At 34.9% G+C, this 60,948-nt stretch overlaps 1 protein-coding gene across 2 annotated transcripts; it reads right to left on the bottom strand.

The window, feature by feature from the left end:
- Positions 1-2,342: 2,342 nt before the first annotated feature.
- On the bottom strand, positions 2,343-34,526 carry LOC145681905 (E3 ubiquitin-protein ligase SIAH1B-like). Of its 2 annotated transcripts, none has more exons than XM_081753508.1 (3): positions 34,393-34,526; positions 16,240-16,292; positions 2,343-5,292 (listed from the first exon to the last, which is right to left on the bottom strand). In XM_081753508.1, the coding sequence occupies exons 2-3, from the start codon at positions 16,255-16,257 to the stop codon at positions 4,339-4,341; spliced, it is 972 nt and encodes a 323-aa protein (XP_081609634.1). In that variant the 5' UTR covers positions 16,258-16,292; positions 34,393-34,526; the 3' UTR covers positions 2,343-4,338. The 2 variants fall into 2 exon arrangements, with proteins under 2 accessions (XP_081609634.1, XP_081609635.1); XM_081753509.1 differs by having other exon boundaries at positions 34,432-34,477.
- Positions 34,527-60,948: the final 26,422 nt, after the last annotated feature.

The raw sequence follows: 60,948 nt of genomic DNA, 5'->3' as shown, positions 1-60,948 counted from the left end.
CAAGAAGTGCATTGATGTTATTTCGCAAATTAATGCAGTATCTTTCCGAGTGTCTGACACAGTACATTTTTAAATCGTCTACATATAACAGCTTTTGTGACTTTATTACTTCAGGTAGATCATTAGTATATAACAGAAACAGCAAAGGTTTTAAGTGCGAGCCCTGTGGAACACCTGAGAGAACTGAAAATTCAGTGATTAGGACATGTTTGTACCGAATACGATGTCTGCGTTCACGGAGATATGACGATAAAGAAGATAAACATTTACGTAGAGTATGAGAAAAATTAAATGTTACAAGTTTGGTAAGAAGAATATCGTGATTAATAACATCAAACGCCTTACTGAAGTTTGTATAAATTGTGTTAACTTGACTTTCATTGTCAATTTCTCTTGCTAATAAGTGAATGAACTGGGCAAGATTAGTTATTGTTGAATTACTGGGTAGAAAACCATGCTGACTTTGCGAAATAATAGGAGAGACATGGAAACATATTTTTCTCTGAATAATAAATATTTTAGCAGGTGCAGAAATTATAGCTATTGGTCTATAACTTTTTACATCAGTATCAATTCTACTGCTTTAGGAATTGGACATATAGCAACTTTCTGTTCGGAAGTGAGAACTAGCTGGTGACATTAAATATGACCTGCAATGGGTGTTTAAAGTAAATGGCAGCAACCCTTATTTATATATGGTAGGATTTTGTCATGTCCTAGGAAGGTTCGAGACCTAAGCCGCTTGATAGCATGTACAACTTCTTAAACTTAAACAGTAGAGAATGTAAACTGATTAAGCAGATAGATCAGAGTTACCGTGATGTGATAAAGGCTCAAAATCATACTGAAATCTATTATATGAAAGTGTTGCATAAATGCATTAGCAACATCTATTTCGGTATTTAATTAACTTTCTTCATAATTCAGTTTTGCTGTAGGAATTAAGTTCCTTGTTTTTAGCGTAGGTCCAAAATAATGGATTTGCAAGAAGATTGGATTCGCAATAGTTTACGTATTTTTCATGAGCGCTTGAAATTTCCCGTTTAGATATTGCCCGTAATTCTTTAAATTTATTTGAATAATACGTAATATCCTCGATTCCTTGTCTCCATTTTCTTCGGAATTACTCTTTATTCTTTGTCAATTTGATTATGCCAGGCGTGATCCAAACAGTATATTTCTTATTAATTTTCTTATCTGGTACACACTTATCAAAATTATCATTCATTATTTTAAAGAAAATATCAACAGGCTCATCAACTGTAGGACTATTACCTACTGTTTTCCAGTTAGCAGATGCCACTTTCCTATATAACTGCTCAAAATTAGCTTTGTAAAAGTTATAATCAATTTAGTATGTAGATTTTGGTACGGGTTCTTTTTGTATAGCGAAAATCAATAACCAATGCAGAGTGATGAGCATCTTCAGGTACCGTACTAAAAGTTGTGATTCACGTGTCACTTCAATAACGATTATATCTGAAAGATCTAACGTTATTCTGAGTTCATTTTTAATATTATTTAGAGTTTTTAAATTATATAAATTCATAAAATTAAACAATTCCCTACAAGTGCTTGTAGCATTAAGAAAATCAAAATCAATTCCTGTTATTTCCGGTTGATTCCAATCATCTATTAGGAGAATATTACTTTCCGGTTGCAAGTAGCTACATAAGTGATCAATATAATTTTGATACATACTGCTATTAGATCCAAGGGAAAAATCTAATACTTCCCCAAAAAGGTGTAACCAGAAGAACTGATATTCCACATAGGGTTCAAATAGAATTCAAAGTCCTGAATTTCTTCTTTCAGATGTACACTTTGTGAAAAGCCTCACTTCCTTTAAACAAATCCGACAAAAATAAGAAGTGGATATTGAGGCCAAAGCTACTCCAGAGAAGAATAAGATATGCCAAGTTGGTTGTTACGTTAATTACAGTGAGACGTTTAAAATCTTTTTAATCCTGCACTTTCAGATTTTGTATTTTATCATTTTTATTCGAAATGTTTTCCTCTTTTACTATTGTTGTTTCTACTTCCAAAACTGAATAGTATTTTTCGCTCTCTGAAATGTGAAATAGTAGTGTAGAAGAGAAAGAATCCTTGTAAACACAAATAAAAATAATTACTATTGAGAAATTCATTTTCAAAAGAACCCTTTAGTACTCCCTGTCGACAAATATCGACTTCTAATATCTCGTACAGGATGCAGTGAAATGTCTGGAAAATTAGTTCATGCATTCACTTATGCCCTGAATAAATAGATGTTTGAAGGAAATCAAAATATTCAACAAAAAATTAATTTGCACAGAAATGGGTTAAAGACAAAAATCCCGTAATATTTATTTATAATTCAAACTTAACTCCTAAGAAACATACAATAACTTTACACGTTCTCATCAACATTACAACTATTATTATTGCTGTTGCGTGAACTGCCTCAACTAAAATTATGGTTTGGTAAAGAAAACTTAAAATATTGCTTTCAAAATGTGTTCCTTCTTGAGAAGGAAACTTTGGCAAATGATTGTCTTGGGATAACTCAGAATACACAAAACTCTCACTGTGACATATATTTGTAATTAGATGCACAATAGAATAAATTAAGTTAACAAATGTCAATTAAAAATAGAAACTGACAATAGAAAATAAGCAATATACATAAATTAAGTGTCGTTTATAATAGTCAAAATAGTCATAGTTGTTACCAGTCATTGACATGGTTACTATTTGACAAAACTTTGTCGGACTCATATTCAAAAATAAATAAATAAAGTTAGTCTAGGTTACAAAACAATATATTTGAAATGAAGTAAATTGAACATAGGATATAAATTTATTGAAAAAAAACACTAAGTGAACGTGGTAACATACTAGAAAACAAAAGTTACATATTGCAACCTGCATCTAACAATGTAGAATATTGATAAATAAAATGCATTTAGTTTTAACTATAATCATAAAGTGAATTAAACATATTTCAGTTCAACTGTAGTGGCTGAAAGCTGCCGCAGCTACTTCTGTACCAAGCGGATCCCTACGCTTTAAGACCACCTGTATATAAACTCTGTAATTACACTTGTAAATTATAGTATATATGTGCGAGTTATATGTTCTTTTAGGCACTCTTCACTTTTTCAGTGCTATTTTTGTGTTTGTGCAACTAGATTAACAATTCATGACAAATCAAACATTAACATTATGAGTTAGGTACTACCCAAAACTTAAGATAATTTCCTCTTACAAATTCGAAACCTTATCTTAAACCCTTAACGTTTACAGCCATATTGGCCTTTCATGCAGCGATTATAGGTAAAATATTTTCGCATTGTTGTAGAAAGCTTTGCTTGATGTTCACTAGTTGCAGGGTGTTCAAGAACTGTTACTATTCCGCTTGGATCTTTTCGATGGAATTAAAACGCCTTTATTTCAACTTTCGTTTTAGAGAAGAGCTAGAAATCACAATGGGATAGGTCGGAGGGGTGGGGTGGGTGAGGAACGGTGGTCAAGGCACCTTTGGGTAGTGATGTATTGCTAGAATCTTCGATAATTATATGTTCAATCGTTTCCTAAAATACAGCGTATACTCATCCGTTACATTCATGGCTTGAAGTAAATATACGCTAAACTGTAAAATTATTAGGTCGTGATACGCCGTATACCCTCTATTACTTCCAATACCTTCCTGGTTTATGACCCGAACAAGATGATCTCGTCTATCGTCGTTCAAGAGACGAGGAACAAACTTCTCTGCAATACTTCCCATGTTCACTACATAGTTCAAATCTATTTCAAACATCATCAGTTGTATATCTTTTCTGTTTAATGATAAATTCACGCACGCAAATAGGACACATGACTAAGAGACATGACTAACACAACGGAACATGACTAAGAAACGCGTGTCTTCACAACAATCCTACTTAACAGTCTACCAGTTAAAATACATATCAAGAGTCGGTGAATCGAAGGAGTTTACTAGTATGGTAAAAATAAAAAAAATAATCTCAAAAATTTTGTGTGGCATCAAATATGGTATGTCACTTATTTCTACGCCAGAAATAGGCAGTTGTTCCAAAACGCATTGCATAATATGTACTACAATAACTTAAACTTTTGTAAAGTCATCGTAACGTACTAGTGGATTCTTCATTAACGCAGAGAGATATCATATTCGCAGCGTACGTTATAATACAGTGTAAGTATCGCATTATATGCTTTCATGTTGCTTTTCAAACCATTACACACTACTAAATACACGTGATGTAGATATACTTGATTATATGCTACACTCTATAATGATCCACTGCAAATACATCGCTGTTTGCATATTTCTTATTTCGAATCGTATCTTGAGCTCCAACCAGGATATGTAGCCTTTGACTGGCGGGCACGTTTTGACAAGAATGATACAGAATATTGGGGGCCAAGACACGGATGCACAGGATATTGACAACTGCGTTTAAGCCCTTGGGGGGATTGGAAACTGTATTGTGGTGTTTGTGTAGTTGTAATAGTTAAATCAAAAGTACACTTGTAATATTCTCCGAAGAACTTTTCAAGCACTGGACATTCTGAATTGGCAATTATTGTATCGGTATCAACGTGAAGAGATATAACTGGCCCTCGATAAGATATTTCCCGTCTGTGAGTACTGCAAACCTTAACTGTAAAGAAAAAATTCTCCGCCTCAGCTTTTGGTTTCGCTGTTTGAACTATAAAACACATATTTCCATCGTAACGCCGTTGAACAGTTAACACAAACGTAGCTGGTGGAGTACCTAATTCAAATATACGTAAATTTGGTGTTAGAGGTCTAGAGAATTGATAATTGAATTCAACTTTATTATTAAATGATCTGATCTCAACGCCTCTGTGAAGTCCTCTGATGTGTCCTATTATTTCATCAGAGAACAGCATAGAATTACAATTTCTTACAGGGCATCCGTATGGTCTGAAATTACATTCCTTTTCATGTTCCGCTTTCTTCGAACTGATCATTGCAGATGGACACCCTTTATCTTTATACTGACATGGAAATGGTATTTTGTTTACAAGAGATTCACCAATATGTGTTCTTATATTTGTGAGTCGTGCTCGGCACACAGGACACGCAGCTATTCTAGGTTTACACTTGCTGCAAGTATGGTGGCCATTCACACATTGCATTATAGGAGGCGATGGTATATCAAGACATATTGGACATTCCAATTCCTTCCGTAATATTTTTAGCAATTCATCCGTAGTATTGGCCTCCTCTTCTCCTTCCTCTGGTTCATCTTCTTCTTCCTTCAAAGAAAATGAAAAGTGTTAGAAATATATTTAAACTGAAAAATATATGCCATTATTAGCGTAAAAATAAGTTTCAAACTGTGATTTGAATATTTTAGTTCGAAGTTTACTTTGGTACTAGCGAAGTTGAGTATCTACAGTAACTTTTTTTTTGTACATCCTTTATATTTTTTGTTCTTCTTTTGAATAAACTGAAAATTTAAATATGTATTTTTTTCTGATTTCTTCCTCTTAAATGTCCCTTGCTATTTTCAAATTGGTTCTATGTTATCTGTAAACTTTACATTGCTTAAATTAAATTTCATTATATCATACTAGCAGCGTTCACCCCGCTTCGCTGCGGTCACCCCGGAACGCAATAAACTTTGTTACTTAGATAATTTTTACTTTTTCGCTTTCAAATTGCAGTAAATGTTAACATTATAGCGCCTGTCATTTATGTTAACCCGCCGAGTGACACGGTCATGCGGGTTGCATATAAATACGTTTATTTTTATACCTATGATGAACTAACAAAGGATTTGTACGTTATGGACACTTGAATGGTCAATTATCTCAAGACACTGGTAATTAAAAATTAAAGTGATATGATAAAAACCATCTAGGGTCCAAATCCTAATAACCCCCCAAAAATGAAAGAAATTGGTTCAGCCGTATTAGCGTGATGAGCTAACAAAGGATTTGTGCGTTCTCTTTTATATAATAGATTAAAGTTATATATACCAAAATTATGTGTTCAAAAGGTGGGTATTTAAATAGGTTTGAAGACAAAATCAGTAAAATCAAATAACTGAAGTTCCAGTTCATTTCAAAGCATACAAATTAATAGTAATAATAATACCATAAATCAATGGGCTAATAAGCGAAGATGGTGCAGGTAGTTGATGAACCATAAAACGCCGTTACATGAATTTAGTTATGTAACGTGTGTAACCCATAGACACGGACACAAGAAAGAAATATGAATAGAAATTAAAGTCGAACTTCAAGTTATTCTAGTCTTTTACACTTTAACCACAAATGAAAAGTAGTCTGATACATTGTTTCTGTTTCACTTTTATTCTATACATTCATTTTTTTCTGAAGATCCTTTTAAGATTAAAGAAAGTAGTAACGAGAGATTGTTTTACGGACGGAAATTTGAAGCTATATTTACATTTAATCCCATTACATTAGCTAATTAGTAAATTAATACTCTATTCAATTTATTACACTTTATTACTAAATTATTTTAATAACTCCTTTGTCTTGTATTATTATTATTATTATTATTATTATTATTATTATTATTATTATTATTATTATTATTATTATTATTATTATTATTATTATTATTTTGGTGTATTTAGAGGTACAAGAAAAATTTGAGCTACTAATAAACGAATAAAGAGTAAACAAATTGTGAAGTTTTCTAATACTACTGTTAGAACGTGAACAGATGCGTATTTCAACGTATTAAAATAAATTAAACATATATATATATATATTTTATGGTTTACTATGGAACCTTTCGACAAGTGTGTAACCAACAGAGAAGAAGCAAATGAAGGCTTGGTACAAAATGATTTCTGTCCTTCCCAATGGGATTCGTCTGGTATATACTTAACAAAGTTGTTTTATATACACATCAAAAAAATGTTTATAATACAACGTGTGAATCATATCATGTAATAGTTTGCAATTATTTGAAATACAGGTGAGTAGAGATGGATCGATTGGAGCGCCATTAACGGATATTTTTGGAACTAGATGGTTCGATTTCTTTCGCCTCTGGATTTACATCTCACTAGGGATGATACCATACAGGGACCAAGAACTTGGGGAAAACCTATATATCGTCTGAAAGCTCTTGCCGTAAGAAGTACGAAACCGTTTTCAAATCACGGGCAAATCCGCAACGTAATCCTACAAAGGGCCAGTGTGTTGGTGTTTGTGCCCCTATGTATAGCATATTCAACAGAAGTAAAAATGTTACACGATGCATCACGCTTAAGCGTCTGAGCCTATCATGTTCCTTTTTGACTCATTGCTAGAACGTGACTCGGAAAAGGGTTTGATAATATCAATTTTGCACCCAGACGTACCCATTTGTTCAGTGTTGCCAACGAATTGTAAATACAATGTGGCGGATGTCTTTTGTACCACTGGACGTATATCCATGAAATGTGGCATAAACATCATTCGTCACTAGAGAAAATATACTGTGGATGTATTCTTCTTCCAAGAACCCCAGCCTTCTTGTGTTGCCAACCAAGTGAAAAAATAAGAAGTTGTAAAATAGGCTCCGTTCAATGAGACGTTTAAATACCAAGCTTGACAGAAACATCACACGACACTATAGCAAAAAGATGTTGAGTGTGACCATCTCTCAACCATTCCCGATTTCCAGTGTTTGCCAACCAAGTGTAAACATCACAATGTTGAAAATGGCATGCGTGTTATTGAAGAAATATATAGCAAATGTGACTGAAGCAGCATTGGACAACGGAAAACATAGTGTGAGTGTCCTCGTCTCCCAAAAACCCCAGTGTAGTAGTGTTGCTAATCACTGCAAACATAAAGGTTTTCGCATGAAGTCTATAGTATTGGAGGACATAATTAGACTGTGACCCATACTAGGTTTGTAGTATGTTACTCTGGACCCACAGGCATGCATGTTGCGAGCGTCTCGAACTATTCTAAGATACATTTTCTTGATAGGTTGCCTGAGGGTGCAGGTATATAAAACTACCATCAAGCTAGTATACTACTATTTGACGAACTTCCATTTTGAAAACATTAGCAATACGGACAGACTGGGATTATCGGGGAGTGGTAACAACAACAGTACATTTTCTGTTGCGTCCAATGATGTTTATGTGAAGTTTTGTCTCTATGCATGTAATGGTCAGGCAATCTTTCGAAAAAATGTATTTTAGAATGGTTGGAGACACTGACAACATATGTGCTTGTGGGTCCACACTAACATACTACAAACCTTGTATGGGTCACAATCTAATTTGTCCGCCAATGCTATAAACTTCATGCGAAAATCTTGAATGTTCACAGTGGTTGGCAACACTACCACAGTGGGATGTTTGGGAGACGAGGACACTCACACTATGTTTTCCGTTGTTCAGTGCTGCTTCAGTCACATCTGTTATAGTATATTTGTCACGCCATTATCAATATTGTTATGTTTACACTTGGTTGGCAACACTGGAAACCTAGAATGGTTGGGAGACGGTCACACTCAACGTCTTTTTGCTATAGTATCGTATGATGTTTCTGTCAAACTTGGTGTATGAGCGTTCCATCGAACGAATTCTGTTTTACAACTTATTTTTTCACTTGGTTGGCAACACAAGAAGGCTGGGGTCCTTGGGAGAAGAATACATCCACAGTATATTTTCTCTAGCGAGGAATAATGTTTATGCCACGTTTCATGAATATACATCCAGTGCTACTAAAAAACATCCATCACATTGTATTTACAACTCGTTGACAACACTGACCAAATGGGTACGTCTGGGTGCAAAATGATATTATCAAACCCTTTCCTAAGTCACGTTCTAGCAATGAGCCAAAAAGGAACATGATGGGCTCAGGCGCTTAAGCGTGATGCATCATGTAACATTCATTTTTACTTGTGTCCAAAATGCTATACATAGGGGCACAAACACCAACAAACTGATCCCTTATAAGATCACGTTGCGGGTTTGCCCGTGATTTGAAAACGGTTTCGTACTTCTCATGGCAAGAGCTTTCAGACGATATATAGGTTTTCCCCAGGTTCTTGGTCCCGGTATGGTATCATCCCTAATCAGGGGCAAATTTTACTTGTCAAAAGCTATAATAATTATTGAAATGCAAAATAGTTCTAAATTACGACTATGTTCGCTAATTGCGTGTTTATTTTGAATTATTAAAGATGTTAAATGTGGATGCCGTACAGCTATATTGGGTGTGTTCATATCTTGTATGTTTATTATTGTAACTCTAAATTCATTTGCTGGTCTGCAATTTTGCCCACAAGATAAAAAAAATATGTTAAATTATTAGTACGTTAATTATGTTCATTAAGCAGTTTGATCATACGGTCTTTTGTTAGTTTGAATTTCTATTACCATACCTTACATTTTTTCTTAAGATATTAAATTTAAATTTTATAGTTCTATTTTTGGAAATTGTTATAAATGTTAAATATTTCACTCAGTTAAAAGTATTTTATATAAAAAATTGTTGCATTAACTTTTTCATTTCACCTAATCATTTATTACATTGTTAGTATAATTGAAGTAATACAACTTTTGGATATCAGATTTATGATTATTTGATGAAACATATGTTTGGTAGAGAAAATGAAAATTCGTGGAGGACGATGTCTTCGACCCAGTGGCATTCTCTTGCGGACACTAAAGGCAATTATAATAATTTAAAAGATTAAAATTAATCATTTACTTTGTATTCTTATTTGTCTAATTGGATGCTAACAGTTGAGTCAATCCATGCAAAGTGATCGAGAAAAAAGAAAAATTGCCGCTCGACCTTTTCAAAAAAGTCTATTTTTTTTCATGAATGTTTATCCTATAACAGGGTACTTCAAAACCACAATTAATTATTTTTCGCAACACCCCATGGCGACGCAACGGCTGCCGCCATTTTGTGTTTCTCTCGATTTTAGGTGTTTACATTGTTTTGAATATCTCAGCATGTTTTAGTTTTAACAAATTGAAAATTGCTGGACGTCTCCAACTCGTGCAGAGCTAAAACTTTGATCTCTTAACACTTTTGTTTACAACCATTTGAAGGGAGTGAAATCAGGGCCTACAATAGCAACATTCTTGGACATTGAAGACATGTTTGGGAAGAGGAAACATCTAACGTAGAAGTCTGAATTTGTGAATGCATGTTGTCCGGGGTCATAAGTTAATATACAAAAATTTACAGACTTGTAGCTGCTCCCAAAGGCCTGAAAAAAATCGTAAAGTTTGGGAATTAAGCCAATTTAGAATATTTCACTGTCCAATATCTCCAATGGGCTTGATATTGGGATAGAAAAGTCTGTAATTTTGGGAATAGTTAGTCCTTTTGTATACCATAACACACAACAAAGTACGTTTAGTGTATTTGAGCAGACGGGGTCAAAGTATTAAGTGATGACGTCATACTCTAGGAGGTGTTTTGTTGGGAGCAACAGGATTGCGCACACTATAGATCCCGAATTGCGCACAAATCTTTGTTGGTCTTTCCGAACACAAATTTTTGCCCAACGTTGCCACAATGGTAGATTTAAAATCTGTGCGCAAAGAAGGTTTTCCTTCAGACTAGGATAGAAACAGAAATTAGAAATAAAATTGATATATTGAGGATTAACTAAATATAATTTGGTCAGTAGATACAAGAAGTCATGATACCTCCAAATTTACAATCCAAATGTTAAAATTTTCTTGTCTCATAATCTGAATCCCTTTGGAGTTCTAGTACCTATTTTTAAGTACTAAAGTAGCGTCTTCATTATTCGATTAAAAAAGAACCAATAAAGCTTTTTACTTTTTTTTTCAAATCTAGAGGCAATGTAGAACACGTTACGTATGGTTTCACGCCTTCCTGCGTCGAGACATAGGAGGTGATGAAATCATAACTTTAAAAAATATTTTTGATAGGCCCATTTTCATTATTTTTGGTGGGCTTACTTTCGCACCTAAAAGATTGAAATTTTGTACAAACATTCAGTCCACCGAGTACTATTTATTAGATTTTTTTCGGATCTCTGTATTAGCACAAGGTGGATCCAGAGGGGCAAAAAGGTAAATAAAAGGGATTTTGTGGTTTAATAAATCCCTTTTTTCGCGATTTTCCCGCCTGAGATACATGATGAAGACATGTGAAGGGTCCGTTTGAAAGGCACTTTTATTCTGAAGATAATAAATGGCGAACTATGGTTCTAGGATAAATAGGGATGTCTCATGAAATGTTCTGCCTGAGATCAAGGTATTTTACAGTAATCTAGGGCATTGTGGAGATTATTGACATTTTCCCCGTCCTGACTGTTCAAGATAAAAGCTTGAAATTTTATACAGGCATTTAGTACACCCATTAGTGTTTTCCAGTTGAGTTTTAGGTCTCTGCATTAACACAGTGGGGGTCCAGAGGGGCTCAATTTAAAAAAAATTCAAAGAAAAATCCTGATTTCTCTCAAAATTTCCCGCCTCAGGGACATGATAAGGAGATGTGAATGGTGCCATTTGAATGGTTGCTCTATTGTAAAAAGAAAACAAGGTATGAACCATGATCCTATGATAAATAGGGATGATGCTGTAGTCGCTTGACTGAAAGTCTCTAATTTACCTTAAAAAGCCGGAATCTATAAGGGTTAAGAAGCATTTCATACTGCTTCAATATGTTATGTTTCTTTAAATCTTCCTCTTTATGTGTATTGGTATTTCCTTTCGCAATTGATCTTAATTTCAATTTTGTTTCTGATTGTATCTTGAACAAAGAAGAGATCACCTTATAAATATCTGGACCAAGTGAATATAATTATTAATTGTAATGTTTGTGAAATGTTTCTGCCCTATTTTCGTTCGAGGAGCTACTGAGGGTTCTGAAGCCCATATTCTAGGAGGGAACCTAAATAAAACAAAGCAAACATTTATGATGACCTTCTTAATGTTAATAATAATAATAATAAAAATAATAGTAGTAGTAGTAGTAGTAGGAATAGTAATATAGTATACATACTTCCCACTACTAGCCAAGTTTTATGGAAAAATTGAAAATTGAAAAAGTAAATAATTTTCTCCATTGTCGTAAAGTTTTGCTTTGGTAAATTTATTAAGGTCTGTCGTTAACGTCTGGTTATATAATAGGATACTTGTTACAATAATATGTGCGATACAATGAACTTAAATTACAATATTATTAGTATAATACAACGATGTGAGTAAACTACTTCCTCATACTAATTACACTGCATTCCAATATAATCCTTGCAAAATTACACGATTTACTTATTAATAATATGGAATCTGTCAATATATATGTTAAATCACCTTCCTAAATCTAGTTAGAATATATAATTAGAAACAGTATTATGTAGCTACCTGCTAGTTTCTTTTCTTTCTTTTCTTTCTCATTTTTTTAACATACACTACGACTATGCACAGTAAATGCTATCATTGTTCGTACCTAATGTTACTCGCACAAGTTAGGACGATAATCTTAGCTTCTTCATTTATAAATAGTAACTTTTCTCCATCATAACTGAACTCAACTTCTCTGTTAATCACTTACTGAAGCAGCCTCTGTAATATTTCTCGGAAGAACTGGTGTGAGATCTTTTTTTTTTCGAATGCAGTATATAGCTCCTCTATTTTTGTGTGTTCTGTATTTTCTAAATTAGCTCAGTCCTAGTAATTTTATTCGACTCTTAGTTCGGGTATTCCGCTGCTCTTTTCTTACAGATTTACATAACAGAAGAGAAAATGTTTTCCATCTGACAACATTGCTTAATTTTTCTGTGCGCAATCCTGTATATAATGACAGCTTGTCAATGGCTTATCAGATAAAACTGATAAAACTGGAAAAGTGTGTGCAATCTCATTGCAGCCGTTTTGTTCATAAAATCTTTTTTGAACATTGAAAACATGTTGGGAAGAGGAAACAACTTACGTAAAGATCTGAATTTGTGAATGCGTGTTGTCCAGGGTCATAAGTTAATATACAAAAATTTACAGACCTGCAGCTGCTCCCAAAAGCCTGAAAAAGGTCGTAAAGTTGGGGAATTAAGCCAATTTAGAATATTTCACTTCGCAAGATCTCCAACGGGTCTGGATAAAAAGAAAATCTGATATTTTGGGAGTAGGTAGTCCTTTAGTATACCATAAAACACAACAAGCGTGTTTTTGAGCAGAATGGAGTCAAAGTATTAAGTAATGACGTCATACTCTAATGGGTGTTTTGTTCATAAAATCTATTTGAAATTTGTTGTTGTGAAGTAAAATAAAGTAGGATGAATGGTTAGTCCAATCAAGGCTCTCAAGCTCGTTTCTTTTATCTAGTTGTAACATTGTGTTATCGGACCCTCACCAGCACTAGTGAAGAATGCTGCTATCAACAGAAGGCGAGGAAAGTCAAAATGCACCCTTGACAAAAAAGTCCGCAAGTATTTCTTGCTCTTGCTGCTTGGTATATCAATGATACTCAATCATGTTTATTCTTATTTTAACTGTCAACTAATGCAGGAGACTGTTGTTCTTTCTTTTGATCTACATTCTCAAGTCAGTGAACACTTACTCGCTGTAAACACTGACAAATTTCAGTAGATTTTATGAACAAAACACCTTCTACAGTATGACGCCATTACTTAGTACTTTGATCCCCTTCTGCTCAAAAACACAAAACACGCTTTGCTGTGTGTTATGGTATACTAAAGGACTAACTATTCTCAAAATTTCAGCCTTTTTTTATCCAGGCTCATTGGAGACATTGGACAGTGAAATATGCTAAATTGGCATAATTCTCCAACTTTACGATTTTTTCAGGCCTTTGGGAGCTAGTGATGGGCAGTGGAAATATTCCCGGTGGGAAGGAAAATAAAAATTGGGAATATTCCTGTTTTTTTTCCTTGGCATATAAATTCTCGGGAAGGAATTTATTTCCATTTCTTTACTTTATTTTCCAAATTATAAGAACCAAGTGTCTAATTACTTTATTTTCATTTATTATTATTTCCTTCTAGGTTTTAAATAATTTAGAGATTTAAAAAAATAAAATACTTTGACAGTACTTTAAATAACTAATAATATGATATTTAAAGTTCCAGTTCCATTTGCACTAAAACGTAGCAAAGTACTAATTTCAAAATGATGAAAAGGAACCAGTTTGTAAAGCAATGTAGAAATTATGTAGAAATAGAGATAAAGTACTATCAATACACCCCAAACCACCGTTAGTAATAGACGTCGGTCTGTCTCCTGGCTCTGATTCAAATTTCTGAAAACGTACTCAGACTTCTCTTACATGTGAATTAATGCATAAAATTTCGAGAAATAAGTAGGAAGAATGTGTTACAATGTTGCGTACTAAGTTATAAAACTAGGTGAGTACCTTGCAAATATTGTAAACATAAATATGTATGCGCAAATGTGTCTTCTGACGGTTACCCAACCAAATTTGTATATAACACATAAAAAATTAATGTTTATAATATCAATAGTAGAGTCAAGTTTAGAAAATCTACTTACATATAAATTTAAACTGTTTAGCGGTGTAAAAGTATGTGGACTTGCTATACCATTTTTCCACATATTTACTTGCATATAACATATTGTAAGTAAATATACATTTATGGGTCCTCTCTAAATATAATAAAATATTAATAAAATAACATAATGCCGTTCAGAATATACATTTTGAAGAATTATCTGGACATAACAGTAATAATATAGGTAATAAGAAACGAATTTACCTTTGAAATCATAATATGGTAATAGAATTCAATTTTCTTTGTTTGTACATAAATTCCCGGAATATTCCCATTTTTGGGAATCTTCCCGGGGATTTACCCATCACTATTGGGAGCAGCTACAGGTCTGTAAACTTCTATTAACTTATGACCCCGGAAACATGCACATGTTCGAAGGATAATAAATTCTTCCTGAAACTATATTCACCAAGGCCTTGTACCATGCTGGAGTTCTCTTTCTAAATCTAATTATTTTTTATTTTCTATTTTACTATTATATATTTTCTGCTAGTCTTTTGTAGATGTATAACCATAATTTTGCACGCTAAACCTAGATAGAAGCATAGTCCTTAATATGTAAATCCTAGTTATACAGTAAAGCTTACACAACTCCACAAAACACTTCCTTGTTTCTTGAGTTACACTGAACCTACATATCTCGAGTGCAAAATACAGAGAGAAACAGAAATGATTTACATCATTCAAATCACTCCGCATCTCTTTGTAATGAATAATCATTTAATAAAGTATTCATTAGAATATCCTAACAACATTTTACAAGTTATTTCCGAAGGTTATTTACATGTAAGAGAACGGCAACTCAAGTAAAGATAACTTCAAATCTCAATTTTCCAAACAAAAGTTTTATTGTTAGTTATTTTGAAATATCAAGTCAGCTTCAGCACAAAATTTTGCATCTGGTAGATCTTCGTCAATTATTTTTTTTTTTAAGAAGACATGTGAGAGGTGAATGCCTTAATAGAAAACCACAACAAATACAAACTAAGAGTTAGAGATTCGTGACGAAACGAGTTTCATTAAAATCTCAGCTTGATAAGTTTACTGTAATGGTAAGAGTTTCATTCCTATATGTATTCGTTCTGACCTCATGTTATCTTTGATTATACAAATTTATTTTTCCACCTGGTGTTAATATTTCTCTAAGATATTGACATATGTGATGTAAATAGTTTGATAGAAAAACGAAATTCTATCTTCTACTTAAATGAGCTCTCTCGTGGCTAAGCAGTTAGCGTACACACTTTCGGCATGAAAAGCCTCGGCTTGATTCCTGGCGCGAACTCATGGAGCTCGCACCCCACATTCAGCTGTAGGTGCACGTCTTATATAGCTTCTCTGGTGAAAGGGATGATAAACTAAAAATCAAATCAAATCAACTGTTTTATTTAATATTGAATTTTGATCAGTTTATTACAGAACTGATGGCTATTTTCGATGTATAACATAGACGAATATAGTCGTTTTGTTCATAAATTATTAGCAAATTGCTTAAACTTGTTACATTCATTTATGCCTTACACTATATGTATGTTTCTTTCTGGCGTTCCTCCCCTTAATTGTATAAGAAATTTAAAGTAGTCATAAGAAGTTAAAAATGAAAACATCCCTCTGAGGAAAGAACGTCTGAACAATGAAAAGTTTGTGATTTTTAAGTACTGAAAAACTTAAATTAAATAAACTGAAGTTAAAAGTACCTCTGAGGAAGAAAACATATCCACGATGATAGGTCTTCGATTTTTATGTTAACCTGTAAGGAATGAGAAGAAACAAATCAGTAAGTATTATCATCTACGTTTCATGTTAAAACGTTAACGAAACTCTGCAAGAGATCCATCCAGTTTGAATTGTTATTATGTAATACTTTTGATAATTACAAAACTTCATATCAATCCACTTTCTGTTAGGCATTTTAAAAATAACGAATAAAATAAAATAGCTGTAATAGTGGAAAGGTAACAAATTACTAAATTATCATTAATTACTTCCTTGAGAAACCATATTTGCGAGGCGTGGTAGCTAACAATGTGAAAATTGTTCTACTATTGAATACTCTATGTTAAAATTCTCAACATTCTTAGCTGGTGTCTTCTTTCCTTTGCTGTCACTTAACTCTATCACTATGGTTGGCCTATTATCATTCTAACATGATTTTAACACACATGATTCTAGTTAGAATTTAAATCAAACTTCAAATCATACTGAAGTGGAACGATTTTACAAAATTATAATCACCATTGTGAATAAATTATGGTTATATTAAAACTATATATACTCAAACCAAGTAAACCTTCAGCATTAGTTAACAGTAATGTCTACATCTCTGGAAGAAATGCGAATTGGTCGCGAAGTACGGTTTGCGGTAAACAGCAAGAAAAAATAGGGCTCTTCAAACGGAGGTATGGTGTGGTGGGAAAAATATTGCATTAGCAACAAGATACTCATGATCGTATAAGGAAACGTTGTTTTTCTGAGTGTCACAATGACTTACTCGAGAATTCCTTCTTTAACTCAAAAATCAGTTACATAGACCTTCTTTAATGAGGAAAACATCACGAAACGTTCTTCAAGCTGAGGCTAGTTATCGTTTTCAGTGATGGTCCCGATTTACATTACAGTGTTTTCTTGCCTTAACTTCTAATTTCCAAAGAAGAAAAGAAGGTAGAAATTTTTGCATTCTTTAAATTTTGTCAACACGTGCAGAAATAGAAAGTTCTATATTTATCTTCCATAACTACTAGTTTATTCTCTTACCTTAATATGAGGAATTAGTGGCAGTTCGTTGTGAGACGCGGTGTAGTGCGCCTCGTGTGTGAGCTCCGCTGTAACTTGGTTATACGTTCGCCTTGACGGCCTTTGTGTTTGATACAATTTCAGTTGTGTGTCTGTCAGTGTACCTAACCCGGATTTCTGCATAGTTTTGTTTAGTGAATCTTAGTTGTTGTGTCACTCTACAATAGTTTTGTACCACTTACAATGAATGCTTTACGTAAAAATACAGTTCGAATTGCATTTGACAAGATGACGCGTAATATCAGGCCCAGTGTAGCCAGGATACAGGCTTGGTTAACTAACGAATTGCAATTACATATTCAGGATATTGCAGCGATTTAACTTCATAATGAGGATTATAGTTTGTACATCAAGTTTAAATGTCAAGATCACGTTGACACCTTTCTTCGTCAGCACCCGGAAACCATGAATTTTGAGCATGAAAATGGCACAATAAGTCAAGTACAGTTGTCCAGTGTAAGTATACAATATACTCGTGTACGCATATTGGATCTCCCCATGGAAATCACTAATGATGAACTTAGTGGTGCTTCGCCCCTTTGGACAAGTGATACATGTCACGGAGGAAATGTGGTCCAGTACGTTACCATTTCCAGTTTATAATGGCAATAGACTCGTTCAAATGATTTTAGGGAAACATATTCCCTCTAAAATTGTGGTTCGTGGGTGTCGTGCTAGTGTCATGTCTCCAGGTCAGCCGCCTACCTGTTTTATTTGTCTGGCCCCTAACCACGTCGCTAGTGCATGTCCACGGAAAGTTAAACCCAAGGTGATATCTACTTCAGCTACCACTGAATTTAAGGTGACTGAACTTTTCAGTGGTAAGATGCCGACAACTCCTAGTTATTGCCCTTCTTCAACCGATTTACAATTGCCAACGGTTTCTAATGCCCAATCATTGGTCCTAGAAAGCACCCCCTCTCCTTCGGCTCCTAATTTACAGGATGAGAGGAATTTTCCCCAGTTGACCCTCAAAAGTGAATCTCTTCAGTCAGCTGTATCCGAGAAGCAGAGTAAAGAGGGAAGTGCCCCTCATGCCACCTCCAAGATGATTCCCACTCCTGCAACGACCCTGTCATCGGACCTCTCGCCCGACTGTAACCAGCCTGAAGTGGCTATTAACCAAGCGGCACATGTGACTCCCCCTGTTGTATTAGAGCCTCCGTTACAGCCAGTGCAAAGTGAAAACGTGTCAAAGAAAAGAAAAGCAAAAGTATCTAATGAACGGAATTACGTAACAAGTGCTTTATCCATGTGGCCTTCTAGTGCAGTGTCTTCCCTCACTCCAGCAATGGTGAAAACAATGTTAGCCAGTGAATTCGTAAAAACAACATGTTCCACGTGTTTATATCGTTCTGCGATCTTACACGTTTCAGACACGAGACCAACATCACACCGCACAGCTCTTCTCTCTCTCTCTCTCTCTTTTTCCAAGGTTGATAGTTTCACGGTCTGGTAGTAATTTTGACTCTAAAGTAAGATTTACGTAATAGTGACTGCGATACGACAGCTTTCTTTACATTGTCTTTTTATTATATGCTGTTATATAGGTTGTTTACAAATGTGCCGTCTGTTAAGAAACGTACCAGAGAGGTCATTTTCTTTCTTTTTGTTTCTACTGTTCCTGTGCGCTATATCTGGGTCAATGCAAGAAGTTCGTAAGCCCAATGTTCGATCGTATATTACATTAAATCTGAATGGAATTCAAAGTGATGCTAATCGCAATCTATTACGAAGCTTTATCAGCCAAACATCGACTGACTTTATTTTATTACAAGAAGTGGCGTTTGCAGAATTTGACTTTTTACCCCAATATATTGCATATATCAATATAGGACCACCGCACAGGGGTACAGCTATATTATGTAAACGAGGTATAGAGGTCTCAAATGTTATTCATTTGCCGTCTGGCATGGGTATTAACATTACTTGTGACAATATTACGATCATTAATATTTGTTCGTATTCTGGCACTAACAATCGAATAGCACGGGAACAGTTTTACTCTACTGAAATCTTACCATTGTTTCCGAATGTTCCGAATAACATAATACTTGCAGGTGATTTTAATGTTGTCTCTAGACAACATCAATGTGGGCCAAAATGATGTTCTCGCTGCTACGCCGCTATCTGTTTCGACTCGACAAAACCCAGCCGTCATTGACACACTAGCAGCAATCCTTCGACGTGTCGCACTATCGACTGTAAACATTTACCGGCAAGTGTGCCACTAGGTGTTGGCGACGTTTATGGCATGGGGTATTTGGCCTTTACAACCCAAGGAAACCCTAAACCCTAAAATAGTTTTCAATCGTAAACCGTAGTTTCAGTTTCAAAATAAACCGGGTTTCAAAAGTTTAACACAAACCAAACCGAACTGAAAAATGTTTCTATTTTCTATTGATCATTAACGTGTTCTTCCAGTGTAAGTTATTCAGAGAAAGACATGAGAAATCGTAATTTCGTTCAAAAGTGAAATAGCAGATCCACAATTACTTAATCTAAAAAGAAATCATTACATATCGTTTGGGCTTTCTTTTAAAATATGTAAGAATATTTTCAAAAAGTTCAATCCACTGTCTGTTTCAAACCGAACAGAAGTAATTATGGTTTGGTTCCTGAAATAAACCGACTTTCGATTTGAAACTTAAACCGTACTCAAACTGGTTAACCACTTAACCAACATTTTGGAACATTTCTCGTCTGGATAGACTGTAGTTAGTCTTTCTATTGACTATTGCTGTTTTGAACCCTTCGGGTCACTTGAGCAGTTGGGTATCACGTTGCGGGCAACAATTAAAAGAATGAGAGTAATATCCTTCCAAAAATCACTTTTTAAAAAAACGTGTCAACGTTTTTGTAAAAGTTAAATACCAAAAACGGAGTTTTTGTAGTTGCCTCAATTTTGAAAGTTCAATATGAATTTAAAACTCCGTTCGAATTTATATGGACAACTGGCAAATCTGAAAATATCCTTGTTTTATCATTTTTTCCATAATGGATACCATTCATACAACTGCTATTATTTCCTTGGGTTTTACAAGCTAATGGCTTGATTTTCAAATTGTTTACATTAGGAAGCAATCTGATTGGCCAAATTAAAAAAAATACCTCAACGATTTATCCGTGTACATGCGACGTTTTCTTCATCGCCTCCGTGGCGAAATCGAAACAACACGCGCCTTGTGATGATGAGGTTGGTGGTTTTTGCCCACCCAGAGGTCCTTTTCTAAGTGTTTTTAGACTCGTTTTAACGTAAAGAAATCATGCATATAGGCGATTCAACATATTTTGGAGAAGTAAGTTTGTGCTTCATCGACGTTTCCTCGCGCCTTTGCCGCTGGTGGGGCACTAGTGGTATAATTCTCAAAACGGAAGTGGGGTCACCACTGATCGTCGCTCCGCGGCATCCAATTTTTGCCAAGAAGTCGCTAGTTGCTCATCGCTGGCCCACCGACGCTTTCGGCATGGGCAGCTTGAAAAAGAAATGAAATGAAATCTTTGAGTTTTAGGTTCCACGATTATGCCGGCTAGGCTAAAGGAGACGGTTGGTGCAGCTTGAGTTTCAGGTTGTTTACATTGTAAGTTTTCTTTTTTCTACATTTCACAAAAATAAACTTCCATACAAAATAATGTAATAAACAGAAAATGTTATTAAAAAAGTACGTTTGAATACACGGGTCAATAAAAACATACATCGTGGCTTTTCGGGCCAACGGTCAGAGATTTTGATTTCTCAATAACGAGCAGACTGGATAAAATATTGAACTCGACAATCTGCAATATAAATTAGTGGCTCATGAAAGAACATAATTATAAAGAAATACCTGAAAAGATATACAGGAGTTGGACAAAAATATCTAAAACGTTTGCAAAAGTGTGAAAATCATATCTAGTATGGTGTAGGGCCTTCTTTTGCGTCCAAAACAGCTTTACTCCGACGTGGAATGAATACAGTTCCTGAATCGTGATGTGTGGAATTTTGTACCATTGTTCCTCCAAAACATGCTCCAGTTAATTAAGGTTATTTTTAACGTCCAAATAGTTTGTGTCTAAAACGGTAGATGGCCCCACCGTCACCAATGTTAACATATACAACTAACAAAATTAAAACAATCAAAAATAAAACAAATAATTCAAAAATTAAGCAAAAACGGATATAATCTTGTTAATTGACGTTACAAAATCTAGGGAACGGTGCGTGCCGATTTCACATATTGTTGTTAGTTTCATTGTTAGACGCCACCATTGTTAAATAAATAATCAACTTTATCTGCCATACTTTCTACCAGAAACTGACCAAACTTTGCATACCCATTTAAGATTAAAATATCCAGGGAATGGTACGTGTCGATTCCACATATTGTTGTTAGTTTCATTGTTGATGGCCACCATTGTTAAATAAATAGTCAACTTTATTTGCCACACTTTCTAATACAAACTGACCAAAATTGGCACACCCATCGGATTACCACTGAGATATCTAGGGAATGGTACAATCGATTTTACATATTGTTGTTAGTTTCATTGTTCGAGGCCACTTTTGTCAAATAAACAATCGTTGGATTTCTTCATTGTTAAAAAAACAATCAACTTTATCTGCCATACTTTCTACCAAAAACTAACCAAACCTTGCACAGTCATTTACCATTGAGATATCTATGGAATGGTATGTGTCGATTTCACATATTGTTAATTTCATTGTTAGAGGCTACCATTATTAAATAAACAATTAACTTTTTCTGCTATATTTTCTACCAAAAACTGACCAAACTTTGCACACCCATTTAAGATTACAATATCTAGGGAACGGTACGTATTCTATTTCACATTTTGTTGTTAGTTTCATTGTTGAAGGCCACAATTGTTAAATAAACAATCAACTTTATCTGCCACACTTTCTATCACAAACTGACCAAACTTGACATACCCATTGGATTACCACAGAGATACCTAGGGAAAGCTACCTGACGATTTCACATATTGTCGTTAGTTTCATTGTTTGAGGCCACCATTTTCAAATAAACAATCAATTTTATCTCCTAAACTTTCTACCACAAACTAACCAAACTTGGCACACTCATTTACGATTGAGATATCTATGAATACTTATGTGTCGATTTCACATATTGTTGTTAGTTTCATTGTTAGAGGAAACGATTTTAAATAAACAATCAACTTTATCTGCCATACGTTCTACCAGAAACTGACCAAACTTTTCAGACCCATGTAAGGTTTAAATATCTAGGGAATGATATGTGTCGATTCCACATATTGTTGTTAATTTCATTGTTGAAAACCACCATTGTTAAGTACACAATCATTCGATTTCTCTATTGTTAAATAAATAATCAACTTTATCTGATATACTTTCTACTACAAAATAACCAAACATGGCACACTCATTTACGATTAAGATATCTATGGAATGGTACATGTCGATTTTACATATTGTTGTTAGTTTTTTTGTTAGAGGATACCATTATTAAATAAACAAACAACTTTATCAGCCATACGTTTTACCATAAAGTGGCCAAACTTTGCACACCAATCAGATTACCAGTGTGATATCTAGGGAATGGTACTTGTCGATTTCGCTTATTGTTGTTAGTTTCGTTGTTAGAGGCCACGATTGTTAAATAAACAATCAACTTCATTTGCCACACTTTCTACCAGAAACTGACCAAATTTTGCATACCTATGTAAGATTGAAATACCTATCCTATGGTTCATGTAGATTTCACATGTTGTCAGTTTCGTTGTTGGAGACTATCAGTTAAATAAACAACTAAGTTTATTTTCCATACTTTTTACCAGAAGCTGAACAAACTTGACATATTTATTTACCATTCAGATATCTAGAGAATGGTATATGTCGATTTCAAATATTGTTGTTAGTTTCATTGTTGGAGGCCACCATTGTTAAATAAAAAATCAACTTTATCTTTCATACTTGGTACCAGAAACTGATAACGCTTGGCGTAACTATTTAGGTTTGAAATATCTACTGGATGGTACATATCGATTTCACATATTATTGTTAGTTTCATTGTTAGAGGCTACCAATTAAATAAACAGTAAACTGTATTTTCCATACTTGCTACTAGAAACCAACCAAACTTTGTTTACCTATATCCGATTGAAATATCTATGGAATGTTACATGTCGATTATCAAGGGCTAACAAGCTCCTTGCCAAATAATGTGTAATTCGTCAGTATGCGTTGGGATCAAACGATAATTATTCGTAATCAAACGATCTGGACAAATTCCGATTGAATTTGCTTTCGTGGTGGCGGTGGTGAAAGGGCTAACAGGTCGTCGGTAAATGTTATTGTTCGGAAAATGGAATAGTGAAAAAAACGTCTTTCATTCAGAACTTTATTGCGCCTGCTTTGTAACCAGTGTAAAATTAGTTGTGTGCCGCTAGATTTTCTTTTGTCTCACGCGGATCAGGATGGTCCTCTACAGCATTCCTAGAATTGCACTCTAAAAGCCCCTCCCATATAACTGACCTGTGTTTCACAGCAGACGCAGCACATTTGAACTCTACTGTCATTCTGTGTAAGTTTGTCGGCTGTTAGGCTAGCTTACGCACGTACAAATTAGAGAATAAACATTTATTAGGGAATGAGAAGTTCTCGAAATAAATTTGCAAGCTGAATATTTTTTCGCGACATAAGTGAAGAGTAATTGTATACCCTTGAAGAGTACCCTGGAGAGTAAGAAAGCTCTAATCAAAATAATCATTGAATAAATAGCAATGTTATCACAATAATGTATATACGACATGTTGTATTTCTATCAGATTGTCAGAGCTCTAATTCTCTCATTTTTTGATGTGAGCGATCTCGTTATCGAGTCTCCAGCAGAACATTAAGAAAAAAAAAGTTGTATTTAGGTCTATTCCATTTTAAACAAACGAAGTACGTTGCGTAAAAGAACTTTCCATGTTAAAATATTTGATGGGTAGAGTAGTTTGTGTGGGATTTGATTGTTATTGTATGTATCTATGGCATGCTAAATGGGTAGCTGGTATTTACCCTCCACCAGCATCCCTTAAGGAACTGGAGCATGTTTTGGAGGAACAATGGTACAAAATTCCACACACCACGATTCAGGAGCTGTATACGTCCATTCCACGTCTGATCCAAGCTGTTTTGGACGCAAAAGGAGGCCCCATACCAAGTATGATTTTCACACTTTTGCTAACGTTTTAGATTTTTTTTGTCCAACCTCTGTACATGTATGTATACTAAATGTAAAATATTTTTGAGCCAATTTTTCCAATCCATATAATAGAGCCCCACGGCTCGAACTCGCCAATGGGCTCCATAAGAACAAATTCCGCCTGTGTCACCTTCTACAGATCAGTGGCTATGCCCATAGTATATTCTTTGATAACAATTGACTGAATGTGCTTTTCAAGTTTCTAGCGCATTTTCTTGGAAAGAGAATGCGTAAGACTGTTTTAGTGTTGCAACGATACGGGACAGGACTCTTTGAGGCGAGAGATGATTCAATAAGAAACGTTTCTTTAAATGTCTCGTTTCGTGTCTCGAGAAATACAAACACAGTTTCTGAATTTCCTTAAAAAATTATTAGCTCGGAATAAATTATTTGCCTTCGAAATGTATACCATCTTTTATTATTTCAAATAATCCAAATGATTCAATGTTTCAAATCCTAAAAGAACAGGGAATTCCTAAAGCATTTTTTTAAAAATGATTCTTACACAAAGCTTTCACTTCCATTTTTCAATCGATTCAAGCTAATGTTTTTGTGATAGTGCTCCAGATTCAAATACAATATTCATTGAGATCAGTGTTTCAGAAGATTTTATTCCGAGGCTGGTGGAGATATCTACGTATAAAAATCCTGTTCTAGAAGTACAAGTAGAAGTGGCAATTTTATCAGTAACTAACTATTGTTTCATGGTCTTTATCGTTCCGAACCAAGACAGAAACATGTCAGACTTTCTTGATACTGAGTTTTGAAAAGATGCTGATTTGACAATAAAATTTTTCTTTTTTATTGTTTTATGAAGTTATTCGAAGCTAAACCAATTTTTAAATGGGAAAGTTACATAGGCCTCCTTATATGTTGAAGTGGCGCCAGGGGTTCTGAAAAAAGGATATCAGAATAAATGGGGGAAATCTTGCCTTTCGATTGTACTGACGGTATTGACAAATGTTCCTATCGAAGTAATTACTGGTTCAGTCGAAACTAAGCAGTCGTTCCTGGAAGATTGCAGTCGTGTTGTGTATTGTGCTCTGTTAACCGAATCAAACTTGGTTAAACTTGGTATAACAGCTCTTTTTGTGTGCCTCAGGCTTTCCAGTGTTGCCACGAGACGAGACAGAACCATTCGATACGATACAAGACGGTCGCATCTTATCTAGACGAGACGACACAGCCAGAAGTCTCTTCTCGTCTTGTCTCGTGGCAACACTAGACTCTCGGTATACCCGTGAAAGGAATGACAACGTTCCTCACGGAGCACGTGTTAGCTCTCTGCCTCTTTCTTTTACTGATGTTTGTTTACATATTAGATGAATATATAGAGAGTAACAAAAGGATGAGATATGCACATTCTCCCGAAACCACATTAAAATTGTAGCAATATTTGGAGCCTCTTATAAATGGATTTACCGGGGAACCAGAGTAATTTTGGGAACTGATCATACAGTATTGATATAAAAAAAATATGGAAACAAGTAAAGACAAAGAACTGAAATCGTGAATTTTTTTTCAAAATACAGAAATCTCGAAGGAATATCTGTTTAGCTGACTTTAATTGTAACGGAATATTGAATAAATTTGCATTCCCTGAATTCTTATACATAAAAAATAGAAATCCTTCTTTTAGCGTACGAATGAGAGACTTTAGGAAATTAGGCCAAGATAAGTAAAATGATACTGTCCTCTACAAAATTTAAAGGGAACACCATGATCGAAAAAGCATCAGTCAAACTATAAAGGTCAATGGTAGCTTTTGTCATTTCTTACGACCACTATATGCACCTTATTCCGAAAAATTTATTCGTATTATAAAACTGATGTCGTCCAATAAATGTCAAATTTAACAGATCTTGAGAGATGAAATGACAAAAATTGTCATTGCCTCTGTCGCATAATATATTCTAACTTTGGGACCCATGTCATTATATGACTTTCACGATAAGTGACAAGTAGAATATAAATCCCAAGTTCAAAACTTAAGGAAAGAAACCGGCTGTTCGCGCTTGAAATTATGAAAAATGTAGCAAAATGGTTGAAATTATGATTTTGTATTTCTTTACGAGAAAGAAGAATAAAAATTAAAATTGGGGCAATTTTAATCATGTATGTATAAGTCCACCATCTTCTTCAAGTTACTAAACTAACTTCAAGTGTTTCAATCATTTTTGACACATATCTCGAAAACTTTTAGAAATATTAGAGGTTAGAATACGTGGTTGATAATGAGCTTTTTAATTAGTTCACAATACTTTTGAACTTTACCTTATGAGAAATGTCATATTCCAAAAATAATTCAGTAACACCCTAACCTGAGTTTTACCAAATGATTAGCGAAAGTGATACAGTGTGCGTCATCCAGGATTTAATTCCCGGTGTGGCACTCAAACATTGTTCTGTTGACCAAACTTCGAGACAAAAGTTGAGAAACTAAAAGATAGCGTACTTCAATTTAGACGGCGGCGTTGGGTGTAGTTGTGCTGACCACTCACATAAGCCCGCTGCAGACTTAGATCACAAGGGATTATTGCTATCTGAGATGTTATAATTTTACCTTACATTCTCTCCTTATACGAGCATTAGTATCTTGTGTACAGCCCTATATGCGACGATTTTAACTAGTTAATAGTTTGGGTCGAAAATGAAGTGACACAGTAGGTAAGTGGTTAGCGCATTGAACTTCTTTCTATTCTTCTACAGAAAGAAAAAGATGTTGTAATAATGAGAATTGAAATAGGTCTGTGAATGAAGGCAATGATTTACAAACTTATTTTCAGCAGTTGTTCAAGATTTGATATTTTCATTTACTTTCAAGCATTTTCGGATTTATGTGTGGTCAGTATTTTTATTTCTCTCAACATACAGTATATAATGAAACTAGAATCAATTACCCGCTTCGCTGAGTTAAATTAAGAAAAAACTACAATAATAATTTCCGTTAATCAGTCATTTTTACTACTACTAAAGTGCACTCTCATATCGATCATTTTCGATGATTTTTAAAATTCCTCTCCTCTCCACCATGTGGCGTGGCTGAATTGAGATTTAAACGGCATCCAAAACGTAACCCAGAAAGGTATGTATTCGTCACTGATATAGGTAATTTTCGATCATTTTATAAATCTCATTCCTCCCATCCCCTAAGTTGCGGTCATAAATTTGGATTTAACCAACATTAGAAGTGTCACTGTGCATCTCAGCGACACCGAAAACTTTAGATTCGACACTAATATCATAATAAAAATAAAACTATAGGTCTGGCGTCATTTTTGATCATTTATGAATGTTTGTCCTCCTCTCCCTCCCCTAAGTTGCACAGTCAAAGTGATATTTCAAAACAATCTCAGGTTCCTATAGGGAGAGTTGTGGTCTGAAAATATGTCAAACTATATTTTTTGCATCACGGCGATATAGCCCTCTTGCTGTACCATGTCAATCTCCAGCCGCCTCTTCGACTGAGAAACTGAGAATTCCAGAAAAGAGATCCCGTCATCTCTTTGCCAGAACCCTAGCTATCTACCTGTTTAGACGGTCGAGCTGGAATCCTTTCCCACCTATGATTGTCCTGCTCTTATATAGTAAAACAGCCAACGGTCACCAGCCAGACGCTTGGTTTAAATATTTTAAAATTAACGAAAAAAAATATAAACGGACAAGATTAGCGTTCGTTTCTGGCTCTCTCCTAAATGAGCTGTTAAAAAATCCTGTTTGAGAAAGAAGGAAACTGCTGTTAGTTAACTAGCTACAGAAAACAAAATTATACAAAGACAAGAATAAAAATATAGATTATATGAACTGTAGTAATAGTTTACCCGGCTGGTATTTCTCTCTAAATCTATACTAACTAAGAATACATAAGATATACCGAATAATAAACAAGATAATAGTAGTAATGGGGTGACCTGAGGACACTTTTGGCCCCTGGGTCCCTGCCTCAAGACCCATGGTCCCTGGCCCAGAGTCAATGACCTAGGGGTACTTAGGACTACCCCTCTAAATTTTGGCAGGGGTACCTTGGACCACCCCTAAATTTCGGCAGGGGTACATAGGACCACCCCCCTTAAATTTTGCAAATTGCCAAATCTAAAAACTCGGTATGGTACCCTAGGACAAGGGTATGTACCTCTATTAGTATTGGGGGCCATCTCGTTCCCTTTCATGGGTAAAAAATTGCCAAAAAAGTTAAACTTCGGGGGGTTTTGACCTAATTTACCCCATTTCATGAGGTGTTATTACCTTATATAGTTATATGGGCATATACAGTGGTCCATTTCCTTTCATAAGACATTTGTATATTGGTGCACCCCTTTAAAAATTTGGGAAGGGTACCTCGACCACCCCTTAAATTTTAGAAATTGTCAAATTTAAACATTTGGTATAATAGTATAGAACCCTAGTATGTATCACTATAAATTTAGGTGGTCCACCTCGTTCCCTTTTATGGTTACAAAATTGCCAAATTTTAGTACAACCACGTGTCTGGTTTTTGGCCCATTTTATCTCCTTTCATGAGGTTCTATTACCTTATATGGTTATATGGTCATGTATATTGGTCCATTCCCTATCATAAGACATGGGTATATTGATGCATCCTTCTTAAAATTTTGGGTGTGGTACCTTGGCCCACCCCTTTAGTTTTGGAAATTGCCCAATTTCAACATTTGGTATTATAGTATAGAACCCTAATATAGATCACTATAAATTTGGGTGGTCTACCTTGTTCCCTTTTAGGGGTACAAAATTGCCAAAATATAAACGTAAGCAATACGTTGTACCACGTGTCTGGTTTTGGTCCAAATTATCCCCATGGATGAGGTCCTATTACCTTATATGGTTATATAATCATGTATAGGGGTCCATTCCCTATCATAAAACACCTCTTTAAGTGATGCACCTCTTTAAATGTTTGGGAGGTGTACTTGGCCAACCCCTTAAATTTTGGAAATTTTCTAATTTAAGTATTCGGTATCATAGTACATGACCTCAAGATGTATCATATTAAATTTGGGTGGTCCACCTTGTTCCCTTTCATGGGTAAAAAAATGCCAAAATATAAAGATAAGCAATATGTTGTACCACATGTTTGGTTTCTGGCCCAATTTATCCCCTTTGATGCGATCTTATTACCTTATATGGTTATATGGTCATGTATATGTGTTTATTTTCTATCATAAGACATGGGTACATTGATGCACCCTTTAAAACTTTCCGAGGGGTATCTTGGCTCATCCACTCAGTTTTAGAAATTGTTTAATATAAGCATTTGGTATCATAGTACAGGACTTCAATATGTACCACTATACATTTGGATGGTCCGTATCGTTCCCTTTCATGGGTAAAGAACTACCAAAAATCAAATTGGGAACGAGATGGACAACCCAAATTTATAGTGATCTATATTACGATCCAGAACTATGATACCAAATGTTTAAATTGGGCAATTTCCAAAACTAAAGGGGTGGGCCAAGGTACCCCTCCCAAAAATTTAAAGGGGTGCATCAATATAACCATGTCTTATGATAGGGAATGGACCAATATATATGACCATAAAACCATATAAGGTAATAGGACCTCATCCAAGAGGATAAAATGGGCCCAAAACCAAACACGTGGTTGTACTAAAATTTGGAAATTTTTTACCCATGAAAGGGAATGAGGTGGACCCCCAATACTAATAGAGGTACATACGCTTTTCCTAGGCTACCATACCAAATTTTCGATTTGGCAATTTCCAAAATTTGAGGGGGGTGGTCCTATGTACCCCTGCCAAAATTTAGAGGGGGTGGTCCTAAGTACCTCTAGGTCATTGACCCCGAGCAGGCACCATGGGTCCTGAGGCAGGGACCCAGGGGCCAAAAGTGTCCTCAGGTCACCCCATTACTACTATAATTACAAATATTAATAGGAGCTCCCTAGGAGGGGACTGCATATTATGTGGACTTAGTGTACCATCTTTTCACACATATTTACTTGCACAGAACATATTGTAAGTTAATATACGTTTATAAGTACTCTCTAAATATATAAAAAATATTAATAAAATAACATAATAACGTTCAGAATGTATATTTTAAAGAATCCTTTGGAGACAACAGTAATAATATACTGTGCTAGAAAAAAGAATTTAACTTTTGAAATCAAAATATAGTAATAGAATGCAGTTCTCTTTGATTGCACATAAATTCCCAGAAAATTCCCATTTTGGGGAATGTTCCCGGGAATATTGCCGAAAAATATATCTTCCCGGGAATTTACCCATTACTAGGCTTGAGTGAAATGATAAAACCCCATCTCGGCTCAAGTGCTGTGATCGAAAATTTATTTCAAACAGTTCAATTATTTTACCCCGATGATAATAAGATTTAACAACTTCGAAGTCATTTTTATATATTATGAAAAAATTAGATATTGCTTCCTTCTTCCCGCTCTACTCTTGTTAAAAGCGGAATTTCCGGCAACTCTGTGACAGATTCCCATTTATTTTGAATAAGGAGTTTATAGAGCAATTTTTCAGATCTCTAACAACATTAAGGGATTTTGAGATATGGCCACGGGCGGCGATTAGTGGGGGAAAAGGGGGCAGTTGCCCGCCCCCCACTTTTTTAAAGTAACCAATTAATGTATATAGTTTCATTTAGAAATGTAAACTTTTTGTATGTATTACTGATCCATAGAAAAAAAAATATTCCATATAACATTCGCCGTTGCGTGAGTAGGTGATGGTTGTCCTCCCGTGGAGTTAAGAAAGCTGCAGAAATTGCGTTTTAATTGCCACGAAAAATAGCCCAAAAATTGACCTATTGGAACACAAGAATTCCAGCATACTTTCACTTCTTACAAGGATTCAATATATTAATCAGCTGCTTTGAATTATCTTCTTACACCTTTGTTGTTTAAGAGTACAAAGGGCTAGTATCTACTGCGTTTCTCTTGTCAATTTACTTCATAAAATATGAAATACGATATACGTATTTTAACCAAAAAAGATAGTGTCCTATTAGTTATAGAAGTGTTGCCCCCCTCCACTTTTAACGTCCAATCGCCGCCACTGTATATGGCCATCTTATTTTAACAATAGCAACTCTCATCCGTTTTTCTTCTCTTCAAAGGAAAATATGAACAATTGGCAAAATACGTCTTTATTATAAACCAGCGTTGATTATACTCGATTCGCTGAGTTGAAACGAAAACATGAAATGCACAACTCCTTGCATGTCATGTGTTTGGTAAAAATCACAGAAAAAAATAAATATTACTATGGTGGTCTGAATTTGGATTTAAACGGCATTGGAAGTATGTATTTGCATGTAAAATTTTACGGTTAACGTATCATAATCACTACGCTAAAACCGAGGTATTAAATTACAAATGTAGTATGTAAATATCATTCAATAAAATTAAAACAAAGTCCAATCCAAGCTAATGTGCGTAGCTAGGCAGTTGATAAATTTTCAATATACTTAAGCAATCTTGGATTCTTCATAAAAGAACAGGCATTCAGGCAAGCAAAAATACCTAATTTGGTTTCGTTTCGTATGTAGTGGTTTAACATCCTTATGAAATACCGAGGTTATCAAGGAGAACACTTTCGCTTAAAGGGACACCCAACCGCTACTTGGTTTACGCTTGAAAGAAGGGTTGTGGTTCGACCAAGAATTGAACACGGGACCCCTAAATGTGAAAAGTAGATAAAACTAATGTAGATGATTTGATATGTGAAAACGTCCGCATGAAGTTCACATGATTTAAAGCATTTTTGTTGCTTTTTTAATGTTTTATTATTATTTTTTTGGTTTAAACCAGTTTAGGAAAAAAAACAGCTGGTTTAAACCACCTTGGTTAACCAACCAGACTATCAGAATTCTAAGTTTCTAGGTTAAGCTTTTGGGCCCGGGCGTTGATCAGCCAGTCATCTAGGACTTCTTTTATATATACGTAGGTATAGATTGCAAACCTCACATTGTTTCTTCTCTTCCAGAGGCGGATCTATAATTAAAAACTGGGGGACCAAAACCACAACCAAGATTATTATAGGTATATCATGAGTTTACTATAAATTTTCAAAAATATACAAATAATAGCTTCAATTATTTTTGTCTCTCTAAGAACTGGGGGGACTAGGCCTCTCCGGCCCCGGGCTAGATGCACCTCTGTTCCCTTCTAAAGAAAATGCTGAAACACGTCTTTATTTTAAATAAGTCTAAATACCAAATAAAATGTACTCTACCCTTGACATTTTACTATAATAATTACCACCCTCATTTCCCCTCTGCCCTATCGAATTTCCAAAATCTTGCCTTTCATGGCAGTACCTTACGTTATAAATCCTATCCACTTTCAAAATTTCAAGTTTCTAGCTAAATCGGTTTGGCTTGGGTGTTAATCAGTCAGTCTTTCACTCACTCAAGATTTCTCCTTCCATATATGCATATTAATGTGAATTATGTTTTAGACTTTTAAGAGTGGTTCAGATAAAAGTAATTGGAGCAAATCTTGATGGTTAACCAGGAAAAGAACGCTTGCAACACTAGAGTCATGTTTGATTCGCAGAGTTCTGGCTTGATGTCAGCACAGTTGCATGGTCTTTGTGGTGGAAGGATTTCATCGGGAGTTTTCCATGTCCTCCCACCTTCTTCGTTCCACAATTATCAACCATGTCATCAGGGGCGGCGATTGGGGGAGCAAGACGGGGCAGTTGCCCTCCCACTTTTTTGAAGTGACCTCTTAATGTATATATTTTCATTTGGAAATGTAAAGTTTTTGTATGTATTACTGATTCATAGGGAAAAAATGGTGTCATATAATATTTGCGTTACGTGAGCACGTATTGGTTATTTGTCTTTCCGTGTTGTTAAAAGAAGCTACACGAATTGCGTTTTAATTGCAATTCAAAGTAATTAATTGCGAATTTCTTTAAATGTCTTACCATATGCTTGCAATATTTACCGTCTCATTTCCTAAGAGCAATAACTGACATTTAATGGCATGTGTGGAATTAAAAATATAAGTTGTTCATTAATCTCTAGTTTCAACATGACTTCTACAAAACAAGCCTCATTATTCATTACTATGATTAATATTATCCTATTTATTTGTTTTGCAAATTTGTTATTAAATAATCTGATTACACAATTTCCCAAACAGAATTTTAAGATGTTCATGAGCAAGGAATTAAATCTCTTCTTACACCTTCGTCGTTTACGAGTACAAAGGGCTAGTATCTACTTGAGTTGCTCTTGTCAATTTGCTTAATAAAATATGAAATACGTTATACGACATTTTAACTGAAAAAATAGTATCCTATTAGTTATACAAACTTTCGTCAAACAAAGTGTTAGAGACAACCAGGAAAACTAACATTGATATACAAATATTCAGATCATGTCTTTTTCTTCCACCTCTTTATTTTTAACCTCCAATCGCCGCCACTGCATGTCTTCATCACAATATGTCTTAGCTTAACATAACATTGGAAAGTTCAACAACAAATAAATAAATAAATAAAATGCAATTGTGTAGCTTACCGGGCCCTAACATTGAATAAATGCAAAGTATATTCAATACGCGTGTGTAGGCCTACTTCGGTTTGAAATAGAAATAACTACATTGGACTGTCCGTCAAACTATATGAAACAGGAATTAGAACCTTAGATCCACATAGGCCTACATACTGTACGCAAATCACCCTAAAAGCTAGGGAGGAGTGAAAGCCCACGCATGACACGGTACATAGCCATTCAATTTTAAATTTCATGAAAAGAAAGAGGAAGTAAGAACAGCTAACACATATTGAAAGTTTGAAAATAACAAATTACTTACTAATCAGTGTGTCGTATGTAAGGACACAGCTGAACTCACTTCAGTGCTTTGATCTTCTATAATGACTCCTTTCTCTTCTCTCCTGTCTGCAAAGCAAATCTAAATCTGCATCTGCATCGCAGCCAAGGTTATGCGGTTACAGCCAACTGAACTGGCATCGAGTATACCCAACCTACTACAGTAGATTGTCCTGTTTCACATTTAAATTTACTGCGTGTTTGGGTTATAGCCCTAATATATATAAAGATGATCAGATTTAGACAATAATCAGGGACGAATTAAGATGGTCTTAGGAAGGCTGTGGCCCCGGGCCTTTACATGGACGGGAGCCTCCATTCTGATCAAAATCTCAACTGGCTGTCTAAAGAGAATTATAAAAGGTACTATCATCTTCGTAAGATAAAATATAACCAAAAATACAGAACATATTCCCTTAACTTTCCAACTGTATTTTCACAGAAATATATTAGGCGAAGACAGTAAGAGCCACATATTTTTTTTTCCTAGCCCGGGCCTCCAAATGGGTTAATCCAGCCCTGACAATAATAGGGTGAAAATTAAGAATACTCACGGACCTTTTTTTATTATTATTATTTTGCTGTAACTTTAAATGAAAACCTATTAACCCCCTGCACTGAAATGATGAGTCTAGCTCGTCATGGCCTCTCGGTGCCAAATCGCACAATGACGAGCTACACTCGTTATAAAATTTAAACTATTGTACCATCACGTAGCAGGGCCGGCTTTAAATGGCGCGGGGCCCGATTGGAAAAATTTTGCGGGGCCCCCTGTTTACAACTAACTTGCATCAAGGTCTGTAGAAGAACCTATATATATATATATATATATATATATATATATATATATATATATAGCACTCTCCCTGCTGGTCTAGTGGTTAGCGCCTGCACTTGTGGTGTACATATGTCAATAATTGTAAATACCATAGTTTCTTTGTCAATTTGGCCCTACACGAATTGAGTTTTGAAAGTCGTTTTGCAATTTAAGGTTAAAATAATAGGCCTACTTACACTGTGTGTTAATATAACTGAATAAACTAAGCACCTGTGTATAATTTATTATGAAAAGACACCCGTTACTAAAGACACTTGAAAATGAATGAATGAATGAGAAAATGAATTCATCTTCGTTGTTTCAGTCACATTCACTGACATACAATAATCTTTTATCTGATGTTTCATTGACACTTTCTGCTGCTCTTTATGCTATTCTTTCTAAAATCAGTGACTTCACATTTGAGATAGTTTATATATTGATCACTAACACTTTACCTTAATTATATTTCAATGGTATAACAATCGTAAATCACAATCAACTGTGTTCACAGCTCAAGAACGAAGATGAGTCACACTCTTATATTCTGTGAAACAAAAATGTAAATCTGTCGATGTTACGGGTGCATTTCAGCATTCTCCTTCACATAGGTTACACTAGCGCCCTCTTTCGATTATTTTTGTCGGTTAGTAAGGTTAGTGAAGAAGAAACAAAAGAAAGGCGAAATCTATTGCACCTTAATTTAAAACTATCTATAACATAAGTAATAGCAGCCACGGATTAAATTTATATATTTATTTTTACATAAAGTTTCAGTAATAAACTTTGTAGTACTGATAACACATCTACAAATTTCAACTTTCAAAAATGTGCAGAGATAAAACAATGCAACCCTTACTAAATCAAAGGTCCTGAAAACGAAAATGCAGTAAGTTTTTTCGTATCACCCACAGATTTTCTGCTATGATAATGATAATGATTAACTGCTGACAGGAGTAAATGTAATTTGAGATATAAAATAAAAGGTGTTTATGAAGACAAATTCTAAGTTTTAACGAAAGAAATGCATATATGTAATACTAAACATTGCAAACATACCATTTACAAACTTATGTGTATATCGTTATTACGTATTTATATACAGGGTGTTCTGGGAGAACCCGACAAACATAGCATATGTGTTCAGAACCTCAATACAAGAAAAAAATCCGCAACTTTGATCGAAAACGCTTAATTACAGAGATAGTAATAATAAAAAGGTAACAAAAATGACCAATTCCAGCAATTACTTTTAATTAGCTCTCTCTCTTCGTAATTAAGCGTTTCCGATCAAAGTCTTAGAACATTTTTCTTGGATTGAGATCCTGAAAACACAAAAGGTTGTTAATTTATCCCCGGAACACCCTGCATGTTTAAAGCTTGATTAAGAAAAATGATTAACAGCAAAGAACAGTTTCTAAATATTTTCCCTTTCTATGTTGTGGATAGTGATGAGCAAATGCAAGACTAAGACCAAGACCGGGGTGGTCTTGGTCTTGGTCTTGGTCTTGCACATCCAGCCTTGGTCTTGGTCTTGCACCGGAACACTTGGTCTTGGTCTTGCACACCCAGTCTTGGTCTTGGTCTTGGTCTTGCATGCAAGAGTCTTGCAAGTCTTGCATTTAAGAAATCTTATGCTTTTCATACGTAAATTATACTCCGGATATGAGGAATAATAAACTCTACAATGCGCCAATAGTAATGGAAATACAATGTATGTTTCTAAATGTAATATAGTTTAACTTCGTGTATGTATGATGATAGTGTACAACATAGGTGATGACCTTTATTTTTTTTAATGGTTGCCCACGCTTCACTACTTATAAGATATGCCTAAACCACAACGTTTCGTAATCTTTCAATATGTTTTAACAGACCCAACACTCCACTGGTTCCCAAACTGGGGAGGCTACCCCTGAGACGCATGAAAGAAAAACAAGACGACCCAGATTATTGAAATACTATGAATTGCAAAATTATTTTTAAACTCTGAAGGCGTCAGATCTTTCTTTTCAACCACGATTAGCTAATCCTTGTATTAAACAAACTTCCAATTAAATATTGAGATTTTGTTTTACTGATTCCAATATGTACTCTATAGGGCAGAAACATTGACATTACGCAAAAGTGATGAAAAAATTGCAGGCTTTCGATACATGGGCATGAAGAAAAAAAGAAGAGAATTAGCTGTGTTGAACGGACAACGAATGAGAAGGTGTTAAAAAATAGCAGTAAGGAAATAAAGAAGAATTTTAGATATTGTTAAGAGGAGGAAGAGGAACTGGTTAGGATATTGGCTGAGGAGAAACTATATTATGAGGGACGTGCTGGATGGTATTGTGGGAGGAAAGAGAGGGAGGGAGCGAAGGAGACTAGTTGAAGGAAGGTATTAAAACAAAATTGTTACGTTAAGACGAAGAGACTAGCTGAGGACCACCGAACGTCGAACTTTCTCAGTTGCAGCAAGTGACCTGTCAATAATGACAGAATACCTATTATGATGATGATCATATGTTTAGCAATATTGACCAAAAAAAGAGAGAGAAAATTAAAATAATAATGATTATAATAAAACCTTTTAACATTTTAGAATAATTTGAGTGAAAACTGAAAACGACTCAATTGTCTTTGTCTTTTGTGTAAACTCAATTTATATAAATGCTTTTGACTTGTATTAGAAATACAAAATATCAGCATCAAACTCCAAGTTATTTGAAGTCTTACTTTTGAATATGGATTACTAGCATCAATTACCCACTTCGATGGGTTAAAATAATAATAATAATAATAATAATAATAATAATAATAATAATAATAATAATAATAATAATAATAATAATAATAATAATAAATTTCGTTAGTTAGTCACTTTTTACTATTAATAAAGCCCTGTCTGATATCGGTCATTTTCCATTATTTTTATATTTCTCTAGCCTCCTCCTCCCCAAGTTGCGGGACTGAATTTGGATTTAAACGGCATCAGAAGTTTCACTCTTTGTCTCAGAGACCCCGAAAACTATGGATTAGTCACTAATATTGGTCATTTTCAATCAACTTATGTATTTTCTCCTCCCCCATGTTGCGAGCACGGCATTGGAAATGTCATTGTTCATTTTAATGACTTCGAAAACCGTAAGTTCGACATTGGTAATGATCATTTTTGATCATTTTTATATATCTCGTTCCTCCCCCAAGTTGTGGTATTGAATTTGCATTTAAACGGAATCGGAATTATCACTGTTCACCTTAGCGACACCAAAAACTATGGATTCGACACTAATATTTGGTCAGTTTTGATCATTATCTAGGTATTATGTGTCATTTTCGATCATTTTTATATCTCTTCCCTTCCCTCCGCCAAGCTTCAGGGTTGAATTTGGATTTAAACAGCATCAGAAGTGCCACTGTTTATCTCAGCGACCCCCAAAACTATAGATTCCATTTTAATATCGGTCATTTTCGATTATTTTAAAATATATTTCCCCTCCCCCTCCCTTAAACTGCACTGTCAAAGTGATATGACAGAAACCATCTCATGTCCGATCCTCATCTATGTTGGAAATTTGATTGAGATCGATCAGATGGTTCAAGAGTGATGAAGTCACAAAGACAGCCTTATATTCTTATTTTTTTTACATATATATATATATCTTCCCCCTCTCCTTCCCCTACATTGTACCGTCAAAGTAAAATGATATAAAATCGCTCCAGGCCTGAACTTCATCTATGTTGAAAATTTGATTAAGATGACCAAGGCTAAGGGAGACGGTAATAATGAGAAATGACTGAAATGGTAGAATGAAGAAAGTGGGAGGAAACGGATAAACTCCATGAAAATCCACGTACACAGTGTTTGTCCACCAAACAAGCTCACATGGCGCACGATGACACCTGTGTGGCTTGAAAACGAGCAATATCTACAGAAAACGCGAACGACCAATTCAGAAAACGACGTACTGTATCTATATGCTACAGGGGCAGATCGACTCACACGCATAGCATAAACTACTGGGAACACATTTACTCCAGCAGCATTTTTACTGAAGCCAAGAAATTCATCTCCTTCTTTTTTACATTCTATAAAAAAATTCAAGTAGGTCCGGTACTTGTGCAAGACTCTTGCGCAAGAGTCTTGGTCTTGGTCTTGGTCTTGCATCGGGATTCCTGGTCTTGGTCTTGGTCTTGGTCTTGGTCTTGCATGCAAGACTGTTGCAAAAACTGCAAGACCAAGACTCTTGCGCTCATCACTAGTTGTGGAGTCCTCTTTGAGAAGAAACTAACGGTAATTTCTCATTATGGACGGGCTCCATTTCCCTTTGTAACGTTTACCCATCTGCAAAATGTGGTCGTGAAAACGCTCACCCTGTTCATTGTTTATTGCAGCTATTTTTTCTTTTAGAAATAACTCAAATGGAAACGCAGAAAGTGAATGAATCTTAAAATACATATTTCATCCCTGTGCCTCGAAATTTTTCAAGAGGTTTTGTACCGGTATTTCATAATTTTCTTTTCTTATAAGTAAACTTATCGATGTCGAAATCTAGTTTCTTCACCAAACTTGGCAGAGAAGTGTGGAATATCAAGAAACAAACGTAAGCAAAATTTAAAGTATTACGTCCAATAGGACGCCCGCAGTGGCGATAAACCTGATTGATCCGAATAAGCCATAACAATGTGTTTCGAGTTTGAAAAACGGGATGAAAAACAAAAACACATTAACTGACATCTGGAGGAAATAGACATCTATTTGATGTTATGTTTATCATGGCCAGCATTTTGTATCTCGCTCGACTGTTTTAAACAGGAAGGGAGTCATGTAATGTATCAAATTGGGATAAAATTTTACGGAAAACACAATGGTGAAGTCTATGTTTAAATAAGTTTATAGTTGTAAGATATGATGAAATGCACATTAATATGAATTCGTTGGTTCAAAGATTTCTTTACAGCTCTATCTTTCTGAAAAATAATTCAAGTTAGGAAAACCTAATGCACGCTGGTGAAAACATCGTAGGTAGCTACTTATGAAAGGTATAATTAGCTGGAATCGTTATCCACTGCAGACAAAATGAAAAGGTGATGAGACGATCACAAACCTTAAGGAACTGATGGAAGATGGATGACATATTTCCCATTGAATTATTTGAGTTAGAAGACAAATCTTCATAAGCAGGCACCTAATTCAGTACGCACTAGTATACATTTGGTTTTCCTGACTTGATTTTTTTTCGCGGAATACATCCACGGGATTTTTCGCAGGACAGGTTAAAGTTTGTCCTCTGGTTTTGTATTTTTAATATTGCTATATTAAGAGAAAGGATATGCAAAGAAGTCGCACTGAGCCCGATTTATTTGATGCCATCTTAGTATTCACAGCAGTATCACATGACATAATCAGTAAGAACGCTAGGAACATTAAGTTAGTAGGGTGTTCAAAATAATGGAAGATGTGCACCCAGAATAATGATATACATTTTTACACAAACTCAAAGAAAACGATATTTTTACGCCCAGGGGTATATGTAAGCAAATTCAGGGGAGTGTTAGGGATGTTGGGTTGTGCATAATACTCCCTGGACATAATATTTATTTTTACAACAGAAGTTGTAAACGTAAGAAAATAAATTACTGCGACATTAAAATCAGAAAATATTTACTTATGGCCGGGAACTTAATACAAGCTATTCATTTACTTGTTAGGGAGAAGCTGTACCCTCCTTTGTGGAGTTCATGGATGTACCTCTATTGCAATATGTTGTTGTGAATACTTGACAACCGAGAGTAGCAGAGGTATTTTAACGGTTCCATAGCCATTTGGCTGAGAGCCCCGCGAACAGAATGGCATGTATTAATTACATGTATTTGGAGCAAATTTTAGTCATAGGGATCAACTTGTTTGTTCTCGGGCCTAATATGCTGTTAAAATGGCACTGGAGAGTAAGTAGGCAATACTAGCGCCCCCATAGGCGCGGGGCTCGATTGGGAGCAATTGATCCAATTGGCTTAAGGCCGGCCCTCTCACGTAGGGTTACTATATTGATGTTTTGAAAGTTATGTAATGATAAATCATTTATAGTACACTTTTATAACTTATACTTCAATTATCAGATTTCAGAAAATAAATCGTAGTGGAAGAGGTTAATTCCTAAAGGAAGAGAGGTATTTATGTAGTTGACAGATGTTAATAAAAGTGTCGTTCATTGTATTGCAATTGTAGCACAAAGCTGTTATAATGGGCTGTTGGTATTGTTAATACCGTATTTGTTTTCTATGGCATAGTGCACCATTGGAGCGCCAGCCTTCGACGAGTGTGGTCCGTGGTCCGATCCCAGCGTGCGACAAGTATGATTTCTGGCAGACAAACGGTGTGTGCGTGGGTTTGCTCGGGGTTCTCTCTTCTTTATTCCTTTTACAGTTTCCTTATTAGCGTCACCGTTTCCTTTAGACTTGCAGTACTTGTTAAGGCGATCTCTAACCCCGAAATGGTTTTGAGCCTCTCCCTATCTAAAACCATTCACATCTTGGTCATGAATATTTCAAGAATTATTGTACGTAGAGTGTTAAAATCAGGGTTGGCTGGTTTAAACCAAGGTTTAAACCAGCTGTTTTTTTTAAAAAAAAAAAACAACTGGTTTAAACCAAAAAACAAAAAAAAATGTTCGTAAAAGTGTAAGTGTTTGTAAAATTTTGATGAACACACATTTTTGGGTTATTACGTTTCACTCCCGTATATTATTCGTATTATATTCAGACCTAAATTCCCCATTCATTACTCAAAAAGATTATACTACAAAAGCAACTTTTTTAAAAAAAGTTTATAAATGTTTATTTTGTGATTTTTTGTAGTTGTTATTGTTATGTAATTGCAATCGAAGAAAAATTCTAAATATTGTTTCGTTTCAATGTTTACTATTGATAAAATACATCGAAAATGCCGTACTTTTTGTGTGTGTGTGTGTGGTGGGAGGTCATACAGACCCCACGAGAGGCATTTAGTGAAATAAGTATCTTTGGTATCCATTTATGTATAAATGAGTCTGTGCCAAAGTGGACTCAAATAATTCGTATCTTTATTCATTTTTCTTATTGATATGCAGATTAAGTCGTTGTATTTCTTTAATTTGGACCAATAAAATTCGTTGTTAACTAACTTGAACTAAATTAGTTCTTATGTACTCCGTAGTACTTTGAAATTGTTCATATGTAATTCTGCATAATGGTTTCACTTGTGCAACTGTTTATATTTTTGTCCTTCTGAAATTAGCCTTGACAGTTATATTAAGAAGCATGTAAAGATCAGTACAACGTATTTTTTTAAAATCAGGATTCCTTCGTGAGTGAGTCGGCAGACGTATCGCATTTGTGGCCAATTAGTCCTGGTTCCGAGTTCAAATGGAGGACAATTTCTCTCGGATGTAACTCGAGAAGCGGTTTTTATTCCGCTTTAAGCTTATGTGACCCCTTCCAGCATAACCTGGTTGTTGCATAATGACATCAAGGCGAAACAAACTTATTTCTGTCCATATATGATATGAATATATAGAGCAAATTATTTAAACCATAAAAACCTGGTTTAAACCCAAAAAAACCTGGTTTAAACAAAAAAAAACCGTTTTTTTGTGTTTTTTTTAAATAAAAACCATGGATTTTGTCAACCCTGGTTAAAATATTATATAAATATTTCAAGGACCAATCTAAAGAAAATGACAATTCAGTTTCACAGCTACCCGTTTTTATTTTCTAATTAGTCATTGTCAATTAAATTTTACAGCAGTGTGATAGGGTTCCGCACTGCCACAATAAGACAAAAAGCTTTAATTCTATTTTACCCAATTCGAGAAATTGAATGAAACTCGTTTTGCACTTTACTTGGCCGTATTCTCAACCAACGTTTAGGAAAGTCATTACTTTGTATATATTTGAAATGTTTGTTAAAACGTTTTTTAAAATTCTTGTTAATTATAATATTTGTATGTTTTGTCTTTATAGGATGGCAGAGGGAAGACAATCATCATCTTTTGACATGATAGCTTCTTTTGAAGAACTGGATTGTCTTTTGTTACAAGTTCCGAATGAAGAAAAAAATATGAAAAGAAGGGAAGAAGAAGAGGTAGAAACCAGGAAAAGAAAGAAGAATAAAAATTGTGGGCGCTCTTCCCATTAGAAGATGAAACAACAATAAAAATAGTTATTGTTGGCAAAAGAATAGACACAATGGAACGTTTCCGATTAAAAAAGAAAAGTAAAAAACTGTAAAAAGAAAGAACGTTAGAAAAAATGTAATCTGTATATAAATTTTGATGTTTTATTTCAATAACCCCAACGTGACCAGAATTTTCACTTGCAAAAACGGGACGCATAGGAATCGGCTACGGGGGGGGGGGGGGGTATCTGACTTGGGACTCAGCAGTGTTCTCAATTTACAAAGTACACAAGTAAGAGTGATAACACATCGTTTCTAACTTTACGTGTACCACACAACAAATAATGGTTCCCGATTGCAAGTTCTAGCCAACAATTCTTTTAACTAGTTGAACACTCAGAATTCCCACTCAATTCCCACTTGAACCACGAACACTCAATTCCCATTTAAAAATTCAGAAGTACTAGACACGGCTGAACCTTGGCAACGAGTGTTCTTACGGAAGAGAGCAGAATTTGCATTGACGATTTATATTTTGAATAATAATTACGGGACAACTAGGTCATTTTTCCTTAAAAACGGGACATTTAGCCATCCCGTTCGAGAATCAGAAAAAAAGGGACAACAGTTGGAAAAGAGGGACTGTCCCGGCTAAAACGGGACGTCTGGTCACCTTGAATAACCCTCTATTTTGGAATGGTATATTTAGAGAAAAGATGATTTGATTAGTTGTTGCTGATGGAAAATAGGGTGTTTCACTTAGTTTGACTTGTTCATATGACTACTTATAATACTACCCAGGTATCGAAAAGTAGTCATTTGTTCTATTTTCTTCCCATCTACTTCTATATTTGAAGCCGATCACTTCGTTCCAAGCACTATGGCTTTTGTCTTGCTAACATTTATTTTCATCCCATATTCTTCACAGAACTTCCTGAAGTTTTCCAACAATTTATTGTTTTTCTGTTCAGATCTTAAAATATGGCAACATGACTTTAAAATATTTTTGGACCATATTCTTTTTCCAGACTCCTTTTGTTAAATGGCGTAAGTGTAAGATGTTCAACAACATATTTAATTTAATTTGTGAATGTGTTTGGTTGTGGCTCGTTTTTTATTAACGTGAATAAACTAATCACAACTTTTGTTCTGAACACAGTAAAGTATTTCTCTTGTCTTACTTTACTATTTATCTCTCTTTGTCCCTTCCCTCTCTATTTTCCCAGCTTGCCCAGCTTAAGCAATTCAATTTCTCTCAAGACTTCTTTCTGCTGATATATATATATATATATATATATATATATATATATATATATATATATATATATATATATATATATATATATATGTGTGTGTGTGTGTGTGTGTGTGTGTAGGATGTACAACACGGAAAAACTTTGGGAGTGATTCCTTATATGAAATGAAAGAAAAAAATTCTAATAAACATTTGTCGAAAAACAACATCTTTCAGAGTTATGAACCACGGAATAATCGAAAAATCACGTTTCGAAACGCCTTCGGTTTGAGACTATAGAGCCTATCCCAAGAGGTTTAAGGAATTACACAGGAACTAGTATGCGTTCTGTCTAAATATCCATGTTTCAGAATTCACCGGTACCAGTGAAACGAACGTACCATTAGTACGTAAAGGAGTATACCTCAACTTCCTTTTTATAGTTCGTTTCGCCGATAATGGAGGATGGTAAAACATGGATATTTAGATAGAGCGCATACTAGTTGCTGTATGATTCCTTAAACCGCTTGGGATAGGTCTTATAGTTTCTAAGCCAGAGCGTTTTGAAACGTGATTTTTCGAATTTTCGGTGATTCGTAACTCTGAAAGAAGACTTTTTGAACTCATGTTTATTAGAACTTTTTCTTTCATTTCATATAAGGAATCACCTCCCAATTTTTGGATGTTGTTTGTTACCTTCCACCCTGTGCATACAGTCATGGGCGGCGATTAGGGGGGCAAGAGGGGGCAGTTGCCCCCCCCCCACTTTTTTGAAGTGACCACTTAACTCTTTTAAATTATATCATCTATTTTTCGGTGATAGGCTGGAATCTTCATTATTCAATTTTAAAAAGTATCAAAAAGGCTTTTTACTTATGTTTTCTTTCTCAAGCCTGGAGGCATTGTAGAACACGTTACATATGCTTTCATGCCTTTCTGCGTCGAGACGTAGAGTGTGATGACGTCATAATTAAAAATATTTTTCTTATGACTTTTTATTACTTTCGCATCTAGAAGATTGAAATTTTGCACACACATTCAGTGCACCCTTAATATTTTCCAGATTCTTTTCAGATTTCTGCGATAAAACAGGTGGTTCAGAGGAGCAACAAGATAAAACAAAAAAGGATATCTTTTTAACAAAGATCCCTTTTTTTGCGATTTTCCCTCCTCAGATACATGATGGAGGCATGCGAATGGTACCGTTTGAAAGGTTGCTCTGTTCTAAAAAGAATGCTGTACGAACCATGATCCTAGTATAAATAGGGATGTCTCAGAGAATTTTTATCTGAGATCGTATTTTATACGGGAATCTGGAGTATTGAAGAAATATTATTTTTGGCGGGCTTACTTTTGTGAAGATTGAAATTTTGAACACACATTTAGTACACTCCTTAGTATTTTTCAAATTTGTTTCAGATTTCTGCGTTATAACAGGGGGGGTACAGAGTACAAAAAATTACAAAGAAGGAATATTTTTTAAATAAATAATCCGTTTATTCATGATTTTCCCATCTCAGGTACATGATGGAGACATGTGAGTGGTACCGTTTGAAAGTATGTTTTATTCTGAAGGGAATGATGTACGAACAATGATCCTAGGATAAATAGGGATATCTCAGGAACATTTTATATTACATCCGGGGCATTGTAGGAATGTTCTTAGCTCATTGATAAACATTTTCTCGCACTTAGTTTTCAAGATAGAAGCTCGAATTTTTTAATACACATTTGGTACACCCTTTCGTATTTTTCAGTTGATTTTTAGATCTGTGCTTTAACAAAGGGGGTCCAGAGGGGATCAAAGTTTGAAAAGAATCAGAAAAAATCCAGATTTCCCTCAAAATTTTCCGCCTTAAAGAGATGATAGGAAAACGTAATTGGAACCGTTTGAAAGGCTGTTCCATTCTGAAGAGAATGAGGTACTAACCATGATCCTAGGATAAATAGGGATGATGCTGTAGCTGATTGACTGAAATTCAACAATTTACCTTTAAAAAGCCATAATTTAAAATGGTTAATGTATATAGTTTCATTTAGAAATGTAAAGTTTTTGCATATATTACTGGTTCATAGAAAAAAAATGGTACAATATAATATTTGTCGTTGCGTAAATCTGCATTGGTTACAAGTTGTCTTCCCGTGGAGTTAAGACAGCTACAGGAATTGCGTTTTAATTGCAATTCAAAGAAACTAATATTATAATTGCGTCGTAGCATATGCTTGTAGTATTTACTGTCTTCTATTTTCTAAGAGTAATAACATACATTTAATGGCAAGTGTGGAATTAACAATGTAAGTTGTTCATTAATCCCCAGTTTCAATATAACTTCTGCAAAACAAGCCTCATTATTCATTAGTATGATTAATAATATCCTTTCTATTTATTTGTTTTACAAATGTGTTATTAAATAATCTGATCACACAATTTTCCAGACAGAATTTAAAGATGTTCATGAATAAGGAATCAAGGGTTAGTACCTATGTGCGTTGCTCTTGTCAATTTACCTAATTAAATATGAAACACAATATACGGTATTTTAACCGAAAAAGACAATATCCTATTAGTTATACAACCTGTCGTCAAACAAAGTGTTAGAAACAACCAGGAACACTAACACTGATATACACATAGTCAGATCATATCTTGCCCCCCCCCACTTTTAACGTCCAATCGCCGCCACTGCATACAGTATATCGCAAAGCAAAATATATCGCAAAAATTTTTCGCAAGACAAAATTTAACAAGTAACTAGTTTAACATTCACAAAACGAGGAGGAAAAGAAGAAGCACACTATTCAGTCTTATAACTTTTCACTTGAATTAACCTTTCTCAAAAAAACACTTATTATTATTAAAGAATTCACTGCAAGTCAATGTAAAGTTCATTTTTTACAGCATTAGTCCTCTCACTGTTGACTCTTCCATGAAACTTCCTGTGAAAAAAGCGCTAAAAGTTGTTAAATAAGTTTGCGACTAGGAACTATATATTTCTCCGTCTGACCGAGACTAAACACGAAACCAGCCTGGACAACCCCTTAAAACCGGGGAGTATGGCGAGTCTACCCAAATACCGTATACTGTATGTTTTCCTCACACGTTTTAATATCAAGAAGTATAGTTGTTGTGACTGTCAAGAGTTCCATAGTTAACTTTATTTACTAAATGCAATAGGGACTTCAAACAGCATGACTGCAATAATCAATATTAGTAAATTACTTTGAATAATTAATGAGCTAGTGACAGTATTTTAGCGTTGATCCTTTTTTCTCATAACAAGGTACCTATATTAAGTTTTGTTGTAAGATATGTTTTATGTTTTAAGTTAAATAAATTTGTCTCATATTTTCATTTTGTAGTAAAGAGTAACTATGGAATGATTAATTTATTCCAAGATGAGCTTTTTTTTTCGTCTCACTTTCGGCTTTGTAATTAATGTCACCTTACTGTAAATCAGCACAACTACTCAGGTTTGTATTCCAGACAAGTAAATCTCAGCGGTGATCGAACCGGGAGCCTCATGAATAGCAAACACTGGTAATTAACCTTTTGGCTATCAAGGATTAGTAAGGAAAAAAGAAAAAGAAAGAAAAACAATATGTTTGGAAGATTCTGAATTTTGAAAATCAGAAGCATGTCTACAAGAATAGGGAGAAATACTTGGCGATCTTTCTTTAATTGAGCGTGCTAATTCTGTGCCCTGCTCAAGGTTAGGATAGAAGTCACGGTACATGCACACTTTCATTGCAAAATCGGGAAATTCCCGTTCAGTTCTCGCTGTGCTGTTGTATACATTTAGCTGCTATAGCTCCGCCTTCAGACGCCTGACGTCATCAGTTATCTTCTTGGAAGGAGATCAAAATCTTGTCAAGTGTACCCGTTTCCAACTGTGCGGTTTTTATCGTGCGTAAACGATTAGTTTTATGCTGTGGACTTGGTTTGTTAGTTCCTTAATTGCTATTTCGAATTTTAAAAGTCCTAGGTCCTTTCTTAACATAGTTATTATCTGAGATCAGAGCATGTACTTGAAGAGTATGATTCAAGCAATGTGTACTGTATATCTTCATCTTTCATTTCAATAACACATTCTTTCCCCTCAGGTCTAGTGGATAGCGCTTTCGCCTTTGGTGTGAATAGTTCGATTATCCGGCGACACCAGCGACGCAACTACTCTAGTTGTTGCCTGGGGCACGAACTCGCCTTAGCGCCCCCCCCCGTGACCAACCAAACCCAAGCCCTCCCCGCCTATACCTCATACTGGCATCACATAGTAATTTTCCTATTCCATTTCTTTTTTCTTCAAGCGGTAAAGCTTGATTTCAAAATTGCAGCACATAGGCCTAATTTAATATTTAGTACATGATAACACACCAAACTATACCAAATAATTTGAGAGTAGCATGCTTGACATATTCTTATAGTCTTACCATAATAACTACAAAACACAATGTTTTTTAATTATATCAGGATGTGGATATGTGTGGAATAGAATAGACCACTTAATTATGAAAAACAGTCAAGCTGTTGTCTGGGGTATCATGCTCGGACATTTTGCAAATCTCTTGAGTCGATGTAAGTTAAATGAAAACACAAAAAGCTGGAACTAAAATTTAACTTTGCAGCTTTTTAGGCTGCAAAGGTTGTTGCAATGTCCTCAAAACATAGCTTTGAAAGTAGGGGTGTTCCGGATTCCGGAATTCCGGAATACTTCGGAATGAAAATCTTAATTCCGGAATCGGAATTAAAAATTTAGTTATTCCGGAATTCCGAAATCTCGGAATTCCGTAATTTCGGAATCTCGGAATTCCGTAATTTCGGAATCTCGGAATTCCGTAATTTCAGAATCTCGGAATTCCGTAATTTCGGAATCTCGGAATTCCGTAATTTCAGAATCTCGGAATTCCGTAATTTCGAAATCTCTAAATTCCGTAATTTCGGAATTCCGAAAGTTCACCTCGAAATATCGGAATTCAGGAATCTCGGAATTCCGGAACTTCAGTCAGAAATTTCGGAATGTCTAAAACTCGGAATTTCGGAATCTCGGAACTTCAGCTAAAAATTTCGGAATTTCGAAAACCCGAAACTCCGGAATCTCGAAACTTCAGCTAGAAATTTCCGAATTCCAGAATATGAGGACTTCGGTTCAGCACTTCTGAATCTTTGAAATTCGAAATTCCCAATAACGGTACGTCGATCCATCATATCGGAATCTCGGAATGCTGAAATGTCAGAATCTGAAATCTTCAAGTAACATGATTATGAGATAGACATCAACACTCAGACAATGTAATGATGAAACTTACTCTTTTTTACTCATTGTCAGTGGCGGCAATACTCCGTCTTTCTGCAGAACGAAAAGTGCTGAGCAGAAGGACTCATTGAACAAAGTGTAAAGAGTTCATTTACTGGTTCTTGTCTTGTTCTAATGTTCTACCCAAGGGCAGGCTCTAACATGTTTATACATCGTTGCTAGCTGGGTCACTAGTGCAATACGGATAGATTATCGACCAGTTTCTTCCCTGCGTGGCTTCAAAATGACATATAGAAAATGAAAAACTTAGAAACAGGGCGAAGTCATAGATTGCGAGTTTCGTATTCATTACCTATATATTTACTTGCACACTTGAGCCGATATTTCTCTGCTATTATATCACCCTTCCTTAATGTTTAGAAGTCAGGTTCTGGACACGTAGCTGAAATGCTCGTTCTGCGCACGAAGAGATTAAGTTTATCAAAAATATTTGAAGCCCCAACTCCCCTTAAGATACACATTTCAACGATTGATTTCACGGTTTATCTCGAAAACTAAGGATTCGACACTAATATTGATAGGTTCCAATTATTGTTACATGCCACCTCTTCCCACTCCAACCATAGTTGCTAGGGGGTCTTGAGAGCTAAACTTCAACTTAAATGGTATAGAGAGTGTCATTAGTCATCTCAGCGACAGAAAAAACTATGAATTCCGAATTAATATCACTCGTTTCTAACTATTTTTACATGTCACCCTCTTTCAATCTACCTCCTTGTGGAGCTAGGGGGTCTTACAGTCACAATTTGTTTCCAAGTTGTAGTCATATGTGTACCAAGTTTGGTTGAAATTGCTTCAGGTGCTCCAGAATTATGCTGGAACAAACATACATCCATTTTTATAAGACAAAGCATCTAGCTCTTCTCCCTCATAATTTTCTTAGTTTTTAATTTCTTGTATTAGGAAAACAACTTTTCAACTGAAACATGTGGTTCGGAGCTCACATAACGTAGTCGGTCCCAGCAAATAGTTTTTTATAACGTAGATTTTGCATAATGCTGTACCATAATTATGTAATTTTTGTAGATAGCATGACACAAAAATTAATTCAATTATACCATGATACCTTTTTTAATACACAAAATGAAAACTTTCCTTAATGTCAGATGTATTTTGCGTTAATATAAAGAAGAAATAAAAATATGATAGATCTGAACTGCGGAAAATTGGAAATACAATGTAATATATTTATAATAACTGTATTTAATATTTGTAAAAACAGTGGAAAAATATACAATCAATCTAGATTTCAACATAAAGTAATAATGAAATGCCATATCAATAGAATGTTAATCCTCTCATATTTCTTTAATTTAAAGGAAACCTACAATTTTAGTTTCTACCGTAATTTTTTTCTATCAGAGCTTTATATAATAGCGGATTCTTACTCTTATAACTTAGGCTACCTGTTGATAAGATCAATAAAATAAACAAACAAAAAATACCTTATTGTGTTTAAAGATGTTGGTTAATGCAATATAAATTTCGCATAAATTTTCATAGATTAGAATATACATTATTACAATTAATTTACAAAACTAAAAAAATATACACATTACCTCAAATCCAATACTATCATTGTACAATATTTTAATACTTTCTGAACACGGTACTCGGTGATATATCGATATAGGTGAACAACCTTTATATCGTTGGACTCTGATGTACAAAATCAGTTCTTCGATCCCGACTCGTGAGTGGATAGTTACGTTCGCGACAATTTTCAAAAGAATAAATGTTTTAAAAATTAGAAATAATATCCTATATATTTGATGGATGCCATTAAACCTGATTGTATGTGTAAATTATTTCTACTACAAAATTTAACTTTTGAAAATTCTTTTATCCTTTCATAGCGTTTTCAGTCTGGTTAGTTTTACTAGGACATATATAAAAGGTATAATGGAAATGTACATTAACTACAAATTGAAAAGTACTTATGATGAAACATAACGAAATGTTATACAAATAACATAGTAACAATATATATTACGCGTGTTTAATACGTAACACTAGAAAACTAAGGAAATGTTATACTGTACAAACAAAAATTAAAGTACGAAATATTATGAAACTTAAGAAATATATTAATTGAAATATTATATTAAAATAATGCATTAACATTATGAAATCTAAGGAAATGTTATGAATAATATACAGATCTATCTATGCACTGATAATGACACTGATAACTATACCCTTCTCAATAGCTTAAATTTACCATACCTTTGAAAATAAGAAAAAGCAGATACAGAGACCGACAGCAGTATTGGAATAATATAATTAATACTTTATTTACATTGTATGAATTATAAACAACACAAATCATATTTACTTAGTAGTGTTGAATTTGTAAACATATAAACGCTACCATTCTGTGTCTCCGAAACTATATTTAAAATATCATAATGAATGTACAGTACAACCCCTCAAATCCGAACGAATTGGGGCTGAAGCCTGTTCGGATTTCGGGGTGTTCGGATTACCCGGGAAATAATATTACGTATTTATTTTCTAATCTTCGATAGTTAGATAACTGACTTCAAGTGAAAAATCAGTGTTTGTTTAATCTTGTGTTGTAATTTTTCGTGTGAATCGTAATCCAGTTAACCTAAAATGATTTCATTGTTTTGGATTTTTTGAAATACGAAAGTAGACGTAAACTATTTAATATTGTATCTAAACTTAACTGTATTTTATAATGTTTTGAATAAGCATTAAGTCAAAAAATGTTAAAACCTTAAAAAAAACTAAATTTTTGTGATTAAATCTATCTTTTTTTTTAATTTTCCAGCTGTAGTTAACTTTTTTCCTGAGAACGTGTTCGGATTTGCCGGGTTTTCGGATTTCCGGGGTTCGGATTTGAGGGGTTGTACTGTATTTAGCACACAATCTGTAGAAAAATGAAAATGAAATCTTTAAGTTTTACGCCCCACGGTTATGCCGGTTAGGCTAAAGGAGACGGTGATGATGAGAGATGAGTGAAAATGGTGGAATGAAGAAAGTGGGAGGAAACGGGAGAACCCCGAGAAAGCCCATGAGCACAATCTGTAGAGTCTACTATATTTATCCTGCGGTCTCACTTGTAGGACGACATAACGTCTCCAAACGAGTAGATACATGACTGGATGCATGTTTTATGCCCCCACCACACAGTCGTTGTATTCATACTGTGCCTCGCAACGGCAGATCGCAATTGTGGTGTAGAGTTAAGCATTCACAAGTGACATGGGGTGTAAAGGCAAGGAGACAACAGTCGAAGAGAGAAATGTAATTAATCTGTACAAACAACACAAACTCCTCTCCGAAATTGATAGTGCAGTCAACAGAAGCAAAATCACGGATTTCTCCATCATTCAGCGCTTCAAACAGACTAAAAGTCTTGTGAATAAGCCGAGATATGCCGCTCCTTCTAAACTTACTACTAGAGACAGGAGTCAAACAAGCAGCATCTGAGATTAGAGGAAACCTTGAACAATATTCTGGCATTCTGATGCACACAAGAACAGTTGGACGGGTTTTACACAGTGCTGGTTACAATGCCAGTATTCCTAGGAGGAAACCATATGTCAATTGTGTGAATCAGAAAAACGGTCTACAATTTGTTAACTTGTATAGGGGAAGCCAACAGAATTCTGTGATCATATTCTCTGGCCGGATAAAAACAAATTCTGCTTATACAAGGGTGATGTATGTGTTATAGTGTGGAGGCTATCAAATACAGCTAAAAACATGATAGCTACAGTGAAACATGGAGGCAACAGTGTGATGGTATGGGGCTGTATGGCTTCATCAGGCGTTGGGGAACTGGTGCTCATAGATGGAATCATGGACAAGCTTGAATACAAGAGGATGCTTGAAAACAATCTTAAGAGGGGTGCACAGAAGCTAGAATTGGGAAATGATTATTACTTCCATCAGGACAATGATCCAAAGTATACTGCGGAAATTATGAGGCTTTGGATGGTGTATAACACTCCTCACACTTTGAAGATATCGACCCAATCACCAGATTTAAATCCTATAGAGAACATCTGGAACGAGCTGAAAGATCGTGTTGGGAAACATCACATTAGTAGTAAGGACCATCTGAAAGAACTTCTTCAGAGTGGAGAAATATGAACTCTGCAGTCACCACAAAAAAGTACAGTCATGTTCAAAAAAATTATCGTAGTAATCCATAGAAAGGGGAACATAACTAATTACTAGCTGTTCTCTGTTGAATGTTGATATCCAGATGTAAACAAACTATTTTCATCCTTTCTGGTAGAGGAGATAAGTATCCGATGCTTTTAATTAGTTTATATATTTCGTAGAAGACTCAACTTTATTTTGTAGCAGTTGTATTTTTGTCTACTTTCTTTGCGTACCTATAGAAATGATAAACCTAGTAAACATGTTTATGTTAGAATAATTATGCCGGACTCTGTACTTCGTGTTGATTTATGAATACCCTGTTATACTAAGCCAGCGATGTGAAACAATGAGAAAATTTAGCTTATATTCAATAGTATTTTAAAGTGTTTTTTTCAATAGCTTTATTCATAGACAGAAATATTAACTGTCCAGCATGCTCAGTATATTTTCTCGCTAATTTTGTTAATCTTCCAAATTTTGTTAATTCCCCAAAGTAGTGGCTCTTCCTCCAAATCTGCATCGCTAGGGCTTAGGTACAGGTTTAATTATTCTATTTGACTGCCTTCTTTATCCTGTCACCAAATGTCCTTCGTTTTAGGCAACTGCCTAATCTTTTAGTACCAACATTCCCTCGATTTTTTTAGGATTTCCTGCTGGAATAAGTCTCAACTTATACTGTACTCTACCTTTTGTTATCTCAATATTTTTACCCAAATTATCTTCTTTAAACCTGAGATCTACGAAAGCACAAATTTTCAAAAGCATTCTGCTTCTTTCATCCTTCTCGAATCGCGATTTCAGAGGAGATAAAATTTCCATTTTCATGTTTCTTTCATGTTCTTTGAGTGCTGCGTCTAAGATCTGTTCACTATATCCCTCTTCAGTCAAAGAGTCATACAGTGAAAAATGTTTCCTGCGTACTTGCTTCATCTTGTTCTGATATATCGTCTATCTGTTGAGATTCTTCGACTTGAAACTCTTTTGAAATTTGTTCATATGATGCCCATATGTCCGACGCTGCAACAGATGTTTCTGCTGACATACTGTCACAAAGCATTTGTAAGGACGATAATAGAGACAAAATCATAGTTAATAATTCTGTTTCTTCATTCTGAAGGATAAGATTTTTATGTATTATTTGAGACAGAACTTTTGCTATTTCTTCTTGGTGTGTTAAAACTACCACCATCAAAGGGAGAGTAAACAATCATCTTGTTGGCGTGCATGACGGAAGTATTTTACGTAGGAGGCCTAATGTATCTTACTCTTCTTGCAGCGCATGTCTCATTTTCTTGCTTTGACTCATAATTTGTCTGTTTCCGAAGGCCCCTGTAGCTCAAGGGCTTTGTTTACTCTAATATTCAAAGTATGTCTGAAACACTTGGATTGTTGGAAATCACTCAAGTCAATAATGGCCTTTACAATATTGGCACTACTGTTTTACACAACGAAAATTTTCAGTTGGTATTTCCCACATATCTATACTAAAATTTAAAGCCTCTAATAGATTTGATTTCTGAAAATCGGAATTCCCTAACTTCCCGCAAATTTCGGAAGTCGGAATTCCGTAATTTTCGGAATCTCGGAATTCCGTAATTTTCGGAATCTCGGAATTTCGGAATTTTCGGAATCTCGGAATTCCGGAATTTTCGGAATCCCGGAATTTTCGGAATCTCGGAATTCCAGAATTTTCGGAATCTCGGAATTCTGGAATTTTCGGAATCTCGGAATTCCGGGATCTCGGAATTTTGAAATTCCGGAATTCCGAAAATTCCGAAATTCCGAGATTCCGAAAAACGGAATTCCGGAAAATTCTGGAATTATCGACATTCCGAATTCCGGAATTGAAATCTCAATTCCGAACAGCCCTATTTGAAAGTAACTTATGCTTTATGAATATGACCCTAAAGTGGTGACTTGTTCTGTTGTTTCTGAGGTATTTATTTTATGATCTTTAGTTTGCTAAAACTCCTTTCGTAGCCTTATAGTGAAAATAAATATTTGCCAGTTTTGCGATCCTCCAATTCGGTGCCCGGGTACAACCCAGTTTGCCCCCCCCCCCCTTCCTTAGTTATGCGTCACAGCCGTACATCTTATTATTGTATTTTTCTTTTTTCTCTCTTTAACTGAATATTATGTGATTGTTGTTGTTGGTTAATCATATTTAATTATGCTACGGGATGTTAAAAGGACGGCCGATCTCCCCTTCTTAACTGAGAAGTTACTAATTGTTTATATTGTATATATGTATGTTTCTTTTCTTTTCATCTGTTCAATATGTGTGTTTTGAGTGTTCTTAAATACCAATTCTAGAATATTCTCAATGGAAAGTTCCTATTAACATTGGATATCGTAGGAGAGACTTCAAGGGTGAGAGAAAGTCAAACAGGTAATTCAGAACAGGATATGAAAGATTTTTGGATATGTTTGTTAGGAAATGGCCATCAGGCCTTACACGTGATGAGGATATAAGCACTGAATATCAATGTGTCAATTTTTTTTAAATAAAACAAAAAAATGTGTACGAAAAGGGAAAAAATACTTAAGAGTCTATGTGCGCACGCAGCTGAAGTGCTGGGTGCACAAAAGGGTGTATATGCAAAGTTAACATTGGTGACCAAAGTACAACATAGTCATAAGATCTGACGTAAATTGCAGAAACTTGTCAAGTTTTTAGAATTTACTATAAATGTGATGTGTCTCCAAAAACTGATGTAACTTCGTAGACACACGTCGTACTGTGTAACTCGGGAGTTCGCCGGTCCATCTCCTTTTCGGTAATTGTAAGTCTAAATTTACCGACGGACTTCAACTGTAACTTTAGTTTTCTTTTAATCTTCAGGTTATCAATAAACTGGGATATTAAATTCGTCTCTATTATTTAGGATGCTTGCTAACATATGGATCTGTCTGCAGCTTAAGATTAAACGAGCAGTTCGACTTAAAAACAAGTTTGGTGCAATAGAAAGAGTAAAAAGAAATAAGAGACACGTATTTTTTTTAAATGTTCATAGGCCGTCTCGTTCAGCTTCTATATGCCTTTGTTTTTGATGAATCGCAAATGCTTACGTCACTAGTGGGCTGCAAGGAATTCAATGTGAGTCAGCAACCACTCTCTTGTGCGTAGCTGATAATCCTTTAATAGTGCAGTCGATTTTGTAGATTGTTTTGGGTTCTTTAGCAGTCTTGCTTTGTGTTGAATTCTTGATGGACGTTTTTGTTTGTTGTTTTTTCTTTATCGGTACTATAAAAAAAATAGAGAGAGAGCAGTGATTACGTATTGTTGTGCGAAGTAGAAAACAAGTGTTATTACAGTGCTTTATGTGTGTGTGTGTGTGTGTGTGTGTGTGTGTGTGTGTGTGTGTGTGTGTGAAGTGAGGTAGAAATGCCTAACACGTGCTGTGTTTTGGGTTGTAATTCTCGTGCGATTAAAACTAAGGGACATAAAATATCTTTTTTTAGATTTCCCAATCGTGACAAATCACCAGATCGATATAAACTATGGATCAAGAAGATCAATAGGAAAATTTTTGAGCCAAATAAATACACTCGTGTTTGTTTGAAACATTTTGAAGAGTCCAACTTCGAGCAGTCATGTTTACTAAAAGAAAAAGTAATGCCAGGAGAAACATTTACACGCAAACTGAGAAAGAATGCTGTTCCAAGTATATTATTAAAAGGTTTAGAATCCGAGCCATTAAACAAGCGCCGATGTATGTCCAGTTACCAACGAAAAAGAATCGTACAAGACGCGATTGCCGGTTGTAGTCAAGACGAGTCATTAGAGGGTAATAGCGACGGTGTCACTCATTATTCCGAAGGTACTGTTTTAGAAATAAATGTAAATACAAGTGCTATTCAATGTGAATTAGGGAGTGAAATATACCGCCTTGTAGAAGGAATCAGTGACGATGACAGTGTTCATCACGACATTGATTCATCGTTTAATTTTTCTGTATCAAGTGACAATGATGATGAAATGGGTGACGAGGGTCCTGCGGAGAGCGATGCGAATAAAACAAATTTAATCGATAAAGTATTTTTCGTTTTCTGGCAAACTTTACAGATGTTATTTCATTTTTGCTACATATGCCGCGCTCCTGTACATACCTTGAAGCACAAAATTATAGGGTCGTCATTAAAAATTTCAACAAAATGTGAAAATGAACATACTTATGTTTGGGAATCGGAACCAAGATTAAAGAAAAGGTACTTAGGTGCTGTAGCGATCTCGTCCGCCATCTATTTAAATGGTATTGATTCGAAACTTTTAGTTCTTTTTGTAAAACGTTGAACTTATGCTTTGTAGGAAAAACTACGTTTTATAATATTATAAAAACTTTTGTGCAGCCCACCATCAGGTATTATTACTTTTTACATGCAAATGACATTTCTAAATCTTTGCAAGGTTCCGATGTCTGGTTGTCAGGGAATGGACAATACGACTCCCCAGGATTCTCGGCAAAATATTTAACATACAGTGTAATGGATTTGCGCAGCAATAAAATTGTAGATTTTACAGTAGTTCAAAAAAGTTTAGTAGAAGGTGATTTAGAAAAAGCAGCTTGTAAACAAGTTTTACTAAAGCTTCTGAAGAATTTAGATAAAATTCGTTGGGATAAGTCTAGTAAAGTACGTATCCAAGGAAAAACAATACCTGGTTCAAATATTATAGATTTAGTAAATGATGTTCTTCGTACAAGAAAATATTCAAGAAACCCTATAGGAATTCATGAATTTAAAAATTTATTAGATCTTAATATTCCTAAAGAATTTTTTTGTCACACCAGCATCAAAACTGAATATTAGTAGTAGTAAAAGAACACGTATTCGTAAAATAAGAAAAACATCCAGTCCTGCAGTAGTACCTAATTTATTTAAACATTGGAAAGAATATAGTATGGCAAATGTCAAAATTATCAAAAAATATATTACGATTATTCAAATCCTGATTCTTTATCGAGTATACAAACATTACATCGTAAAACAAAATTATCTAAAAAGAACATTAAAAATTGGTTAGCTTCTCAAGATGCATATACATTACATGCACCAGCTCGTAAAGTTTTTCAACGGAAAATGTATTATGTTAGTGCACCGAATGAAGCATTAAAATGGATTTAGCAGATATGCAAAATACTGCAACGTATAATAATAATTATAAACATATATTATGTTGTATTGATATTTTCTCACGTTATGCATATTGTGTTCCCTTAAAACAAAGTAAGGTCCTGAAATGGAAAAAGCAATAAGACATTTTTTAAAGAATTTCAAGTTACCCGTCTTTAATGTATAGTCTGTCAGAAAAGTAAATGTACACCTATCTTTCGAGTTTGCCATTCCTGCGCTCCATCTGTGGAGAGTATGAGAATTAAATCAATCAAATGTTTACTGAGAGGCAAGAAGAAAAGTCTAATCTCAATAAGACATTGCAAAGGGGCACAAGCTGGGAATACGAATAGTGCATAGTGTAAATAAAGGACGATACCGAAAGAAAAAGCCAGAAACAGCTGCTAAACGGAGAAAAAAGAGTAAAAATTGTCGAAGTGCAAACATAAAACACAAATACAACAAATACGCCGACAAATGAATGTTCACAACGCCAGTTCGAATTCACGGCAAGGAAAGTTTAAAAAAAATTCGTTAATAATACATACAGCTCATGAGAGATGGTAAAAGAAGTATTTAGTCTTTCGTAGCAATTATTATTGGTAATGTTTAGTACTGATAATACTTTTTGTCTTTGCGTATTGCTTTTATTCTTGTCTTCATTTCGGAAGAGAAGAATATCTGAACAAATGCCATCAAAATTCATTTTATTTTGAATGTAAACGCCATTTGCAATTAGTAAAGAATAATAATTGAACGTTCCGACGTAGCTGCAAAAAGTAAAAAAACATGGAAGTTATATATATATATAACGCTATTTGTCAAGAAATGGAGAGTATGAGAATTCAATCTTTCATATCTGTAGTTTCATGTAAAGAAAAAAAAAGCTTGTGAACCAACGGTTTAAGAACAACTCAAGTTATTAATGTAAAGTTTTCCGAAATCATAAAAGAAATACGAAAGACATTTTGAATCGAAGAAATACAACATACAAGTTTGCATGCGGAGACAAAGCAACCTGACGTAACCAGACTAAAGACGAATCGTATACCGCGAAGCGATCGCGGTTCAGTGGTCAACGTGCTTGTGCGAATCCACGTCACACAATTTCTTTTACTTTAAAATTTTTGATGGCGATTGATCGGCGATGACATACGTTTTATTATATTCAGATATTTGAATACTCGGATGTTTCAATACTTGAACTATCAAATCTTCAGGAATAACAATAGTAATAATAATAAAGTAATAATAATTATTATTATCTCGTAGAAGATTAAAAGCTAGCAACTATCGCTCAGGTTATACCATTACAAGCAGAAACGTGACATATGGAAAGAATACTTCGGTTTTTTTTAATGTTGCCCACGAGAAGAGGAATTTCTCATCTCGTTTCTAAACGAAACAAAATAACGAGAATTAACATTTTACATTCGAGACGGGTCAATGCTAACTCAAATTATCGTCTTGCTTTGGGGATGAGAATTGGGACGAGTCGAAAAGTATCGTAAACATGTCTTATCTTGTGTAGATTCTCGAAATAGTGTATGTCCATTCTTTAAGTAACAAATGCTCTGTACACTGAATCTCATACGCTATTTCGTTACTTTGTATTTCACAGCTCAATGAATTATGGTCTGTGTAGGTATTTTTGTAGCAAAACCTTTATATTTACCTCTGCATATCCTAAAAATAGTTTATTATATGCCTTACTGTTGCGTGATATTGAGCTATTTTTATTACAGTTGTTTTCCTTAAAACATACAGAAGAATACTTTCTACAT

Source organism: Thermobia domestica, chromosome 3 (genome assembly GCF_964235325.1).
Source record: "Thermobia domestica chromosome 3, izTheDome1.hap1.1, whole genome shotgun sequence".
Lineage (NCBI taxonomy): Eukaryota > Metazoa > Arthropoda > Insecta > Zygentoma > Lepismatidae > Thermobia > Thermobia domestica.
The sequence above is the reverse complement of the archived record's forward strand: the minus strand, read 5'-3'. Positions and strand labels throughout refer to the sequence as shown.